Source organism: Solanum lycopersicum, chromosome 5 (assembly GCF_036512215.1).
Source record: "Solanum lycopersicum chromosome 5, SLM_r2.1".
Lineage (NCBI taxonomy): Eukaryota > Viridiplantae > Streptophyta > Magnoliopsida > Solanales > Solanaceae > Solanum > Solanum lycopersicum.
This window is the reverse complement of record NC_090804.1, coordinates 67,542,646-67,612,096: the sequence shown is the minus strand read 5'-3', so window position 1 is coordinate 67,612,096 and position 69,451 is coordinate 67,542,646. Positions and strand designations below refer to the sequence as shown.

General features: G+C 29.1%; 5 protein-coding genes and 1 non-coding gene across 9 annotated transcripts; 5 read left to right on the top strand and 1 right to left on the bottom strand.

The window, feature by feature from the left end:
* Positions 1-2,416: 2,416 nt before the first annotated feature.
* Positions 2,417-12,053, top strand: LOC101265733 (protein INVOLVED IN DE NOVO 2). 3 transcript variants are annotated; one of them, XR_003247004.2, is made up of 8 exons: positions 2,417-2,614; positions 4,153-6,745; positions 6,826-7,007; positions 7,513-7,602; positions 7,695-7,973; positions 8,364-8,573; positions 11,150-11,508; positions 11,985-12,053. XR_003247004.2 is itself a non-coding variant. In XM_069298598.1 (8 exons), exons 2-7 carry the CDS (start codon positions 4,195-4,197, stop codon positions 11,375-11,377), a joined length of 3,540 nt encoding a protein of 1,179 aa, XP_069154699.1. In that variant the 5' UTR covers positions 2,419-2,614; positions 4,153-4,194; the 3' UTR covers positions 11,378-11,387; positions 11,990-12,053. The 3 variants fall into 3 exon arrangements, 2 of the variants coding, with proteins under 2 accessions (XP_069154699.1, XP_025887050.1); XM_069298598.1 differs by having other exon boundaries at positions 2,419-2,614; positions 11,150-11,387; positions 11,990-12,053; XM_026031265.2 differs by having other exon boundaries at positions 2,419-2,614; positions 11,150-11,387.
* Positions 12,054-18,631: 6,578 nt separating this feature from the next.
* On the top strand, positions 18,632-23,570 carry TBP1 (telomere binding protein). Its single transcript, NM_001246925.2, has 10 exons — positions 18,632-18,810; positions 19,777-19,923; positions 20,018-20,849; positions 20,964-21,173; positions 21,259-21,309; positions 21,415-21,494; positions 21,844-22,085; positions 22,214-22,537; positions 22,621-22,684; positions 23,348-23,570. The coding sequence occupies exons 2-10, from the start codon at positions 19,843-19,845 to the stop codon at positions 23,531-23,533; spliced, it is 2,070 nt and encodes a 689-aa protein (NP_001233854.2). The 5' UTR covers positions 18,632-18,810; positions 19,777-19,842; the 3' UTR covers positions 23,534-23,570.
* Positions 23,571-35,066: 11,496 nt separating this feature from the next.
* LOC101255382 (uncharacterized) lies at positions 35,067-38,186 on the top strand. The gene is made up of 4 exons (XM_004253370.5): positions 35,067-35,449; positions 35,565-35,737; positions 36,774-37,130; positions 37,488-38,186. The coding sequence occupies exons 1-4, from the start codon at positions 35,220-35,222 to the stop codon at positions 37,853-37,855; spliced, it is 1,128 nt and encodes a 375-aa protein (XP_004253418.1). The 5' UTR covers positions 35,067-35,219; the 3' UTR covers positions 37,856-38,186.
* Positions 38,187-42,508: 4,322 nt separating this feature from the next.
* On the top strand, positions 42,509-44,670 carry LOC101266030 (GATA transcription factor 15-like). Of its 2 annotated transcripts, none has more exons than XM_004239748.4 (3): positions 42,509-42,768; positions 43,460-43,588; positions 44,072-44,670. In XM_004239748.4, the coding sequence occupies exons 1-3, from the start codon at positions 42,748-42,750 to the stop codon at positions 44,510-44,512; spliced, it is 591 nt and encodes a 196-aa protein (XP_004239796.1). In that variant the 5' UTR covers positions 42,509-42,747; the 3' UTR covers positions 44,513-44,670. The 2 variants fall into 2 exon arrangements, with proteins under 2 accessions (XP_004239796.1, XP_010321383.1); XM_010323081.3 differs by having other exon boundaries at positions 43,457-43,588.
* Positions 44,671-45,254: 584 nt separating this feature from the next.
* LOC101266334 (two-component response regulator ARR1) lies at positions 45,255-50,961 on the bottom strand. The gene is made up of 6 exons (XM_004239749.5): positions 50,358-50,961; positions 48,911-49,063; positions 48,406-48,792; positions 47,221-47,297; positions 45,950-47,062; positions 45,255-45,846 (listed from the first exon to the last, which is right to left on the bottom strand). The coding sequence occupies exons 1-6, from the start codon at positions 50,542-50,544 to the stop codon at positions 45,772-45,774; spliced, it is 1,992 nt and encodes a 663-aa protein (XP_004239797.1). The 5' UTR covers positions 50,545-50,961; the 3' UTR covers positions 45,255-45,771.
* Positions 50,962-58,625: 7,664 nt separating this feature from the next.
* LOC101266638 (uncharacterized) lies at positions 58,626-60,075 on the top strand. Its single transcript, XR_011221467.1, has 2 exons — positions 58,626-58,914; positions 59,604-60,075. It is a non-coding gene; the product is annotated as an uncharacterized protein (transcript).
* The last annotated feature ends 9,376 nt before the right edge of the window (positions 60,076-69,451 follow it).

Below are 69,451 nucleotides of genomic sequence, written 5' to 3'. Positions count from 1 at the left end.
CATATTTCGAAAGTTTCTTAAGCTATAATAGTTTATAATTTCTCTTCGGATACATTGCTCTTTCATTCGATACACAACAAATGATATACAAATTATGTATTAGACATATAGTTGATACATAACTATAAATTATATTCATAATATTTAGGTTCGAGATTATTATTGTTAAGATACATTAGTCATGGACAAAATTTTTAATGTATTTGGTAGAGATAAAGAGATGTACCCGGAAGGTTAAGAGAAAGAGAAGAAAAAAAGGATTTTTATAATTAATTTAAATTGCAGGGGTTATTTTTTTTTTAGAGATTATATTATCTTAAATCGTGTAATTACATTATTTTTTCAAAAAAAAAAAACATTCCAAGGATTTTTTTTTGATCAAGGTGTATGAGTTTGGGTATATTATGAAGGTGAAAGAAGATAATAAACATAAAATATTACTTATAAAATTTATTTTTCCAACTTTCATTATTAAAAATTAATTAATTTTCTCATTTCGAATAAATTTATTTTCCTAAAATATCAAAAAAATATTTGCCTCCATACCAAACCCCTCATGTAACAATTTTACCAACAATCATATACCAAACTTAAATTTGAAATATTCCAAAATATATATATATATATATCATCAATTACCAAACTTAAATTTGAAATATTCCAAAATATATATATATATATATATATATATATATATATATATATATATATATATATATCATCAATTAAATGTTGAAATATCGTGTTTTGTCCCAATTGACTAATATTGACCTGCTAAATCAACACAACAAGAAATGTAGTAAGAAGATCTAACACAAAAAAGTACCAATTTTAGTATGTATATTAATTTTAAAATTATTTCTTTACATTTTTTTTAAAATATAAAATTAATATTATAGTAAGTAAATCTAACACAAAAAGTACATTAAAGTATGTCTATTAACTTTAAAATTATTTTTAAAGTTAATACAACCTTTAATATTTGACACTATTAATTGCAAACAAATAAGGTCTAAGAATATTAATAAAAACAAATATACCATTTAATAAATATAATAAATTTTTTTCAATGTGAAAATCTAAAGAACTTACAATTTTCAACTATCATAACATACTTATATTTATTTCAAATATAAGAGAACTTCTTTTAGAAAAATAAAGTATTTATAATAAAATAATTTTTATTTTTGTATTATATTACTATTTGAACAACAAAACAATTTATTATAGTAAGAGAATCTAATAAAAAATGCAATTTTAGTAAGTTAATTGAATTTGTTTTCCTTTTTTTTGAAAAATAAACAACAAACCATAAAAAAAAATATAGATCATATATTTATTTACATTCCATTTTGCCATTTAAACATTTGACATAATTTATATAATCTTGAAAAGTTAATTAATCATTAATTAAATTTTTTCCCTATAAATACTATTGAAATCAGTCTCTTTCTTCACCTCATTCTTTTTAATCATATTTCTCAAGGTGTTTTTCTTTTTTTCAAGGCTATGGCTAATAATGTTTTTTTTTTAAAAAAAAAAAGTGATTAATGATGTTTTTGATTGCATTATTTGTTTAGAAAAAATTGTTGATAACATTAGAAGGCTAATTGCCAAATTTGATTGTGAACATTTTTGGCACACTGGTATATAATTATTTTGATTTTTTGCAGACCTCTAACAAAAAAAAAGTATTTATAAAAATTTATTCATGTATTTTTATATAAAGTAATCACTTGATAAATCATTTAGTGATTAACTTTTTTTTTTTTTGCCATGCAAAATATTAAATATATATTATACACCCGTGTGAAAATAATGATCGCAAATAAGTTTGAAAGATCTTCTAGTATTATCAAAAAGTTTTTTAAAAACATATGATACAATCAGGAATATTGCTAACATTATTCGAAAAAAAATATTATTTGCCATAGCTTTGAAAAAATAAAATCAAAGATAATTAAGCAGATCATTCGTTACTCAATATAAAAATTAATTGTTCAATTCACATAATTTTTTTGTTAAATTTTTATTTGAAAAATTTTAACTAGTTAAACTGAATCATTTACGTTCTTGTTAATCGTCTAAAGAGAAAGAAAAAATGTGTATCATGATAATTCATTTAATAAGTTGTTAGAAAAAAGAATATATGATTTATTTATTTTATTTATTATTAATCACAATATATTATAATAATATAATGTAAAATAGAAACGAAATTACCACCATATTAATATTATTTCTAATTTAAATGTAAAAAATGTCCATTTATTTATTTTGATCTTTTAATTTTATTATATAATAATAAAATTACAAATTATTTAACTTTTCATTGGCTATTAATATTTTTTTTTAAAATTCACATAGAGAGTATCGCTCGTAAATTTAAATTTAGTCGAATTTTAATTCCGAAAACATAGGCGGAAACCACTAGACAGCAAATATAGTTGTACAAATTCTACTGCAGAGCTCTCTTGTTCATCAAAATCCCAATTCAATTTCCCCTTTAAATTCAATTCTGTTAACTGGATTTTCAAGAAACTCTGTACCCTGTAATGGTTTTGCTCGTTGAAGTTTACTGGAAAAAATTTGGATCAATTCGATGAAAAACCAGGTTTTTTTTCCTCTCTGCTTGTTTTCATGTTTTTAGCTGAGAATTACCTGTGGATCTTTTGAATTGAGTTTTTTTATAGGTTAATTGGTGTTGTGGGTTATGGTATTTGGTTCAGTGGGTGCTAAATTAGCTGAAAAAAACAGGAAAATGGATTTAAAAAAATATTTCATGTTCTAGTCTTGGTATATGTGATGGTAGTAGAAAATGTAGAGAATTTTAGTGGTAAAGAATCTATCTTTTTGAATGTTGGGTTGGGAGGGGTTGAAAATGGAGTGATATGGATACGTATAGTTGATTCTAACTTGTTTGGGGTTCAAGTGTGGTGTGTGGGACTGAGGTGTTCAATTGAGTGTTTTAAGGTTTGATTGGTGTTATGTGCTAATAGAGAATGTAGAGAAGTTTTAGTGGTAAAGAATCTAGCGTTATGAATGTTGGATTGGGAGGGGTTGAAAATGGAGTGATATGGATGAGGAGGACTCTATAGTCGATTCTAACTTGTTTGGGATGGTGTGTGGGGTTATGGGGCTATTGCTAATTTAGCTAGTCTTATTTGAGTCTTGTCATTGAACATTGGTGTTGGGGTTATGTTATTTGGTTTATTGGGTTCTCAATAAGATAGGAAAGATGGATACTTGTTGCTTCATCGGGCTTCGTCTGGATTCAGTAAATTGAGGAAATACGGTGCAATGAATGATTTTTCATGTTCTAGTCTTGATTTATGTTCTAGCAGAAAATGTGGAGAAGTTCTAATGTTAAAGAATCTAACATTTTGAATATTGGATTAGGACAGGTTGAAAATGGAGTGATATGGATAATGAGGATTCATATAGTCGATTCTAACTTGTTTGAGATTGAGGTGTCTTCTATTGTATTATGGCTATTGCATATTGCACAATTTAGCTAGTCTTATCTGAGTCTTGTCACTGAACATTGGTGTTGGTGGTTATGTTATTTGGTTTATTGGGTACTCAATAAGATGAGGAAAGATGGATAATTGTTGCTTCGTTGTGTTTCATTGGGGTATTGGGACGGATTGATAATGGAGTGATATGGATAATGAGGACTCATATAGTCTATTCTAACTTGTTTGAGATTGAGGTTTGGTCTGTGGTATTATGAGGCTACTGCGCAATTTAGCTAGTTTTATTTGAGTGTTGTCACTGACCATTTCGTTTAATTCACTTCCATTCCATACCATTACTTAGAGGAATTTTCAACGTTTTGGAAGTTGTTTACACATTTGTAACATATTCATCTGCACCCATCTTAAAACATCTTCACAATATAATCTCCCTTCGAAATTAAGAACCTCCTCTTCATGCCATGGGACGATAAGAATATCCACAGGAAAATCTTATAAATGGTTATGTCTTCTCTCTATATATATACATGTATATATTGGGATTAATCTCAGTCAGACTGTTTCCCTTTGGATTAAATTCACATTTAATTCAAAATTCTCTTACTACTTGTTTGGTATATTGTCAACGATGCTGGTTTCGACTGACAATTGATGAACTATGCCTTTTGATCTCTAGGTTCCATTCTCATGAGTTCAAATATATCAAGAAGGATCTTTAATGGAGCATTGTTCTGGAGAAAATGCTGATATAACTGAATGGGAGATTGACGACTATAAAGAAAAATCTTATGTAGAGCTGAAGTGTGGAAATCAATCTTTTAAGATATCAAATGTGGCTTACACTTGTCCCTATTGTCCAGAGAAAAGAGGGCGTCACCTTTTCTATGAAGATCTCTTGCAACATGCAAGTGGAATAGGAAAGTCTACAATACGAACTGCAAGAGATAGGGCCAAGCATCTTGCATTGGCCAAGTACTTGGAAAGCGACGTAGCAGGTGCAGTTGGTCCATCAAACTCTAGTAAAGAGCTGAAGAGTGGAACTCAGTCTTTTAGGATATCAGATGTAGCTTTTCCTTGCCCCTATTGTCCGGAGACAACAAAAAGAGATTTTTCTTATAAGGATCTCTTGCAGCATGCAAATGGAATAGGAAGCTCCAACTCTTTGAAGCGAACTGCAAGAGATAAGGCGGACCATCTTGCATTATTCAAACGCTTGGAAAGTGATGTAGCAGCTTCTACCAGTTCAGCAAAATCTTATGAAGAGCCGATGAGTAGAAATGAACCTAAGATATCAAATAGGACTTTTGCTTGTCCCTATTGTTCGGAGACAAGAGAAAGAAAATTTTCTTATAAGGATCTCTTGCAGCATGCAAATGGAATAGGAAGCTCCAAATCTATCAAGCGAAGTGCAAAAGATAAGGCGAACCATCTTGCATTAGTCAAGCACTTGGAAAATGATGTAGCAGGTTCTACCAGTTCATCAAAGTCTTATGAAGAGTGGAGTGGTTCTCTTAAGATATCAAATATGGCTTTTGCTTGCCCCTACTGTCCAGAAACAAGAAACAGACATTTTTCGTACATAGATCTCTTTCAGCATGTAAATAGTGTAGGAACCTGTAACTCTATAACGCGAACTGCAAGTGACAGGGCCAACCATCTTGCATTAGCCAAGTCCGTGGAAGATGATGTAGCAGCTGGTAAATTAAAATCTTATGAAGGGTTGAAGAGTGGAAATAACTCTTTAAAGATATCAGATGTGACTTCTGTTTGTGCCTATCCAGAGACGAGAAACAGAAATTCTCCGTACAAGGATCTGTTGCAGCATGCAAGTGGAGTAGGAAGCAGTAATTCTAAGAAGCAAACTGCAAGAGATAAAGGCGACCATTTTGCATATGCCAAGTACTTGGAAAGTGATGTAGCAAGTGCATCAAAATCTTATGAAGAGTCAGCAAGTGGAAAACACTCTTTTAACATGTCAGATAGGACTTATGCTTGTACCTATTGTCCAGAGACGAGAAACAGAGATTTTTCGTACAATGATCTCTGGCAGCATGCACATGGAGTAGGAAGCTGTGACTCTAAGAAACGAACTGCAACGGATAAGGCTAACCATCTTTCCTTGTCCAAGCACTTGCAAAATTTTGCCAAGTACTTGGAAGATGATGTATCGAGTGCTGCTAATGCATCAATGCCTTATGAAAGATTGAAGAGTGGTAATCACTCCTTTAACAATCCAGATGTGGCTTTTGCTTGCCCTTATTGTCCAGATACTAGAAACAAAGATTTTTCATACAAGGATCTCTTGCAGCATGCTGGCGGAGTAGGAAGCTGTAACTCTAAGAAGCGAACTGCAAGAGATAAGGCCAATCATCTTGCATTGGCCAAGTACTTGTCAAGTGATGTTGCAGGTGGTCCTGGTAAATCAATATCTTATGAAGAGTTGAAGAGTGGAAATAACTCTTTCAGCATACCAAATGGGGCTTATACTTTTGCCTATTGTCCAAAGAAAAGAAAGCAAGATTGTTTGTATAAGGATCTCATGCTGCATGTCAGTGAAGCAGGAAATTGTAGCTCCAATAAGCGAACTGCAAAAGATATTACATTTGCCAAGTTTTTCAGAAATGATGTAGCAGGTGCTGCCAGTCCATCAAAGCCTGATACTCTGGGTAATCCTCAGGTTGATTCCCTTGCAGATCACGATCTTTTGGAGATGTTTGTGTGGCCGTGGATTGGGGTTGTTGTGAACCTTCCCACTGAATTTAAGGATGGTCGCTATGTAGGAGAAAGTGGTTCTAATCTGAAGGATCAGTTGATAAGGAAAGGTTTCAATCCAACACGAGTGCGCACTCTTTGGAATGACCTAGGCCATTCTGGAATTGCTCTTGTTGAATTCAAGAAAAATTGGTTTGGGTTCAGCAATGCCATATCATTTGAGAAGGCCTACGTGGCCGATGATCATGGGAAGAAGAATTGGGAAGCCAATAATGACAAAAAATCTGATTTGTATGCTTGGATAGCTCGAGCTGATGATTATCAGGCCACTAATGTTGTTGGTGAAAAGCTCCGCAAAGTTGGAGACCTTAGAACTGTTTCTAGTATCATGGAAGAAGAATCTCGCAAGAATTGTACACTTGTTTCTAGTTTAACCAGTGCCATTGAAGTCAAGAAGTTGCACATAAAGGTGTTGGAGGACAAATTACGGGAGACTGTCCAGTCTGTCGAACAGTTGATTGTGGTGAATGCTAAACTCCGTCAAGCAAACAATGAAGGTTAGTGATTGCATGTGCGTCTATTAGAAACTTTGAACATTGTATATTTGATGCCCTAACATGCTTGCTTGTATGATTAGAAATAAAAAAGATCCAGTCAAGTGCGCGTGATCATTTCCAGCAGACATTTATTAATCATGAAAAGTTGAAGTTGCAAATGGAAACTCAAAAAAAGGAGCTTGATCGCCGACATGAAGAACTGCAGAAACGTGAAGCCCAAAATGAAATCGATAGGAAAAAACTATCTGAAGAAAATGAAAAGGTATACTTGTTTAATTGTTTCTATGCTGAATTAGATTTTGGTTTGATTTATCATTTGCAAAAATGAAAGATTAATTTTTAACAAAGTCTGAGAACTTATGTGATGGTTTAATGTTCGTATATGTTGGCGGATGTGCTAGTTGAAACTTTCTTAAAATATTCTAGTTAGGTTCACAACACCGAGCAAGAAGTAATGCAGGCATGGTTATAACAATTACTTAACATTCAAATTTAAAATACTTATTCAGGTTCCTGGCATCCATTTCTCTCCACTCTTTTTCTTCTTTCCACTTCCTCATACTTAAAAGAGCAATAGGCAAGCACTGGTTGATATGTATATGCTGTTCTTTGTTTTATTTGCATGTTAATTGAAAAAGAAAAAGTTTTTTAAAGAAGCATCTTTATGGAATAATTTGAGCATCACCTAAAGAACCAAGGACTCTTATGTGCCGATCTTTATTTGAATTGAAAATAGTTATCATGAAGTCTTCTTGTTGTTCCTCCAGAATGCTATCCTTAAAACATCCCTTAGTGCTGCGGTTGAAGAGCAAAAGAATGTTGATGCAAAAGTACTGAAATTGGCAGAAGAACTAAAGGTCTGTCTTTCAGGTTTCTCTTTTGCTTGTTATTGACATTATCTTAATGCTTATGTTAACATATTGCTAAGTTGCCATTTTTCTTTCTGCAGAAACAAAACGAGGAACTTCATAAGAGAATTGTTAAGCTTGAGAAACAACTCAATGCAAAACAAGCTAGTGAAACAGAATTAGAGCAATTGCGAGTGATTATTAAGCACATTGAAGAGGAAGGCGATCAGGAAGTTCTGGAAAACGTTGACACACATCTTAAATGTTTAAGAGAAAAGGAAGAAAAATATGAAGAATTAGTGTCATTGAACCAAACCTTAATTGTGAAGGAGCGAAAGAGCAATGATGAGCTGCAGGAAGCACTTAAAGAATTGGTTAATGTATGTAAGGAGGCCTACTATGGCTTGTTGTTTTACATGATATTGAGGAATGTATCTGATTGAAACTGTGAATAGCATGATCCAATAAAAAATACAAAGACTATTAATGATATATTGTCGCGTGTTTTTGAGGGTTTAGGTGGGGGAGTAGTATAACAACTCATGTCCTGAATTATGAGCTCATTCTGTCTACTTGAAGATACATGCACATTATACACTAGCCCTAAATGGTTTAAAGAATTACTTAAAAAATATTTGACAGGGTAGTATACTAAAATTTAGCTTTCCTTTTTCTGGATCAAAATCTGTTTTTGGTGGGTTGAGGAGTTTGGCTGGCTTCAGCCTTTACTGGAGAAGATTTGAGGAATTGACAATTAAATTTCTCTATAGGGCTTGAAGGAATTACCTAGAAGAGGTCCTATTGGTGTTAAGAGGATGGGAGAGCTCAACAGCAGACCATTCTTTGAAGCAGTGAAGAGGAGATATAATGAGGTAGACGCTGAGCAGATAGCTTCTGAGTTATGCTCGTTGTGGGAGGAGTACCTTAGAGACCCTGAGTGGCATCCCATTAAAGTTGTTGCCGTAAATGGGAAACATAAGGTATGCTTTTTTTTATTCTGGTTCATGACATCGAGTCTGTTTAAACTCATTTTTACTAATAAGAAGAACAATACTTTTGCTTCCATTTGTTTTAGTTTCTACCACGGATATGTTGTGATGTGTACTTTGGGAGTCTGATCATTTTTGTGAGAATATATACGATATATGACCAGTGTAATGGACACCTCATAGATATAACGTTCTGTGTGTCTTCTTCTGTTCCTATTGCATCTGTTTGGAACTTAATTTTAGTTTTTTTTCCTCATCTGTGGCATAGACATATAGGCTACTATTGGATATTGTTGGACGTCAGATTATGCATTTCAATTCGTCGCAAACCTGTGATTAGATTGTGGAATTCCTTTTGCTTTTTGTTAAAGACAAATAAGGTCCGTTACAAAAAAACAAATTCAAGAAAGTTGGTTCTTCTAACATACCGTGTAGAAAACTAGAAGTAAAGAACTATGTTGCGTGGACTCTTCACTTTCGGATGCCACACCCGTGTCGGATTCTCCAAAAATACACTACTTTTGGCGAATCCGACACGTGCCCCTTAACATTTTTGAAGAGTCCGAGCAACATAGGTAAAGAGTTTCCATAAAAAGAGAGATGATCTCTTTCAAACAGACTAGAAAGGAAAATAAGATAAATAAATTAAACAGATAAGAGTACTAAATAGATAGAGAAACACACTTTCTTCTTAACATTTAGCTATTTTCCCCATCGAGAAAGAGATTGAGGATACACGTGGGATTTGAAAAGAAAATGATTAGGTTTCGTGTCGTCACAAAGAACATAATAAAAACAAAGGAAGAAGGGTAAAATATACCCCTCAACTTTCATTTAATAGTTAGGTTAGGTTTATCGTACATTATACTATGGGCCTATTCATACCCCCGCCACCGTATGCAAACTTGTTACCCCTAACAGTGGCGGAGCCAGGATATCCGTTGAGGGGGTTTAAAAAAAACATGCTATATAGTGCTGACAAATAAACTGTACCAGACTTCAAGTTAAAACATTGAAAACTGTTGCTAGCCAGTTTCGAACCCGCGAGTCTACTAGTTTCTGAACCCCCATAGCCGCTGAATCAAGCCCCTTACTTGTGTTGAGGGGGGTCAATATTAAATATATAGACATAAAATACAGATTTGATCCTAAATACCCAGTATAATTTTTTCGATTGAGGGGGTTCCCTGAACTCCATGTAGATCCGCCCCTGCCCGTACCCCTACTTGGACGGAAACCCCGAAGTCAGCCCAAATTAACCCGAATTCTTAAAAACGATCCATTCCCAAATTGAAACCTATGGCCGACCCGACCCTCTATCTATCTTAACCTAAACAAATTTTACTCATTTCCAAAAGATTAAGCCTGTAAAGCTTAGTTGAAATAATACCTGGAATTGTACCTGAGAATGAATTATCGCTGAGATTAGGTGTTTAAAGAAGAGGGCATAAACGAAGAGAAGCAGGGATAAGAACTAGAGGAGCTGTTGTTGAAGAGTTGAAGTCCTCTAAGATTGGTATGAGTCCCAAAGTAGAAAGAAATGAACCACCAATAACATTATCATGTAGGCTGAGTTTTCTGAGATAAAAATTGTCCAATTCTTTCGGTAATGCTTCCACCTAGACCCCTCCGTTGAAGCTGGATTACAATGACTTGTCCTTGAGCACATTTAATACCAAGCCAACCACCAGAACAAGCTCCAAATCCATTGTCATTCCAGCTTCTCAAGAACCCTTTTCTTAAAAGGTTGAAGTGCTTGCAAATCTGCTGCAGTGATAATTATCGCGTCCCAATCTTGACCTGAAGCTGGCTGAATTCCAGAAATACTACTCATATAGAGGAAAACATAATTGAAGAAGCTTAGATAAATTTGGTACCTTTACAGCGTCTAGAAGAGATCCAGAGGGAAAAAAGGGCTCAAATGTCCATCAACGTAGATCATATCCTTTGGAAGTTCTTTTGGAAATGGATTAAATTTGTTTGGGTTAAGATAGATAGAAGGTCGGGAATGGGTCGTTTTAAAGAAATTCATGTTAATTTGAGCTGATTTGGGGTTTCAGTCCAAGTAGGGGTTTCGGTGGCATGTTTGCAGATGGCGAGTGTATGATTAGCGGTATAGTATAATGGAGGTTAAACCTAACTATTCAATGAGAGTTTATTGGTATTTTTACCCTTCTCCCTATTTGTAGAAAACGTGTAAGCAATGAAAAAATTCAATTATGAGAGTCTTGATCTTCTCATTTAAGAATATGCAATTCCTCCTGAGTGAAGTTGTTGGGGGAAGAAATAAGTATAACTAGGTAGTTAACTCCAGAAATGTCTCCCGTGCCACGTAAATTGAGACAAAAGGAGTAACAACGGCCCCATATATCTAATGTATATATATATATGTATCATGCATCGTTATAGGTTAGAATATTCTAGAATGTATACTGTATGCATTTATTACTGTCTGAATAAAAAAGGAAATAAAACACACTTCAATTTCTCGCTTGATCTATTTCTCACCAGTTTTTTCTATACCAAACGCTTTATTATATGTTAAAATACTGTTGATGCTGTTTCAGGCTGTAATAGACGATGAAGATGAAAAACTGAAAGAGCTGAAGAGAACTTACGGTGAGGATGTGTATAAAGCTGTTACAACCGCTTTGACTGAGATTAATGTATATAACCCAAGTGGAGGATACATCATTTCGAAGTTGTGGAATTATGAAACTGGTGAGAAAGCTACTCTGCAAGACGGAGTTACTGTGCTACTAAACCTCTGGAAAAAGAAAATGACACTCAACTGAATGTCATTAGGTACCACCTTTCTCTTGCTACGATATTTTTCATCGCTAACAACTTCACATTTGAAGGATATGAGTTTGAACACCAAATATCGAAAGTAGACAAAAAGAAAATGATTACAGCGGAATACCTGGTATAGAAATACAAAAATATCATTTTCATAGCATTTATTTCCAGCTGAAACTCTGCTTTTCTCTTTTTGTATATGCTCTTCTATGTGATTAGTTTTCTGGATACTCCAATGCTCTGCTTAGACATAACGTCATGTGAACGTTACATTCCATTTTACTAGAGGTGGATCTAGGATTTGAACTGTATTGGTTTTGAATTGTAGGATAGTGACCCCCGTTCTAGTAGTTGTGTTCGAAATTTAATTTGTGTACATATTTAGTGGATTTCCTAGTACATATATACAACGTTTGAGTCAAAGTTTAACGTGAGGTCTACCTCTACCCTTGCATTAGAGCTCGTTTATTTGCATAAGGTTGATGCCCTTCGCCATGTTTTTGCTTCTCCATATTTAGGAAAGTGCTTTCTCAGATAAATTCATAACAATGTCTCGAATAGGCTGGTTTTCTGATCAGCTCAGTATATGTTTTTTATTTTTAGTAAAGGTTAGAGGAGCATTGGAAAATATGAAGCCTAAGTTGGTGAGGAGCACGAGCTGCTTAAACACAGGTTGGTTGTTTTCTTGATTCGAGTGTGTAAGTTTATCGATTGATTAGATGAATTTGAATAGAGATGCAGTAACACTATGGTTCTTTTGCAGAAAAAATAGATGTTCAGTACCCAGACAAAGAGTTGATTGAAGATGATTTACAAACATAAGTTGAAGTTCAAAACATTCAATAATTGCCATTAGAATATAGATCTTAATCTTATCTTTTTAGTCTTCTAATTTTCTTAGAAAATTTGTTTGATGTAACAATATCTATGGAGTATCATGTTGTTCTTGTTAGAGATTTACATGCCAACAGAAAAAAATGTTGAGAACTCGTGCTAGATAATCCTTTTCGTTATATTTGATTGAAATGTGTTCAAATGGGACGACATGGATAATGAGTATTCATAAGGTCGATCCCACTAATGCATTTGCATTATGTTAGGTTGTCTACGTCACTCTCCTTGGAGTGTGGCCTTTCCCTGGACCAGGCTAACATGAGATGCTTTGTGCATCGAACTGTCCTTTTATAAGGTCGATCCCAACAAGGTTGGGATTGAGGTATGGTTGTTACTATTTGTAGAAAACTTAGATGAATGGTTTCTCTATGGTTTAGCCTTAGAAAAGCTCCACATTTCTCTTTTTCATTTTTTTGCCTTTTAAAGAGGAACATGTTAGGTTGTTGTGCCGTCTTTTTCCGAACCCTATTAACGTTGGATGCTTTGTTCATCGGTTAACGTTGGATGTTTTGTTCACCGAGTTAACGAGGAAAATGTGCTACTATTCTATATCAATAACTACTTACCATCGGTTTAAACCTTAATGAATATAGTTACTCGGTATCTGTGTGTTGATAAATAGTTATTTCTTTTTGAAATTAATTAAGGTGCGTGTAAGATGACTCAGATACGATAGGAAATAGAGCAAATCATAGAAGAAAGTGAGTTTTTTGGTGGGTAGGTGAGTGATTTTTTCCCTTTTTTTTAAAAAAAAAAATTTCTCCTCAAATTAACTTAGCATCTTATCTTAAAAAGTCTTTGGGTTCAATTATTCCTTTATAAATTATTTTATTTAGACTCTTTACATGTGATAGCAATTTTAGTGGTGTAAATTATATTAGGTTTGACTTAAAATTCAATTCAACAAAATGAAAGAAAAAGAATAGAATCTTCGGTTAACGTTTGATCATAAATTTTTTAAATTTTATCCTTAAATATCTGTTTGATCATGAAATTTGATTAAATTTTATTAATATTTTCAAGTTTCTAAAATTGGTCGGGTATTTTTACTCATAAAACCTAAAAGTTTAAATTTTATTGTTAAAATTTATGGTCAAACAAAAGCTTAAAGTATTTTTTTTAGTAATAGTAATTCGATGTTCCAAGACAAAAATTTTAGCTTTTGTTAACAAAAATTTAAATTAATCAAATTAGTAAATTTCGAATAACGATCGATGAACATTTAAAATATTATTTTAAAGGAAATAGAATAAGGAGAGAAAGGTACAAGTAAGCTATATATAACTAATAGCCACTTTTGTCCACTCATTTATTTTAGTAGCTTCTAGGCTTGTGGGTGGATATAATTCTTTATAATTGAAAATTTTTAAAATATATAAGATTTACATTTTTTTTTTCATTTTTTTTCTTCATATATGATCTTATTTAATCAAATATACAAATTATAATAACTTATTCGTACAATGAATATTATCATTTCTTTAATTAAAAGTCTTGAGTTCGAATCATGTAAAAAAAAAATTATCAAAATTTTTTTATGTTTAATGTGACTTTTGTTTTTGCGTAAATTTAAATTTAATCATATCAAATATCGAGTGAAATTTTTATTAGAATAACTATTTTTTATTTTATGCTTTTTCCATGAATTGTGATTGAGACCTTCACGTAAAGTATTCTTTTATGCTTTTCCTAATGGATTAAATCCCATTGCTTAATTCATTTTAGAGTATTTTTTTTTTCTTTTTTTCTTACATTATTGGTATGGACATAAAAATTATAAATTTTTTAAAAATAAAATATTATTTAAAAATTTGTATTTAGAAATAAGTATAAATTATATTTTTCTATGAATTTTCGTTGTGATGACTTTCTGTTTTTATCACCTCTTTCGCGAGCTTTTCATTTTTTTGATCTGTTGATGACTCGAATCTACAGTCTTAAGATTGAAAGTGAAAAATGTTTATCATATGAAAAATATTCTTGTCACTTTTTTTGCGAGTAATTTAAAGTAAAAAATAACTTTTTAGGGTTTTTCGATTTGGATTTTAATTTTTGGAAAAAAAAAATTGTAATAAAATTTTGAGATAATGAAAATTATGTATGGCCAAGGCACTAAATTTTATATTCAAAAAAATAGATAAAAACAAAAGAAGAGAATATACCAAAGTCCATAATTATATGCCACAAAAACTTTTATGGGTTTGGATGGGGTAGACCATGACCTCATTGGTTTTATATTGACCATCAAATATAGTTTTTTTTTTTTATATATAAAAAATGACATTATAATATTTAATTTATAATTTAACTATGATAATATACTTCGTTATAAATATTAAGTGCGAATAAATTTCACTGTTAAATATATTTATATTTTTAAGCAAAGATTTTTGCTTCATTCCATAAGAATTCAGATTAATAAGGTGCCAAAAAGTCAAACATCAGAATTATGCTAATTATGTATATATATTTATTGTAATTAATTGACAAATTAGAGTAAAAATAAATATTTAATTCACTAAAGTCAAAATGTGAGTATATTCATGCTCTTTTAAATGTGTCATCGATAAATCCAATGTTGTAAATAACAATAAAACTCAAAAATTTATAGTTCTTTAAATTTATATGAAACCCAAAATTAAATACACAAAAATGATAAATAGATAAAATAGAGGTCAATTCAACCACCACGTGCCTATTGAATTCATTGTTTTTTTTTCTTAATAAAATTCACTATATAAATATTCGAATTGAATTTATAATTTAAAGTAAGTAAATTCAGAATAAGTTATTATGATCTCATTATAGTATATAATGTAATAATTTTTATATATGCATTCAACATGTATATTAGAAAAAAATAATAATTAAGTTAATCTTTTCTGTTTTAACTTATAAAATCGTCTTAGAATCAAAAAAATAGTTGAAGCAACTTATTACACCAAAAAAAGATATATTTAATAGAGTAAAAGTACCCTATAAATATAATTAAACTTACTTATAATAACACCTTAATAAAAAGAATATGCTATTTTTTAAATTTGTGTTTGTTTATCTTATCACTTTTGATCATGGATTTAGAAATTTATGTTTAAACAGATATTTTAAATTTAAATTTTTGATATACGACTTACATAATATAGTATTAGAAAATAATTTATAATATATAAAATTAATCGAAATGTAGGTAAATTAATTGGAATAATTATTTTAAAGAAAAAGTGTTGAGTCAATTGTAAATTATAAACGTGGCATGATATAAAATAATGGTGACGTACCTAATATTATCTCCCTTTGACGAGTCATTTGATTTTTCAAAATTAAAAAGTAAACTAATTAGCAGCCATTATAAGAGATTTAAATTAGTTAATTTAATTAGGCATCTTTGATTGGAAGTACAAAAATATCAATTATTTCACCACACATTCGTATTAATTGAAATTTAAATGACTTAAATTTAATAAATTTGAAGTAATAATATCTTAGAAAGATTGAAACTACAAAAATATCAAAAAATTTTAATCACACATTCATATTAATTGAAATTTAAATGACTTAAATTTAATAAATTTGAAGTAATAATATCTTAGAAAGATTGAAATTACAAAAATATCAAAAAAATTTAATCACACATTCATATTAATTGAAATTTAAATGACTTAAATTTAATAAACTTGAAGAGATATAACATCTTATTTTTTCTATTATGGTAAGGATTTTTTAAAGTTAATTAATATGTGTTTTACTTTATTAAATCATAAAATAATAAAAATTACATTAATTTAGTGTAAACACTCGATGCAGATAAATTTTTTTCATCTTTTTACTCATAAGTCACAATCACTAATATTTAGATGTATAGTAGATAAATAAAGTAGTTAAATTTTGAACTAAGAAACCTCGATGAATTTTGAGCTCCTAAATTATTAAATCAATCTCTAATTTTATGTTATATATATATATTACCAATTCAATTATTTTGATATCCCTTTGTTTCGATTTATTTGACTTACATTTCTTTTTAGTTTTATCCAAAAAAGAATGAAAACTATATAATACCTATTTTACTCTTAATAAACTAATTTACAGTCATATAAATTTCTATCTTTTATTTTGAACCCCAAATTTAAGAGTTTTCTTTTTTAAAAAAAACTTCGTAAGTTAAAATATCACACATAAAATATAATTTTGAAAATATATTATACCAACTCAGTCATTTTTACGAATTAGAATTCGTAAGGAATTGTTTGTTTTGGTTTTCTAATTGATAAGATTCCAATGAGCGTGGTCCTACTTTTATATTAATTAATTCAATCATTTTCCTCTTTTTGTGGGGTCATAATAAACTCTTTGGTATTTCCCCTCTTATGATTTTGACATGCATTAAAAATAATTACTTTAATAATACTCATTAATTAAGAATATTATCTCACTATTTATTTATTTTTTAATATATAGTTTTTCAGCTTTAGTTTATTCAAGAAATATGAATATGAGTTTAAAATATTTTGTTCGAATCATTTATTAATTAATAGATAAAAGAAAAATTCAATCCTTTTCTAAAAAAACACTTATTTTAAATTGAATTTTAAAAGGCTAAAAATTGACTTATCATAAATCAAATGAAATAAGGTTATTTAGTTTATGTATATATAATTGATCAATTACAAATTTCAACAAATAAAGAGAACTAAAAGATACATGATATTTGACATGATTTGATAATTATAAGAAATTTAATTATTTTTTTTTATAATTATAAGAGTTAAACCTTTAATAAAAGAAAAAAAAATATATAAAATAGGCCTTTTTAAAAAAATACAAAGATACACGTGGTGGAAGGAAGAACCTATACTAAGTAAAAATATATATAAACTGCGATAGAATGATTAAATTTTTTTTTATTTTCTATCAGAAATTTTAAATTTAAACTTGTGAAAAGAAAATAAATTTTATTAAAATTATCTATATAAAAATAAGCTTTATAATATACGATTAAAATATAATTAATTTTTAATATGAATATCGAACACGAAATGAAAAAACGAAAAGTAGAGATGGGGTGATGAGAGAATAGTGGTGGTGAGTGAAGGAGAAGGGTTAAGATATAGTTGGTCTACACCCCTTTAACTCATTTGACACTCATGTCCTTTTAACCAAAGTGGTCCCGTTTTGTCTTTAATTTTAAATATAAAAAATAAAATTTAATTTAATTTTTGAAATTTGTATTTGAGTTCGATAAATTTAAATAGGTATATGATATTGTTTTTTATCAAAATTCTTTTTTATAATCAAAGCTTGAAATCAGAAATTCTAATGTATCATATCCAACATTCAAGTAAGATAATAATAGTAGAATTTAAGTTATATACATTTTATAACTCTATTTTTAAATAATATAAATATTTTATTATAAAATTATTATAATAAAATTGAAAATAAAGATATAAGCACAATATTATAAATCATAAAAGAAATTAGTATCACAAAAGGAATTATCAAGGGAGATCTCTTTGAAATATTATTTGATTGAACATGAATTTTGAAAAAAGGAAGTAATATTTTTTGAGATGTTGATCTAAAATAAATTTTAAATAGTTTTGTGAATTAAATAATCTTATTAAAAATAAAATATTTTTTAAATTTTAAATCACTTTTAGATATAAAAATAATTCCTTTTATTATCTTTTAATAGTCCTTACTGATTTAGCACTCTCCTTTAAGAAATAATTTAAATATATGTAGCTTTTGTAATAGAATAATTGGTTATATTTTGATCAGAATTGATATTCTTAAATAAATAAAATTAAGAAAATTACGTAACTATCACATATAAAAAGTGTGAGTTTTTATAAAGACTTTTAAGATGATAAATTTAAAATAAAATTGAGTTTAATCTTCTTCGATCCACCTAATTTGACAAAAAATTTACGATAATTTATGAGATAACATAAAAGTACATATTCTTAAAAGATAGATAAATACATAAAACAATATTTCTATATACGCACCAAAACATTTAAAATGAGAGTGTCCTTTTATTAGAATAAAGTTATTTTACTAAATTAGTCATAATAACTATATTTTAGAAATAAACTAGTGGTATTATATGTATAGTTATTTAATGTTTTTTCTAAAAACGAAAAATAATTTATATTTGATATTAATATTAGATTTTGATTACTTTGAATACGCTTTTTATAATTTTTGTATGATAGAAAAGAAAGATAATCTTATTAAAAAAAATTTAAAATAATTTTTATTGTGGGTGGGTAGGGTGGGGGGTGGGGGTGGGGGGCTAAGGTGGGGGTGGGGTAGAAATAGTACAAAAGAGAGAGAAGAGAGAAGGGGGTTTTACCAAACCCAGAGGTTTTTCAATCCTGTCCACAATTTCACTTACCCAACAAGAAAAAGTAAATAAAAAGTGTTGTAACAAACAAGTACAAATTCTTCTTCTTCTTCTTCATTTTTAGCATTTTTTTTTATGGCTTGAAAATTCATAATTCTCATACAAAATTCATAGATTTCTACTCAGGTAATTTTTTCTATTTTTTTTTTGGTATTTTATGCTCTGTTTTTTGGATTTTTTTTTGAAATTTTGTTGGATGCAGTTTTTTGTGTTGTTTTCAACAAGGGTTTGATGGGTTTTTATGGTGATGGAGATTGGTTGAGTTTTCCGGTGAAAATTCAGGTTGATCACAGGGAGATCTGATCGGATTTGATGAATTTTGTTTGGTTTTCAGTTAGATTGTCTGGAATTTGATGTTGTTAAGTGAAAATTTGTTGAAATGATTGAATTTGGGTGAGAATTGGAACTGGGTTTGATTTTTTAGTTATTATCGGTGAATCGAAAATGAAGTAGAATAGATATTAGTTTTGATTGAGGTGTAGTTTTGTTGGTTGGATCAAAAGTTAAAATTTTGTGTTTTTATTCTGAATTGTTGCTGATTGAAATTTGGGTTTGTAGAGATGGATCTCTTATACAGAATGGGATGTTTTTCTTTAGTGTTCTGGTGAAAGTTTTGGTTTTTTTTTGTTGTTATGCTGATACCTTCTTTCGAGAACAGTGATTGATCTTATTCGAGTTGTATAGTAAGCATTTTTGTATATATATATATACTCGTGGCTAGTAGAAGGATCTCGGATTCTGCATATATTGATGTTGGTTCAGATGTATGGTTTCCTTGTATTTGTGGATCAGCTAAGTGCATTTGGAAAATACAACAATGTATATGGTGTAATCCCACAAGTGGGGTTCGAGGAGGTGTAGGGTGTAGGCAGACCTTACTCCTTCCTTTGTAGGGGGTAGAGAGATTGTGTAGACACTCGGCTTATGTGAAAAATTATGTTTGCTTTATGTAATGATATTACATTTTTTTATGTGCCTTTGTATTTGTAGTCACTTAAAGTTTTCAACTTTTGAACATTGCGATGATGTATATGTTGTCTTTGGTCAATGCTTATTGTATGATGATTGATGAAAACTTTTTTTTTGGTGTAGATTGGTGAAATCAGTGACATTGGTTTATTGCATCGGGTGATCACTTGTTGGCATGCTTCTGAAGATATGGTGTATAAGAAGAAGTTAGATTTTGGTTTCAATGGCTTTCAAGTTCCAGTTATACCTAAAGCTCCTAGATCAGTTAGAGTAAGGATGCTGAAATTGTTAATTGTCTGATCTTTTACAAGTCTTGTATTTATATACTTTTCTAAATATCGTCTGCGATTCTGAATCATTTCAGAGGAGACGTTCCTGTAAAAAATTGGATGATGATCAAATTTGTGCATTTGAATTATTGGCGGCTGTTGCCGGGAAGCTTTTACTGGAGAGCGAAAGCTCTACTTCCAGTAATGCAGCAGAAGGGAAAAATGAAATTGCTGATGGCAGGGATGGTATTAAAAGCGAACAAGTGGAAGAAGGTAAAGCTGTGAAATCAGAGTGCCTTGACCAGGGGAGTTGTGTAGAAAGCGACTATTTACCCGACACTGCAGTCCAAGATCAGAATTTGAAACATGGTTTCGATAAACCTCATCATGCAGAAAATAATTATTTCTTGGAGCATACTTCTACTGTTATAGGTTCTGACGCTGACTTGAAGTTGGAAAACTGCAAGGAGGTCAATATAACTGATGGAAAATTCCACCACAAAATTGAAGGTGGATCCTCTAGTCTCGAGGATCCATGTGATAGTAAAATCAGGACAGGAACCCAAAAGCACTTAGATGATGACAGCAAACAGATTGAAGACGTAACTGTGACTAACACTTGTAGTGTAAAGAATCCAATCAAAGAATGTGTTAATAACAGTGGCTTGTTTAACTCAGATGGTAGTGTACAGTTACCCTTGTACAGGGATTCGGTTCCTAGTGCTTCTTTTGTAAAGCAAAGGAACAGTGTAAAGTTAGGTGTTAGAGATGATGACGAAAATTCTTTTGACTGCTATAGATATAGCACCAAGTTAAGGGCCTTTAGGACGACATCACGACTTGGATACAGAAGAATAAGGAAGATGCTGAAATCACGACACTGGAAAGTGGCTCCCAAGTTGAAGGAATATGAGCGATCTTACACAAGTAAGTGTAGAATATACCTGACACCTCCGAAATTTTGGCAGCTTAAGCTTTTCTTGTACATGTTTCTATTGTCACTTCATGTCATTTTCTAACTACATGGATTTGGTGGTTTAGATGGTGGAATGGAGTCCTTTTACCTCAGTAGGAAAAGTGTACGTGCACGCAAGAGATGCCAACTTGAAGTTCCTTCCAAGAGACGGAAATTGAGCAACCATGGCTTTGCTGTTGCATATTACCAGGAGGCCAGTAGCGAAAGCGTTACAAATTCACCTGACAAGGAAATCAAACGAGACATTAGTACCTCGCATGCCATCCCGCCGAGAGGTCAATACTTTACTATTGACCTTGAAATTGAAGGTCCTGGTGATTTATGTAGTCATACTAAGTAATATTCTGTATTGCTTTACAGGAACTGCTGATCCAGCTTCAGTTAACAATCATCACAAGAAGGACCCTAATGGTAAGGGATTTTTGATTTCATCTGTTTGTTAAATTTTCCCTCGTTGATACCTTGCATATTTATCTTCTATAGAACTTCTAACTTGAGTCCAATATATCCTTTCAGTTAAATTTAGCATCAAGTCTTTCAAGGTGCCAGAGCTTTACATAGAGGTTCCTGAAACTGCAACAGTTGGCTCTCTGAAGGTATTCAGGGTGTCCTCTTTTACTCCTCCTCTGTTGAATTCAATAGTCCCCCACCTCCCTAGGTTGACTAAGAAACTTCAGTTGACGATTTCTGCTTTGCTGAATGTTGAAAATTATTGTTCTTGCTGCATCTGTCAGTCAATATAGTTATTCATTTAATCTTTCTCGTCATTTAGTATGTCTCTGAAGCCGCTTAATTAAGAATTCTCTGATATGCAGAAAGCTTGCATTAAATGAAGGAATGATAATGTTGGCAGTTGTAACTAATTGATTTGTGATGATGTTAGAAAGTTTTGTTTTTTTTTAGAATTGGAAGTTCTCGAAGCTAAGTGCTAATTTTCTTATGCAGAGAACGGTTATGGAGGCAGTTACAGCTATATTGGAAAGTGGATTACGGGTTGGGGTGGTTCTCCAGGGAAAGAAGGTCAGAGATGACAATAGAACTCTGGAGCAGGCTGGCATTTCCCAGAATGGCAACCTCGATAATTTGGGTTTCACTTTGGAGCCTAGATTCACCCAAGTTTCTCCATCATCATCTCCTAATAAACTTCCGGCTTCATCAACATATGTTGCAGATCAGGAACTAACAAGGTATGATCGAAGAGTTCAGCACTCCTATGATTTCAACTAGTGTGTTGCTTTGGAAAGAAATGCTAGTTGCAAAACCACCATTTATGAAATTGACTGGGTTTAGACTAATTAGTTATATTTATGCTCAGGCGGCGACCTAGTCCTATAATGGAATTTGGGATTCACAATGCTTCAGCAGACCCTCTAGAGACTGATATGTGCAAGTACAGCGAGAATAACCATCCATCAGAGCTATCGCCTACAAATCCTATTGATTCATCAACCGATGTATCTATTCCAGATTCTAGAGCCTTGGTGATAGTCCCTTCAGTTAATGCAGAGGCACTTGCTATGGTTCCGCTGAACCATAAAAGTAAACGTTCTGAACTTTCACAACGTAGAATACGGAGACCATTCTCAGTTGCAGAAGTAGAAGCACTAGTTGAAGCTGTGGAGCATCTTGGAACTGGAAGGTACGAGAACTTCAAAATCCTCTTTGCTAGCAAAACAAATTGTCCGCTAGAGAACTGCATTTCTGATAATTTCTGATAATCAGGTGGCGTGATGTTAAAATGCGTGCTTTCGATAATGCTGATCATCGAACTTATGTTGACTTGAAGGTTAGACATCTTATTGGTGCTATTATTGTTTCTGAGGATTCTAATGAGCAAGAACGTGTGTTCCTTTTCCATGCATTATGCCAGTTCTTGAGAAATTAATTTTTTAGAATCCTTGATGTTATCACATATTGTTCTTAGCAAATAATGCTCATGGTCTCATTATCATTTGGAGTTCGCATCCCACGTCTTAGATACACCTCTGCTTCAATTTTTATGGCACTGTTTTCTTTTTAGTCCGTTTAAAAAGAATGTTACGAAACGAGACATTTTGAAAATCAGTAACTTCCCCAAAATTTCCGTTCTTACCCTTACAAGATATGCTGTTAGAGCCATGTGTATGTCATGACATGTGTTAGACCGTAAAATTCCGCTATGTAAAATGAAATGGAAGGAGTATTAGTAACTCAAGAAAAGGTCTCTCGTCATGTGACAAGATGCTTTACATATTTTGACAATCCATAGATTTATTATATTGTAAATTGTTGTTATAATGGCTTAATGAATCTAATGACAGCTATGAATGATTGCCTAGAAAGCAAAAGTGGGAACATATGAGTTGTTCTAGATAAGAGCATAGATCTCACTAATTTTTTAGTCTTTGTTTAGCAAATGGTAATCATTGTTCCCATCATCCATGTGATGTGTGGTGCTTTGTTTATGTAGGATAAATGGAAGACATTAGTACATACAGCAAGCATTGCCCCGCAACAACGAAGAGGCGAGCCCGTTCCCCAGGAACTTCTGGACAGAGTCTTAGCTGCTCATGCTTACTGGTCTCAACAACAGGGGAAACATCACGCTGAACTTCTAAAAACTCCAGATGCAAAAGCACAGAAAGTTAGCGCTTGAAGGAATTCGTCGAATTGTCAATGATGTAAAGAAACTATTATATTAGGGTAACACGAAGAGCACGACGAGGAAACTGTATAAAAGGATTCGTTCTGTTTCTCGTCAACTCGGTTAGACTCACTGATTTGTTGCCTTACAACAGTTGTGACTTTGTAAATTGCTTCAGGAATAAAGCTGTGGTAACCAGCACATGTCTCTTAGGGTTTACTTTGTTTCTGTTTGGTTCTTTCATTTGGTGTTATTAGGGTTATGGAAAGAATCAAATGTGTATTAAATATGTACATTACTAGTACTTCCAATTGATTTTCTAGTGTAATTTCACTATTGTATGCAACTCTTATGATATTTAGTTGAATCTCATTTCAAGTGTTTTGTTATTAAGTATGCACATATATAAGATAATATTGCGTACAATAGAGTCGATGTGATTCCATTCTCTCTCTTATACTTTGAGCCCCGAAAAGTTAAAGTGCATCAGACCGTCTTTTAGATGAAACTGAGGTGAATGACTTCACTAAAAATGGCATTTTTGTACTAAACCGTAGGTTCATTTCTCCATTTCGATTTGTTGCTAGTCAGAATTTTCATTAAAAAGTTTAAAACGCGAATAAATTAAGAAGATGCATAATTTTAACCTTTTATATTGTGTAAATATTTACATGAATAAATAAATAAAAATAAAAGGATAATGAAAAGGATAGGGAATTCAATATCCACACATGATTTTGAGGAATATAATATAATAGTTGTCGGTGATTATATTATATATACGTATATATTCATTTTCCCCTCTTTTAATTTAATTTAATATATCCAATGGGAAAGCCAAACAACACGTTACGCCATGTGAGATTTATGACTTATTCTAAAGATAGGCAACTCTTTTTTATTTTTTTTTTGCCTTTTTTCGGGGGTGGGGGGTGGGGGGGGGGGGTGGGGTTTGAGTCGCGTCATTAGTTAGATAGTTAAGTATTGTATCAGTTATATTTTTGTATTATTAGATAATAATTTATCGGATTGTCTATAATAGTTTGTCATGATTTCTTTTAATTTCCTTAATATGAGGATATATCGGAAACAATCTTTCTACCTAGATAGTTCAATGTCTGTACATGCTTAATCCTTTCTATAACCTCATTTTGTAAAATTGCACTCGATAAATTATTATTGTTTTGTTGGTTAATTCTCTCCATATATATAAATATATATATATATATATATATATATATATATATATATATATATATATATAAGTGAGCTTAATCCTTTTAAAGGTGAAATTGCTACTAGTAAGGTTCGAATACAAGAATATTTTAAGTTTATGTGTCTTTTCAATGTGCCTGAAATCATTGAGTTACGTGTAATTTAACTATCTTGTTTATCATTTTATTTGAATATACGGTATAAATTTTTGATGAAAATCGTCTAATTGGACATCCTGACATGAGGCCCCTATATATATATATATTATTGCTCACTAGTTAGCTAGATCCACGTGGTATCATTAGTTTGGTCCCAAATAAATAGGATACCTTAATTTTAGTCTTAACGATTAATTAATTACTATACATCTAAACAGACAGACTGGTTGTTACAATTAGCTTATTAGCTTTTAATTAATAAAGTTATTTATAGTATAAAGTAATTAGTTACAGAGAACAAACAGCTCCATGCACATGCAAATGTGCACCCTTACTGTCACGTGATAGGGGCGGGCGGATCTAGAGGGTCGAGAGAGTGTTATCTGATCTTGTCGATAAAAAATTTCATTGTATATATAGTTTTTTGAGGCTCCGAAATACATAAGGTTGATTTAGTGGTTTAAGTATTCAAATCTCAGGCACAATACTTTTGTTTTTCAAATTTCTTAAATGAAAATATTAGATCCGTTATCGTATGTGTGAAGTCATTTGATAGTCTGATATTTTTTATTTTTTGTTCGATATTCATATTGAAGCTTGGTTAAATTGAATTTGTTCATTGACTTATTTTTTAGAACGTCGCTTTCAAATCGCTTTTATATCTAGAAATAAAATTTGATATCTCTAATTAAAGACGGTGAAAAATAATCTATTTATAGCTTGGAAAACTGTATGTCAATGTTATTCATATATCCTTTTAATTTTGAATCTCAGATCTGATTTTCCTTTTAGAAATTTAATGTTATTCATATTTCCTTCTAATTTTTTTTTATATATTTATTTTTGTACTCTTAGAAAAGATATTTATCCTTTGTTATATTATTTTGATATATTTACTTTTATCGTTCAACTATGGGTTCAAATTTGCCTTTGAAGAGTTAACTTTTTAAGGATAAATATAACAAAAAAATATAACAAAGGATAAATATAATCATTTTCTAAGAGTACGACGACAAATATGACGTACGACATTTTGAAAATCCCATAAATTATTGAATATTCACAAAGAAATCATGAAAACATCAAAAAGGTGATTTCGAATATTCCCTTAACTCTTGAGATATTTATAAAGAAATCAAAGAGAAGAATCTAAAGAAGCACAAACTTGTACCCGCACTACTAAATATCAAACCAACTATATATAACGATCGAGATATTCTTCTTTCTTATAATAATAATATGTATTTTTTTGTTGTTCAAAAGAATATTCTTTTTACCAAACCGAAACACAGATAACTAAATTATATGGTCCATATATTCTGGTACCATACGTAAACGATATATATATTCCCTAACTTCGTATATAGATAAATAATCATTTAAATTTATATAAAACTGAATAAATAAATACACATTCAACATGATGTCATCTCACACAAATTGATCGACACGTAAAGTGCCAAGTGACACATATATATATATATATATATATATATATATATATATATATAAAAAATTTTAAAAGATTTAATTATATAAATATCAATTAAGATCAAATTTAGTGACCGATTTATGTTATTATCAAATGGACATAAATTCCTTTCTGAATTAAGTCACTTGTCTTGAAAATAACTAGACATAAAGTACACATTATTAACCATTATGATTTGGAACGTATTTATGATCAATAGCTATACTGTAGTGACAAAATATGCAACAAAAAGTGTTTATAATTATAGCCCTATTGAGGAGTAATTCACAATCATGACTCTTTTTTTTAATCATTTGATATCGATATTAAAGTTTGATTTATTTTAAATTTATATCGTGTAAGATTTCATTCGAAGAAATACTACCTATAAAGAATATTTTTTATATCTAAACTTAAATTTGAAATCTCTAATTAAAAGAAAAAAAACTTCATCCATTGTACTACATTTTTTGGTGGTCGCAATCATGACTTTTGAAGATTGGTGGTTTTGATTGTTCTTGCTTGTCTTATTGTTGGATAATTATTGAGTCGATGGTCTAGTGAAACTATGGGTAGAATTATCGTATATATTATCTTTTTCAAACTCTATTTATTAAGATTACATTCAATATGTTATTGAGACACTTACCAATTATTCAAATAACTTGCTTCTATTTCATTTTATTTATTCGATATGTTCTTCTTTTTTTTTTTTTTGGTAAAGTACACTAAAAAATAAAATATAACAAACAAATTAAAACGAGAGACATCTCCTTCAATTTCCAGAATATAATCAATTAACGCAAGTCCAAATTCCATCATAACATAAATCTTTGAACACCAATCTAAGATCACAAATTGTAATTACAATAAACATGAATTACAAAACAACATTACATTAAATATACCTCATGTCTAATCAAAAAGTTCATCCAAAGAAAAAAGGGAAAAAAAAAAAGAAGGCTCATATATTTTTCAATGTTAATTAAAAATTTTCCACACGTGATAATTCTGAATCGAGTCTTTTCTATCATAAATATTCCTTCACAAATTTGTATTTTTAGTGACGATGTACTATCGAAGAATATTTATTCTTGATCCAACGCAAGCTATCGCGTATAGAATTTTTTATTTTACCTTCAATAGTATATGATTTGTATGAAGCAATACGTTTTCTCCTATCTTTTGATTTCTTGTATTGTTTTTTGGGTAATGTATATGAATTTGTATTATATTGTGAAGATGATATTGTAATGTTTTTTGGATCTTCCATATGATCATAAAAATCATGAGATTTGAATTCTTTCAATTGCATAATTGATTGAGTATTTCAACTTTTAGTTCAATTTTTGGGTAAAAAAATATAAGATATATGCATGTGGATTTTTATTCATTTTATCCCTCTATTTTGTGGAGTAATTAATAGTTGAAGTTTTATTGTAAAAAGAATATAATGAGGAATGTTTGAAGGAATGAAAAACAAACTTACTAGTGGTTGTTAAAAATGTATGATTTGAATTTCTTTTTATTTATATCATATAGTCGTTTTAGAGTCTGATTAATATAGAATTATAATATTCATATTGAAAACAGCTTCTAGCTATAGTCCATAGCTATAGTCCAATTAATATGTAATCATAATATTTAAATCTTGAATTAATTTTTAGCTGTACGATCTTTTTCACGAGAAATCAGTTCTAGAAATGTATATTAAAAAACTTCATTTTCATTGTACATTTGGTTGCTTTTGGTGAAGTGTATAAATATTTGTTTTTGAGTTTGTTATTTAATTTGTACTTGTAAATTTTAGTTATTATTTTTACAAATTCATTCATTTTCAGATATAACTTCAGAAATTTACGACATAATTTGTGTCGCGTTTGAAGTTTTGACAAAATTTGAATATTTTTATCAAAAGTGTAGCTATATAAAAATCAAACATTAGAGGCTTTATTCAAAATTTGTTATGATTTGTTAAGATGAACTTTATCAAAATTCAAATTAATTATAAAAAAAAAAAGGCCAAATACATAAATAAATTTCTAAATTTGTTGGAGTTTTCTCCTCAGGTATCTCTATTATGCTACTTTCCCATTGAATCATTAAACGAACCATAATTTATTCCTTTTAAACATTATTGGTTGATGTGGAATCGAATTTTGTGAGGGTTATTGACAGAGAATACATCTATTTTTCCATAACTCATTAGTTCAATTGATAATGAAAATGTTCATGAAAAATTGTGTTTTGTTTCAAGTCATTTGAACACATTAGGAAACAAATGATATTAACACACAGTTTGTCTTCATTCGTTCAATTAAAATCATTACAATACGAATATAATTGAAGACATTTACAATAGAAAAGTCAATCAAAATTAGTCAATAGTGTTTAAAAAGAACAAATTATAGGTGGTTCAATAATTTAATAGGAAAATAACATAGTCAAGATATCTGAGAGGGAAAATCCAACGAATTTAGAAATTTATTTGTGAATTCGGCCAAAAAATAATTAAATGACTGATATGTGCATAAAGTGTTGTCATTTTTTGACAACTAAATTATTCAGTTCTAACCCTGAGGGGGCCGCTAGAGGAATTACAAATCGATTATATCTCCAGGGCCTCATAAAATTAACCATGATGCACCCGCCTTGAAACAGCGGGATCCGAGTCAAATTTGCAAAGCAACACCCGAAAACCACGAAAAAAAAATATTCAGTTCTCATTTTAACCTATGATGAATTATATAACTATCATGTGAGTAAGAAAGCACATGTTTGATCTTTCCTTTTAAATGTTCAATTCATCTTCACATGTTTTGACATGATTTTTTTTCCCATAATTTGACTTCGTTAATTAGATATCGAAAATAAATTTTTTTATTTCATACGAATAAAAATAAAATTTATATATATTTTATCATTTTTAAATAACATTGTAGGGTTAATTAAGTTTATTATTATTATATCATAGTTTATTAGCTAATTTTTTGCATGCATTTTAATTCTATGATAGTTATATAGTTCATTTAACTCCAAACAATAATAAATCTAACAAATTCATTTAATAATAATGATAATTGTCGTCGTTTTAATTATAGTTTTTTTTTTTTCAAACCTAACTCATTTTGATTTATAATTCACTTTTAATTATTCGAAATTCAGGATTCACTTTTCCAAAACATTATGTAGCCCATAATAGGCCCAAGCCCATATTGTTGGGCCTGTGGGTCAAACTGGCTCTTTAATATGCCCTGATCCATTCACCTCTTTTACAGCCCATTAAGAAAATCAGATCATCTCACATTAACTAATAAAAATAAAAGGAAAAATTGTATATAATAGCAAACTAATAACCTAAATTAATTGGAATAGTTAGGTTTTGATTTAATTTTGCTCCATAGTAAACATTAGCTAAAATTTGCTAGCGTCTCTCTCCCAAAAATCTCGCTCTCTACTCTCCATTCTCGCTCGCCTCTCTCGCTTTATACACAGAAGTGTATAATTCTGTTTCTGTTTTGTATAAAGCGAGAGAAAATTGTATATACACATGCAAAAATGTATATCTTCGTGTTATACACTTAATTATACAATTTACAAATATTTTACTTCAAATATTGCAGAGAAAAAGGCCAACGAATTATACAATTGCGAATTATACAATTGCAGTGAAATACAATTTTCTCTAGCTTTATACAACAGAAGTGTATATATTGTGTTTCTGTTTTTGTATAAAGCGAGAAAAACATATATCTTCTTGCTATACACTTATAATTATGCAATATACATACATTTTAATTCGATTCAATTGTATGCAAAACAAATTATACAATTGCAGCGAAATAGGCCAGCGAATTATACAATTTAGGCCAACGAATTATACAATTGTATATGTATAGCAAATTATACAGTTTTATGTTTGCTACGGAGCGCAATTATGCAAAGTTTGCTATAGCATACAAGTATGAATTTTTTGTTTGCTATATGTGAAAGTTGCCCAAAATAAAAATACTCTATTACGCTTCATAGCTATATTTTGTTAATTATGATTTGTATCTACATGTTATATGGGGGAGAGTGGTGAGCGAGACTGGAGAGAGAGGAGAGAGGCGAGCGCAAGAGGGGGAGAAAGTGGGAGAGAGGTGATCGATATCGAGAGAGGGAGGGCAATGATTTGTATAATTCGCATCTCGTTTATATAATTTGTAGGTACATTTGTATTATTCGTGCGTTTTTATATAATTGAATAATATAAAGTCTGAAATTCTACAAATATGATAAAACTCAAAATAATGAATTGATACAAACATAAACATATGAACTTTAAATAGCTATACAAAATATATTATACAAAATTATACTATACAAATTATATTATACAAAATTAGAAAACTATGTGTTTATACAAACTTTAAAAGTTATACACAAAAAAAATTGAAGGTATATGGTGACAAAAATGAAAAACAAAAAGAAATCATCGTCGTATACAAATAAAATCATCATATACAAATAAAATCAAACGAAAAATTGTTAGTTGCGAATTATACAAATGTTGTGAATTATATAAACGTGACTAATCATACAACTCGAAATCAGCCCACGTAATTAATGATTAATGTTAGTCCCGAGTGGTAATTATAGCAAACTGTAGCTATGATGAATAATTATATATAGTAAAAGTTTGATTAACCGCGTAATTTTCACAAAAAAAATCATCATATTTTCATATTAATTTGAAAATTTTTAATTTTTTATTCGATTGACCTATTACCCAAATTTTCACTTTATTGTGCAAGTTCGATTCTCTACCTCGCAATTTCTTCCTCCGTTTTCACCTTATTGGTGAGATGTATATATAATAATAAAATAAAATAATAAAGAAAAAATTAAACGATCGATTTGAAAAGCTTGTTTTTCCAATTATTCTATATTGTCAACATTTCCAATTAATATATTTTTATTTATTTCTAAGTGCGTGGCTAATAATTAAATAATTATATTTAGATTTAGAATAATTATTAAATGTCCAACTATTTTACATGTTCGAATAAAATAAAATTACTTATAAAATTAATGACATAACCATGATCATAAGAACTATACTTCAGGTGTAAACACGTGAATACATTTATTATGCGTATTGAATCAGTCATAGATATAGTACATGTCGCTACATTTTGAAACTAAAACATTACTCTATTTCGTACTAAAATAAAATCTTTCACTATTTTTTTCGACACAAAAAATATTATTTGTGAAAAATCTCGAAATAATAATTTTAGAAAATGTACAAAATAATATGTTCCTTCTACGTTTTCTTCAATGTGTGACTCAATCACACATAAAATTGTTTTATTTTATATTTTGTAATGATTAGAAATTAGAAGCTTCCTCTATGTACGTATTTCTCCTTTGTTTTTTTCTTCTATTATTTCATTTGAACTTTTTGTTAATTTTGGCTCTTTTAAAAAACTCATATATTATATTTGACAAAAATAATTTTATTTTTAAGACAATTTTTAATTTTTGACCTAGAGTATAATAATTTTAATTTTAGTCTCTATTAATCATTTAACAAAATTGTATTGACTAAAATAGCTTTAAGCCGCTATCTAACAATTTCAAATTTAAAAAGAAAGATAATATTAATATATTTTAATATATTATTGATTTGTAGAAGGTGTGCATATAATTTAAATAAAATTGAAATCCAGACATTTTGGATTTTATATCATTAATAAATTGTGGATTTAAGTTTCAAATTTTGATCTTCCAATTAGTAAGTCAACTAATCCCTAATCATTACACATTAGCCAATATATTCAATACTATATGAAATTGTTAATTTTAGGGGAAATTGTATATCATAGTAAATTAATAATCTATAATAAATGGAGTAGCTAGGTTTGATTTAATTGTGCTCCATAGCAAACGTTTGCAAAAAATTGTCAGGCGCCTCTCTTCCAAATATCTCGCTCGCCACTCTCCTCAATCTCTCGCTCGCTTTCTCACTTTTTATACAAACACAAGTGTATAAAAATTATTTCTAATTGTATAAAGCAGAGAAAATTGTATAAGTACATACATTTTTGTTCTCTTCTCTCCCCTCTTCCAGATCTCGCTCGCCACTCTCCCAAATCTCGCTCTCCACCCTCGACTTTCTCACTTATAAAACAGAAGTGGAATGTATAAATTGCGTTTATGTTTGTGTAAAGCGTGAGAAAATTGTATATACACATGCAAGTACATATATTTTCGTCCTATACACTTGTAATTATACAATAAAAATACTCCTTTGCCAATTTCTTTTGTGTTTATCTCTTTCTCGTTTTATACAATTTTTCAAATTGTATCTAATTTCTCTCTTTCTCGTTTTATACAATTCGATTCAATTGTATATTCCTTGTCAAGTCTCTTTTGTCTTTCTCTCTTTCTCATTTTATACAAATTCAAATTGTATATAATCGTTCTATACACTTATAATAATACAATTCATTTTTATACACTTCGTTTTTATACAGTTCTCTGCCCAAGTGTCTTTCTCTTTCTTGTTTTATACACTTCGTTTTATACAATTTGCTTCAACTGTATATGTATAGTGAATTATACAGTTTCTATTTTTGATATGGAGCGCAATTATACAAATTTTGCTATAGTATACAAATATAAATTTTTTATTTGCTATATATGAAAGTTGCCCTTTTCAATATGATGTGTTACGTACAATCTCTTCTAATTTAGAATCTTAGAAATTCAAAATATTCGTAATTGAAATATTTTATATTAGGAAGAAGTCTTACATAATACAATTTCGAATTAATCAGAATAGTAGATTATAGAAAGAGTACATTATTTTTTTTAAAACGAATTAATAAAAAAATAATGCTATATAAAGTAAGTAGAAATGGCAATAACATCAATCTCTCCACTAAGTTAATAATAATCATTTTCTTTATCATATTATACATCGTGTAAGCTACTTTTCTCATATAATTAATTTTACTAATTAATCTTATTAAACCCCACCATCCTATATAAATGAGAAAATGACAAATATGGTCCTTTGTGAGAATTCATATTTAAGATACTTTTTTTCCTTCCAAAATCGAGGATAGGAAAAAAGAGAAATAAAAGTAGTTGATCAACTGAATTACTAAAATTTTTTATTTAAAGATATAATTATTGTAATTTGTACGAATTTTAACGATATGGTTTAATACAATTTTTAGGTGTACTTTTTGCTTTTTTTGAAATCGATTTAATGACAAATGGCTAACGCAATTATTTGTGTTTCGTTCTTAAATATTTTGATGAAAAAGACCTTTTTGATATTTAGTTAAATCTTTTTTCTTATCTATTTGTATCTATTAAATTTAACAAACATAAATTATTAAATATTTGGCATAGACTAAAATTGTTAGTCTTTGTCATAATTTATATAACTTTAATTTGGTCTGTTTCAAAAATAAAATAGCATACTTTATATTAAGTGACGGTTTGAATTTAAGATACTTATTTCAGCCTTAAACAAAAAATTTCAATTTTTTTCTTAAACTCAGTATAAAATCAAACTCATTTATATAAAATTGGATAAAGAGGTAGTAATTTTTTAAGATTGGAATAAGGCAAAATTATCCCCTAAACTATGATAGAAATCTCGAAAACATAGCTTAACTAAATTAAAGTTTTATTAACCCTAAACTCATTTTTATATAATTTTATACACCTTTTGGCTTACGTAACATTAGGGGTGTGCACTATTTGGATTAAATCGAAAAACTACACCAAATCAAACCGAATTCTAATTTGGATTGATTTTTTGGATTCTTGGTTTGGTTTTGAATTTATAATTTACTTTGTTTGGTTTGGTTTCAAATTTAGAAAAATGAAAATCGAAAAATCAAATAAACTGAATTTTATATATATATATAAATAAATTAAATCATAATGAAAATAACTAAAAAGGAACAAAAGGTTAACTCCAACTTAATTCTAAATATATATATATATATATATATATATATATATATATATATATATATATATATATATATATATATATATATATTTAGAATTAAGTTGGAGTTAACCTTTTGTTCCTTTTTAGTTATTTTTATTATGATTTAATTTATTTTCTTATGTTTGGACATTTATAATTGATATACTTTTAAGTATTGTGTTTTACGTTTTACTTGTGATTTATATCAAAAAATATATTTAAGAAATTCAATATTATACAAATATATATTTTTTTAAATTGCAAATATAACTTTGTTATGTTTCTAATTATTGACATAACCGATTAACCAAATCAAAAAAATTTAAACCAAACCAAATTTATTTTGGTTCGGATTGGATTACATTTCTTCAAAACCAAAAAACTCAAACTCAAACTGAATAGTATAAAAATGAAACGAAAAAATAAATGCACACCCCTACATACACCCTCCATGACTCTACGCAGTTAAGGCATGTGGGAAGTATTTGAATGCCACGTAAATAAAAGAGATGTATAAAATTACAGACAAAAATAGATTGAAAGGTAATAAAACCTTAATTTTAATCAATTTGTATCTTTGAAATTTTAATTATAGCCTAGAAATACTCTATACTTTTTCCTTTTGATATTCTTAAAAGACAAATATTACTCAAATGTATATATTTGATATTATATATATATTTGATAAACTAATTTGAACCTACCACTAAACATAAAGGACCATTTTTGTAATTTTGTCCCAAATAAATCCCTAGATCCATAAAAACACACATAATTCCTCAACTAATTCAATTCTCCATCTTTTACAAAACTTCAAAAAAAGTTTTTTTACTTTTTTTTAAAAAAAAAAAGAAGATGAGAAATATTTCATTTAGTGATGAAGAACAAAGTGATTCATCGCCAAAAACAGCCAGTTTATGGTGGAGAACTCCAGAAGATTTTGATGAAAATGGTCATCTTAAAATTGACATTTCTGATCTATCAAAACTCACACCAAGGCTTAAAATCCTTAGAGAAATGGAGAGATTAGCTTTTATTTCTACTGAAGGACTTGAAGATCTTAGACACAAACTTATTAGTTACAGGTAAAAATCATTACTAGTACTTCTGAGTTTTTCTGTTTGGTTTTTCGATATTTTTTATTTTGAAAGTCAACTACCTGTTGAATTTCTAATGACATGGAGTAAATGTTATTTGCAGGGCAGGGGATTTTTGGTTACCAATAGGAGGGATAAAGAAGGAAGATATGGAAATACCACCAATGATCACAATTTTACTAGTTGGATTATCTGCTTCTGGAAAAAGTTCACTTATTAATTACATGTATAGTGTTCTTGGTAGATCTGGTCTCATCCCTTTTGCTCAAACATCAAGTATGTTCACTCATTATCCTCTTCTCTATAGTACCACCTTTTTTTTAGCTAAGGGTTTACGTGAATTCACTAACTTTTGGTCGGTCGAGAATGTCCAATTGGACACCTTTTGTTGAAAAAAAGTATCATATATACAAGTAAAATGATACGATTAAAATAACATATTTTGAACACCCTTGACACAACAAGCTATTGTAGTCCAGTGGTTTCACCTCCTTTGAATGGAATGAGGTAGTGCTCGTTTGTTTGAATTTTTCACTAGTTCTACGTTTTGAATAGAGCTTTTATTGTGCTATTTCTGGAAAACTCGATCCGCTAGCGCTTTGTTAAGTCTTGAAATAGATATTAGAGAGTGATAATTGGTCAAATTTACCCTATGTTATGTTTTTGGCTCAAAAATATCCTTCGTTTTAGTGGTTGTTCCGAAACAATAGAAAACGAACTAATTTTGTGAACATTTTTGCCTATTTCGAATAGTTCAGCGGTAACTAAATTAACACTTTAGGTTAATTGGCATTAATTCAGATTGGTTGGGTGGGTGGGTGGGGTGGGGTGGAGGGTTACCACATTTAATCACAGGTGTGAAGATGGTCCATTATCTTGCTGTCAAGGAGGGTAGAGGTGTTGGCTAATTTAATAAATGTATACATCATTTGGTTTTGCTGTGAAAAATTTATGAACTCCACCAATTGGAGGGCCCACTGAGTAATGTCTCGAGTTTGAGTCCCGAAAATGAAAGGAACTCCTGTATTGAACAGTTCTTTCTTTAAGTTTATAATTAGGCTCTATGATGTACGAATTTGTATTACTTAATCGAGCTAAGTGAGTTTTAGATACCAAATGATTTCAGTCTCAATAGTGTCGATTATCATGTTAGCTAAAACTCATATGTATGTGTGTTTCAAAAAAAAATATAAAACAAGATTCGTATATGATAATGTATAGTGGAGGTATTCTTTTGTATGCTGACTTAAAATTCTGAATCCGTCTCTGATTATCGACCCTTTGACACTTTGTTGAATCTTGTTATATATAGGTGGGAGTTCACACTATACAACTATGTTTTTGGAAGAACACAATGTGTTGAGATCAATGAGAAGTGGATTTTGTGTGTATGATACAAGGGGATTAGATACTAATGATATGATTGAGGGATTAGATGAAGTTTCTACATGGATGACACGTGGCGTTCGACATAATCAACCTTGTTTTCGACACGATGATTATGATAATAATAATAAGATTTCAAATAAAAGGTACACTAAGAGGGATGTTGATTGTGCAATAATTGTGGCTGATTTATCAGAGATTAACAAAGCTTTCAACTCTGGAGATTTGAAGGACGTAGTCGCCTTGAAGAGCCTTTTCAACAATTCTTCTATAAGGAAATCAAGTAAGTTCATTTTTTTAAACTTTGGTTCGTACTTTTCAAAAATGTTGTCGGATTCATGTTGAAATAGAGGTGTGAACTGTGACCGTTCAAGCAACATTGACAGATTTGCAAAAACTCTGCATAAATCCTATATGTTGTTCGAGTTCTTCAGAAATGTTGTTTGAGTGCGTGCCAGATTCTTCAAATGGTGTTTTACACATTAATTACTGTAAGATTCTTGTATAGGACTCTGCATTGTTTACAGAATAAACAAATGTATGTCTACAACATGTAGCGTGTAAACATTTGGTTGAATCTGAATCTGAATCTGCTCTATAGTTCTTTATAACCTATTGTTTTTTGTTGTTCTTCAATTAGATGAGAATCCATTGCTAATCTTGACACACGGTGACACGATTAGCACGGAGGAGAGGATCAATAGCCGGCTGAAAATATGTGAATTTCTAGGTATACCGGAGACAACAGGGGTCTACGATATAGCGTGTTTGACTGAGCAGGGAATATTACCAGATGAATCAGATCCAGTAACAGCATTTGCCCTAACTGAAGCTGTGTATAGATCACTAATGCAATCTGATAGAAATCATCAGCCAAAGAAGAAATTGAAGGATTGGATTGTGCTGTTTTTGACATGGATCTTGTGTTGCATTGGTGCCTTCTTTGCAATTCTTGCAAATTTCTTCTCAAAATGTAGTCAATCTCACAACAAAAGACTCAAGTATTAGAACTATAATGGTAAGTCTGCGTACAATAGATCTTTTGTGGTTCGGCAATCTTTGTCTTTTTACTCTCTATTTAGGGTTCATGAGTGTCGGAGCTTACATGTATTGAAAGGAGTTCGATTTGTTGTTATGTTGTGTGTGCAAAAATAGGGTCGGTTTGAAATTGTTTTAGGTTGCATGTTCAAATTTCATATGTGGCGTTTTTGCAATTTTTTTTATTTCGACCCTTAGAATTTCTGATTCCGTCACGGATTAAATTTGTTTGAGGGGATCTCCTTTTTCTTTGTTGTTGTAATTCTTGGTTGAATTAAATTTAATGTCTAGCTAACAAAAAGTTGTGATAAGTTTTTTATGAATGGTTTTGAGTAGCTCAACGTAGTAGGGTTTTGGTGTTATTATTATTATTATTATATTATAATATACGGAAAAGGGCCTAAAATATCCTCCAAGTATTGGAAATGGTACAAAATTACCCTCCATCCACCTATTGGCTCCAAAATACCCTTCTCACCCACCTATTGGCTCCAAAATACCCTTGTCATCCACCTTTTGGTTCAAAATTGATCACTTATTTAACGGTTTTATATTAAAACTATTTAAATATTTTTTAAATACGTGGCGCTCAACTATTGTAATAATTTAACTTATTAGTATAATTTATAAATCAATCTACTACCCACCCATTACTAATTAAACCCACTAAATTAATAAACCTGTCACATTATTAATGCAACAACAGAAAAGCTACTGCCAATTGAGTGTTTTTAAAAATTTGAGACAAAAATAGCTATAAAAGTAAATTATCAATACATTCAAGTGTCTAAATAAAAATTACCGACAAATTAAAAGTCTGACTATGTTTATCTTAATTATTCTTACGTCTCATTTATGTGATGTTACTTTATAGATAACTTTTTTTTTTCAAAATAATATATTAAAGGTTTTAAAACAAATCATAAATATTTGTAAAAGTATATTTTAAAAAAGCGCATGAATTAATTCGGGATATATTAATTCTTTACATTTAATCATAAATTTCTAATTCAATTTTGAAAGAGAATCTTATTGAAAGTATCCTCCTAAATAAGCGGTTCAACATAAATTTAATTGGGGCCTTAATTCGGACTCGAATAATTTTGGATATCACTTTTAGGAACCTATAATTTCATCGTGTTTTAGTAGTGTTTATGACGATTTTGATACAATAGTTGGATTATTAATTGGGTGGGGTTTAGTTAGTAATTAGTGGGTAGTGAGTTGGTTTATAAATGATACAAATAAATTAAATTATAACTAATAGTTGAGCATTATGTATTTTAAAAAATATTTAAATAGTTTAAATTCAAAATCATTAAATAAGTGGTCAATTTTGAACTCAAAGGTGGATGACAAGGGTATTTTGGAGCCAATAGGTGGATGAAAAAGGCATTTTAGAGCCAATAGGTGGATGATAAGTAATTTTGTACCATTTTCAATACTTTAAGGGTATTTTAGGCCCTTTTCCGTATAATATATTAATATACAGTGCTAAATTGTTTATCGTAGTTAAGGGATTTGTGTGCAATATTTCATCATAATAAGTGGTAGAAATGTGAGAATTTTTCCTCTTTTTTTTTCTTTTAGCATTGTGCATCATTTACTATATCAAAATATGATGTTTATTTTTACTTTCACAAAATCAATTTTATTATTTTAGCTTTATTATTAAATATTATTTATTTTTCAATATTTAAATGACTTAATAATAGGAGTATTACTATACAATTACATTTTATTTAGAGCAAAGGACAGAAATCACATAATTTTAAGGTTAAATTACCATTTGTCTTTTACAAGTTTATAATTACAGAAATTCCTCAAACTGATACAATAATATAAGCGTTGATACATTAATCGTTAAGTAAGATACATTACATTTTATACATGATGCATTAATCTGATGCGCGAAGATGAATAATTTTGAGAATTCATAAAACTAATAGAGAATAACGATAATAAGAGAACTCAAAAGCGTAATTTTTGTCATTTTTCTTTTATGCGTTGAATCAAGTTTACACCGAAGAGTATCATAAAATACAAGGAGGTGTTAGCCACGCCAATTACTCCTTACCACTTATTGGCAAACACTTCACTCGTCATGTATTCACAATATTTATTTTCACCAGAAAAATCGTAATTGTTATTCTTTAGATATGTTCGAGATTCATATAGTAATTCGTAAATCATACATCAAAAATAAATTATACTGAACAAGTTTAGTATAATAAACCGACTGAAAAATTACATGATCAATCAACTCGATCATTCTCACGAGTCTACGCACAACCTTTGGTGGCGTAAATTGAATAGTATTGTTATTTTTTTTTCGTACTTTAAAGATTAGTAACAAATAAAATTCTTAAGTGATTTCCTATTTTGTTTCTTGTCGTTCCTTTCGAAATAATTTTCCTAAGTTTTTATTTCAACCATTATTATTTATTTGTCTCATTAGTGGAATACTCCCAAGCATATTTTATAACATTTGATTCCATTCTTCCTAATAATTAATTCGAATAGATTCTAAAATAACGATATCAATGTATATTATTATATCGAATGTAAAAATAATTATAAGAATGTGATGAAATTCGATATCAATTTCGGCTTCTTCTTTTTTAAAGTTTCAATCATGCACTTCTAAAAACATCGTTATAAATCCATTTACACTATGTTTGAATCATTGTTATCTATTGTATTGTATTGTATCGTTACTATACCTGCAATGTTTGTTTTGATTGTTATTTAAAATGTATTGTACAGTATTGTTAAATTTCGTTGTTACGTAACAATGAAAACCGCTATTTTATGGAACAATCAATTTGATGTGTTCCCATTGTTACTTAATTTATTTTTTCAATTATATCTTTATATAATATTTCAAAATACTATTTTACCCTTTATCTTATATTATTTAAATCTAGTCAAACCTCCTACCCTAGGATAATTAAGAATATTTTTGTAAATTTATAAATTACAATACAGTATGATACAATCAAACCAAACAACTAAAAAGTTATTAAAAATGAACAAACAATACAGTCTAGCCAAACATTGTATCTACCACACAATACAGTACAATACAATGTAATACATTATGAAACAATGAATAACAATGATCCAAACAAAATGTAAATGTCATGTACGAAAATACAAGTCTAATATGCATTATTATATTCAATAAAAAGAATAAAAGAAATCAAAATATCCAAAATATTTTTTAGAAAAGAAAAAAATGGAGGATGATTTTCTTCTTCTTGACCTTATTAAACGCCCCCTATATTCCAAGCATTATCTATTTATTTTAATTTTAACAATTATATTAAAAAGACTTTATTCTTTCTTTTTTTTAATTATAAGTGATTATGTCTAACAGATAGATTTAAGATTTAAAGTTTATATATTTTTATACAATTTCAAGTGAATATTCACAGTAATAATTATTGATGTTTTATAAATATTTTGTAAATTACTCAGTACATATCAAGGTCTAAATATAAATTATTAGGTCATACAATAGATAAATTCATCATTTAAACTCTATTAATTCAATCTTTAAAGTTTTTCATATTGAACCTATTGAAATTTTGAAATCATTGATTCATGCCTATTACCTATTGCAAATTTTAATAAATTATTACACATACATTTATATTCTACGTAGAAAATATAGAATTCAAATAAAATCGATATTATAAAATTACATCTGCCCTTAGAGCCATGTGAACATGTATCTTACGTGAATAAATCTATTTTATTTTATTTAATTCGTTTTGATTTGATATGATTTTTTTAAAAAATTCTATAATATACTTAATTTAAAAATAAGTAAATTTTTATAATATTAAACATGTTAGGTGAAAAGTTAAAATTTAAAAATTGTCAAAAAAAGAAAGAGAAACATTCAAAACTAATTTCAAACACTAAACTACTTCTCAATATCATACAAATAAATTAAAACGAACGAAGTGTATAACTTATAGTTTATCCTTTAATATTTGCATAATATTAAGTTAAATAGAGTTATATGTACTAATATTATACCAACATAATATTAATAGTAAAATCATTCTTTACTCTAAATTATACTCCCTTTGTCCCTTTTTATTTGTCCATTTTTGAATTGACACACCTATTAAGAAAATAATTAATGAAATAGTGAGTTTACGATTTTACCCTTATTAATTATGAAGTGGAAATTTTTTATATATATTTTTCAAGATAACTAGTCATTTAATTGAAGGTATAACAGGTAAAATAAATTGTTCTTTCTTGATTTGTCAAAATGGACAACTATAAAAGGAAAATCGGACAAGTAATTAGAGACGTAGAGAATATTATATATAAATAAAAAGTCCACACTACCCTTCTCCATTAAAACATTGAACTTAATTTATTTTAAAAATTTCATTTTTTTTTTACTTTTTTAATAAAGCGGCAAAAAATGAAATTGTTTCAATTCCCCAAAAATACAAAAAAACAAATTTTAATGGCGCCATTTTCAGTTATATTAGCATATTTTTTGGCGGGTAAAAAAATATTGTCTGAAAAGGGTATTTTCGTCTTTTCACACTCCCGCGCACCTAGGGTTTTTTTCGTATTACAACTCCCTTATAAACCACAGATTCCATATTTTTTCCGCCACTATCACTCTTCTTCTCTTATCTATAAACTAAGCTCAAATTTCTTCTTCGTTTTTTTGAGTTTTTGAGTGGTGGGGTTTCTTATTGTTGTTCTATCTACTTGATAGAGCTCAAAAATCCAGTTTGATTGAGCTTTTTTTGGGTGTTTTTGGTGGGTTATTGAGTAATTGCTGGTGGAGTTTATACATTGTGATTCTTCTGAAAAAGTGATCGAAAATGGTGGATCTAAGTGATAAAGTAAGTGATCCTTAGTTACCCTTTTCTTATTAGGTCTAAATCAAGTGTGATTCAGTTTGTTTTGGGTCATTTAGCCGATTTAGTATATGGGGTTTGTGTGATTGTTGGTTCAGTGTGATCATTCAGTTGAGGTCGAAAATGAAGAGTTATTCACCTTGTTTTTGTGTGTTTTTAGTGGTTTTCTGTTGTGGGTCTTGCGTGATTGCTGGTTGTGTTTACTCATTTCGTTGAGATTGTTCTGAAAAAGGTGATAAAAAATGATGGATCTAAGTGATAAATCACTACCTTTTCTTATTAGGTTTAAATCTAGCTTGTTTTGGGTCTTGTCTTGTGTGATTACTTGTGAAGTTTGGGTTTTTCTGATTAGGTGATTGATCCAAAATGGTGGATCTGAGTGATAAATCACTAGCTTTACTTATTCTTATTAGGTCAAAATCAAGTCTGATTGAGCTTAGTTATGAGTCATTTTACTTGATCAATATCAAAATGAAGCGTGATTGAGCTTGTTTTGGGTCATTTTAGCTTGTTTTCTGTAATGGGTGTTGTGTAACTGTTGGAGAAATATTCTCAATTGTAATCATTCAGTTGGATCTTCTGATTAGCTACATTGTTCTTGTTGCTTAGTTCAGTAGGGGGGGTTTCTGTGAAGTTCATTAGTGTTTGATTTGAATTGTTTCTTGTGCTGCAGCAGGGTTTAGGATCTGAAGAAATGAGTAGCGGAGTTACTTCACCGGAAACTAGCCAAAGTAACGTCAAGACTTGTGCTGATTGCGGTACCACAAAAACACCTCTTTGGAGAGGTGGACCTGCTGGTCCCAAGGTTAGTACTACTGTCTAATTTACGACTTCAAGTCAAACATTGATCTGTTTTTTTGATTAAAAGAAGAATAAATCATGTTGTAGAATTATAAGTTCGTATAAGCTGTGTATATGTTGATTCAAATTGGATTCAAAGTACATTGTTTATTTGAGACATGGTTTAAGAAAGAAAGATTGTTGTGTTGTATGATTATGAGTTGTTTATATCTGTTATTTGTTGCAATTTGGCTGTAATTTTACACAAAGTTACGCTTCGCATCTAAAGTATTGGGTTTAGATGATCATGGAATTGGTGCTGCAATGTTGCATATGCCTCGTTAAACATTCTTGGTTGTAATAACTCTCCGTTAGAAGTAAAATATGATGTTTAGAACGGATTAAAATGATAATTTGTTGCTTGAAATGGGAAGGTGGAGTAATAGTTCAATGATTATAATGGACACCATCTTATTTGAGTTTCCGATTTTTTGATGATTGAATGCAGTCACTATGTAATGCTTGTGGGATCAAAAGTAGGAAAAAGAGGAGAGCCTTTCTCGGGTTGAACAACGAAGAGAAGAAATCAAAGAAATCAGTGGTGGTTGGACATAAAAACATTGAAGTACAGCACCATTTGAACCAAAGTTGTAGCAGCAGCAGCAACAGTGATGATAGTAAAAGCAGTAACTTTGTGAAGAACATTGTTTCTTCTTCGTTGAAAAAGAAATTACTTCCTTTTGGTAAAGAAGAAGTCGTTATGCAGAGACCAAGATCAAGATCTACTCAGAAGAGAAAGCTTGGAGAAGTAGAACAAGCAGCATTCCTGTTGATGGCTCTTTCTTGTGGCTCTTTTTATACTCATGGAAGGATGAAAATCGACAAGGAAAGAAAGAACGAGAAATGTTGTACTCTTGGCAGTAAAAGTAGTACTTTGTGGGTCGGTTGAATGTTTCAGCTCGGAGAAGTTTAGCTTGATTTGAGAAGTGCTAATTCGATTTGGAAGACTATGAGTAGATAGAAAGTTGAGGAGAGCTCTTATGTTTTCATTTCATTAATTTTATACTACTATTTTAGTTCATTTATGAAATTATTTTCTTATCTTGATGATGACTTGATTGATGAAATTATTTCTTAATGTTCATTACATGGCAACAACCTTAATATGTTTGATACAAAAAATAGTTTCCCAAAATTAGGATAATAGCCATTTTTATCCCTTTTGTTTAGTGGTTAGGACATTGTTTAGCTGAGAATCTATCGAAAACCTCGTTACGTAAGGTTTGTGCATGTTTAATCATATCATAGTATGTTGCTTTCAATAGCTTCAAATTAGTTCGTGTCTAACTTCTTTATATTTTGAATCACCTTAATGAAAAATATGAATTTGTCACTAGTTTGGGCTGCAATATTAGATGGTCTACCCTAATGCAAGCACTAATGGCTACTTCCACAGGTTTGTCAAACCTGTAATCTCTATACGATAATTTTACCGTTGATTTAAGACTCCCACTTCACATTCAGATAAAAACATAGCAACAACACATAAAACAGTAGTAAATAAATCAAAACACATTCTATAGTTTTATTAGCTGAATCAAGGTTGAAAGCCAAGCTTTAGAAAGAAAATATACCTCTCAAATCAACAACTCATATAACTAAGAAAGTAAGGAAAAAAAGAAAAGATCAGCTGAATGAGCAACTAAAAGAATCTCATACACTTGCAGATTGTGGCAATCCAAATTTAGTCTGTACATCAAGATAAACTCCAGAAAGTGAAATAGAAGAAATGACACAGGGTTATTGCAGTTAGTAAATAACTCGAACGTTTAAAGAGAATCATTACGCCAAACGCGTTGCATCCCACAAACAGCACAAAATAACTTCTAGGATGTGCAAATTGTCCTAAATTTCACCTAGCTATATAGAAGTCAAAACTTTGCATGTACGCCTTTGCGATACCATGCAGAAGTATCATACACGAATTACCCTTCATAAATGCTGTCTAATTCCACAATAATCAAGAATCAGACCGGAAGATGCAGCCAGACGAGAATCCAACATCAAGAATTGAATGACGAGCTGAAACTCCATCGTTTTTGTTCACAGAAGTCAATGTTTCAGCTGCAAAAACAACTATGTACACTAGTGACTCTGAATTATATGTTACAAAGCGTAAGCTTACAGCAACTACGCTCTTTTCGCATCTTACACAGGAAGATTGTCCAATGGTGAATATCCATCAAAGCCAAATTCAGTTTCAACTTGTCCGACACTTTCTTGCTGTTGGAAGTTTCATAAAATGCAAATTAGCAAATATTAGAATGGCATTAGTAAAACCAAGATTCTGAAGCAAGCTACACTACGGATAAGAACACGAACTAACCTGCTTCAGAAGGGCACTCATGAGATCATCCTGTCCAAATTGCTCCGGGAAAAATGTATTTTGATAGGTCGTATCAGGAAGTTGTTCAGCTTTAACAGGAAGCAAATTTCCGCCAGAAAATAGGTTAAGTTGCGGTCCACCCATAGGAGCAATTCCATTTGGTCCATTCTTCTTCATTGAAGAAATACCTTGTTGAACTAACATGGACGGTGAGACATCTAGAGTTCCTGGTATACTTGAATGATCAGAGGCACCGAAGTTTGATCCGATATTCGGTAAACCCCAATCCTGCGTTTTTTGCTGATGCAACTCTTCAAATATATCGTAACCAGGAGGGAATCCTCTAGATCCTTTAATATCAGAGTTAACTTCTTCCTGAAGCAATCTTTTAGATGTCAGAGTTGACATCCCTGAATTACTACTCACAAGAGGAAAACTGTTGTTTTGCAACTCAGTAGTTTGATTCAGCGAGAAATCTACTATTGAAGATGTTTGGGAGACTGGATTGTAAATTGGCCCTCGTACGTTGTCAACAATGCTATTTCGTGATAAGACTGCAGCAGGTTGTGACATGGACAATGGCGGCCTTGAAACGTGACCATTATTGGTTTCATTTAGCATTTGAGCCCTAGACGATTGTTGTTGTTGTTGAGACATATGCATTAGTAGAGCGTTGTTTTGTTGCATTCTAGCATTCCCTTGCATATTCATAGCCACAAAGGACTGTGAGGACTGGTGCAAATCAGCCAGCTGCTTCGGTTCCATGGTAGTTGGGATCCCATGAAGCAAGTTAATTTGCTTATTGCTATTATTTAATGGTTGTTGTCCCTCGGAAAATCTTAACTTCGGATTTTCAAAGCTGAAAAGGTTTCTTTGATCTACTAGAGGCATCGATATGGCAGATTTTGTCGCAGACCTACCTAATGCAGCCGCCTGGAGGGTAGCAAGACTTTGTGCGGGTAGTTGACCGGTGGCAGCTAAAGCTTGAAGCTCTAGCCCATTGAAAGAAGTCATTGTCCCATATGTTGCTTCTGGGTGCCCCATGAACGAGTTATTCAGTCCATTCTGATGCTGTGATACACCGCTCAACCTCCTTAGGTACAGCCGATATTTCTGCAGTACATGATTACCACCAATAAGCACATCATAAAGAAACTGAAGAAATATTATCAACTACATGTTGCAAAACAAATATGAGTGTTCCACTAATCAACTAATTGTGCATGAAACCATATATTCTTGAAAACGGAAGAAGTAAAGTTGCTAAAGACCTGTAGGTGGCTAGCAACATTTTCTCTGGTTAGCCCAGGAACATTCATCAGCTCGAGAATTTTCTTGGGAACAGCCTCTGAAATCATAGCCAGAATCAGCAACGAAGAATATACGAGTTAGTATCTAGAATATAGGCAAACAATCTTTTCTTATTCAGCAGAACCCATTTCTAAGGTAATAGACAGTGCAATACAGTTAGACTACGCAATTTGGCTGAAGAAAAGTTGTATATGTTGAACTGAACCTCACGCAAAAATTTAGAGAACTATCAAATATTAAGGACACCCAAGAGAAATGAAATGAACGTTAATCTTGTGATACCAACTACCGATACCACCAAGTCAAACAACCTCCAATCATATCCAGGAATTATAGAATCTTGAACATTTTATTTTATCGGCGATGGTTGAGAGTAAAAAGGAACTGCAATAAAACTAGGGTTCAAATCCCAGTAGAGACGCAAAACACTAGGTAAAATCTTAACATGTACCTACATCGTGGTGAGCAGAGTAACACGGTACTTGTGCTAGTAGAGGTAGCAGGTATGAACACCAAAAATCCAAAAAAAGAAAGAAAAGAAAAGAATTACATTTTTTTTTCTGAAACTGGTAATGTAAGAAAAGACAGAACATTAGCAAAATAGTACTCCATCTATTTCAATTTGTTCATTTTTTCCCTTTTTCGTCCGTTTAAAAAAGAATGTCTCTTTCTTTTTTTTGCAACTATTGGATTTTTCCATGAGTTCTTCACCTCCATTATTTCTTTGACATGCTTTTCCTTGAGTCGAGGGTCTATCGGAAACAACCTATCTACCTTCCAAGGTAATGATAAGGTCTACATACACTCTACCCTTCTCAAACCCCACCTTGTGGGATGACTATGGATATGTTGTTTGATTTCAACTTTCCACACTAGTTTAGAAAGTCTTCTTACGACCACAAGATTAAAAAATCTTCTTTTCTTTTTCAAACTACACGCCAAGTCAAACCAAACAAACAAATTAAAACGGAGGAAGTATATCAAGTTGGTTAAGCCACAAGGTTAGCGGAGCTAGGAAGAACTCCTTTCTGGTTTAAAGATCATAAATAGGCATATACTCCCCTAGACCTGAAATACCCCAAGTTCCAAGCAATATGGAAGCACATAGAAATATTAAGGTAAAGAAATAGGCTAGAGAAGCATACTGTCAATTCCAAGTTGGTTGACAGCTTGTACAAACTGTTGATGAAGCTCCACCGACCAAACCACACGTGGCTTCTTTAATGTAGATGAATCATCCCTTTCTTCAGTTTCATCTTCCTCCTCCTTTCTTCTCTTCGAGCTTTTCCAATTCCCTTCATTAGCTGAAGAGGAATAATCAACATCTTCTGGAGGTTTCTGCTGTTGATCTCCATCTTCCACGCTTGTTGATTGATCAAAATCTCTGTCCTTCCATTCGTGCTTCTTTTTACGAATCACATGCTGCCAAATGTTCTTCAAAGCCTCAATACGCACCGGTTTGATCAGATAATCACATGCACCATGAGTAACACCTTTCATAACGACATCCTTACTGTCATCCGCAGACATCACTAGCCAATGACAAATGGGAGATCAGATGCCATCACTCAGTGCTCTATCAGCATTCAGCAGTTACAAAGCTTGAAAAATTAATAATACAGTTTTTACTAAAGGAAACGAGATACTCACTTATAACAGGCAGGTCCATTTCCAGACCAACATGCTCAAGAAGTTTGAAACCATCCATGTCTGGCATGTGTACATCACTTATAACGATGTCAAAACCATTTCTGTTTTCTCGGAGCATTGATAATGCAAGCTCCACTCGATTAGACTTTGTGACTGGAAGAATCATAAAATTAGAATGAATTGTGAGCAGAAACAAATTAGACAATAACAACAAAAAACAACAAGTTCTCAGAAGCCTGAAACACACTAGTTCAGACCAAGGTCATAAATGAAGTAACTTGACTTGACCCTAAGGGGTCGTTTGGACTAACTCCCATCATTATACTATATAATCCCGGACCCTTAACCAAACACAAGATAATCTTGCATTTTATCACGAGACTATTATCCCTCATACCAAATGACCCCTAAAAGTTAATTGAGGAAGTTAAGGTTCCTAATAAACACGTATATAGGAGATCCAAAAACAAATCTTTTTCTTCATGAAATTTCCCAACCTATCATTTCCAAATCTCGTGAAAATCAAATCTTATATCAATCATACTCTTTATTGACTTATCCAATCCTTAATCCTACAAGCCTTACTCCAAAGAAACCAACCTAAATAAGCACAAAAACACGTCATCTATCTTCTCCGAAACTCAAATTCAACATAAAACAAGAAAAAGAAGAATATGGATTTTAATAAACCAAGGAGCACCAAGAGAAAGTCAGTACGAGATACAAAAAGAGTTTTTCTTTCAATCATGAATTCCCAACTTATCATTTCCAAATCTCATGAAAATCAAATCCTATACATCAATCATACTCTCTATTGATTTATCCTATCCTTCAAATCCAAAGAAATCAACCAAATTAAGCAAAAAACACATCCACTATCCTCTCCACTAGCTCAGATTCAACATAGAACGATAAAACGAACAACAAAGACTCGAACTTCATTATACTAAGGAACATAAAGAGAAGGTCAATAGGAGAACCAAAAAAGAACTCTTCTTTCAATCATAAAATTCCAACTCATCATTTCCAAATCTCATGAAAAATCAAATCTTATACATTAATCATACTCTCTATTAGTTAATCCTATCATTCAAATCCAAAGAAACCAACTAAATTAACTTAAAAAAACACATTTACTAAGGAACAACAGGAAAACATCAACTTTAATAAATCAAGAAGCAAAAAGAGAAGTTTCCATATGAGATCCAATCTTTCCATCATGAATTCCTAACTTTTCATTTCCAAATCTCATAAAAATCAAATTCTACACATCAATCATACTCAAACTCAACATAAAAAAGCCAAAAGAAAAACATCAAAGATTTAAACTTTACTAACAAACAAGCACCAATAAGGTCAACTCTTGAAAAAAAAACATCTAAAGCACCATTCTTGATTTACAAAACACATAATCTACATAACATAAAAAAATGATTTTTTTTAGTACCTTCATAGTGACAATTCCTAAGCATCTTCTCCAAGATCCTTAAACAAGTAGGATCATCATCTACAACAAGTACTCTTAAACCTGCCGGAAACTGGTCGGAAACTTTATCACTACCACCGGATTTCCAAGAAACACTACAACTAGCACCAGACATGGTTTTCACCACTGACCCAACACCAAGATTCATACTTTCTTCAAAATTTTGAATTTTTTTCAACAAATTTACATAAAAATAAAGTAAAGAAATAAATAAAAAATACCCAAAAACAAGAACAAAAGTATCTTAAAAGTTAGTAGTACATATCTTAATTGGTACATCCATAAGGAATCATATTGAAAAAAAAATTTCAAGAGAGAGACAAGGATAATTTATATAAAATTTAAATAAATTTTTAATTTTTAATTTTGGCTCTAAGAGGAAGAGAAGAACAAAAAGAGGTAACAAGAGGATGAGAATTAATAAATTTATATATATATATACTAATTTTTTTGGGTATGAAGAACATGGGTGTTTGTGCTTGGAGTTGTCAATTTATTTTAATTTTTTGGTTTATCTTGGTTATATTATTAAAAATAAAAAATATTATTACTACCAATTTTATATATTTTTTAAAAATTATAATAATTTTTTTTTATAGTAATAAATTATTGTGGGGTCTTTTCCATTGAGTGTGGATCCAGCTCATATATGAACTTAAATAACCCCACACCAGCTAAAATTATTTTTTGTATTTCTAAAATCATAATGGAGTAATATTTTATTTATTTTTTAATAATAGACCATTGTCTAAAAGATTATCTAATTAAAATTATATTACCATGTCAGGGTAACAGGTATTTCGTAAAATTAATAAATATTTATGTGTTTTTAACTTATGATTTACTTGAATTTAGTATATGTTTAGATTTTATATTTATATGTTAATTTAAAATAATTATTGATATTAATTAAATTTAAATTTTGAATCTGTTATTATGAAAGTGTTTTGATATAGGAAAATAAAGTCATATTTTTATTTGAAGGAAAATATTGTGTCAAAGTGAATCTATAGTTTAATTGATAGAGTAAATTTTGTTGTATTTTTTAAATCAATTAATAAGGAGGTTGTAATTTTTATTAGGAAAAAAATGAAAGAGGAACTTCCAAAACTTGCACTTTATTTTCAAAATCTTTTTTTAGTTCATCTAATTATAGAGTCTATTTTTTTCCTAAATAAGTTTTTTTTTTCATTGTAGTTGTTAAGAGTAAGTTGAATTAGTTAATTAGGTCTAAATTATTGTTAAGCACTTGATTGCATCTTGATCTCATTAATTACTTAGTAACATGTCTCTAAGTCAAACTTGTAGGTTGGTTCTTATTACATCTTTTTTTTTCTTCAATTTATTTTAAATAATAAAAAATTAAACAACTTTAATCAATAATATAAAGATGTTGTAACGTGGGTTATTTGTAACAAACAATTAATCATTTCTATAAATAATTATTTTGAATACGCATTTTGTGCGAAGTGAATGAAATTTTTTTCGTTTTAATAATAAAATTATATTTGAAAATATCAATTTTAAAAATAGATCATACAATATATGAATTTAAATTTAATCTGATATTAATATCAATATCAAATACAAAGTGAATTTTTATTTACTTTTGTATGTTGTGACATCTCCTCAAACTTCTTTTATTATTTTAATTAATACCTTCATGGTCCATAACTCTATATTATATAAGCAAAACAATAATAAAATAAAGACAGTAACAGAATAAATAAGGAAATTAATTAACACTATGGTCTACAATGACATTGAATTGGAAAAAAAAAATATTTTTTTTTCATCCTAATAAAATAATTTATTAGCTGTCTCTGATTTGACAAATCCATTTTGATTGTTCATCTGATTCTAATAGCAAAATCACAGCTAATTAATACCACATAAACAATTGTTAATTTCATTTACATAATATTAATTTAGATAACTAACTTCTTTTCTTTTTCTTATTTTACGAATAAAATATTTAATTAACATTAATAAAATAATAGCCCATAAATAAAGTTGAAACCAACTTCGTTATATGATGTCACTTTGATGAATAGTTCTAGTGTTATTACCTTATCAATTTTAATTTGATTATCTAATTTTAATTTAATATAAAAATTTAATAAAAGATATTTATAAAATTTATGATCTTAAATAAAGAAATCAGAACCAATATGTTTATAATTATATGGTCTTAAATATATTATATGAAAACTTAAAATTAAAGAGTTATATTCTAAAGCAATAAGAAATGTTTTCTTAAAATGAACTCTAGAAATAAAAAATAAATTCAAACAGATAGATTACTTCATTATTAAAGATATATATAATACTTCAAAAACAAGAAGATTTATATCAAAAATAATAATTTACCTAGTGAAATTTCGTATATAAAATATGAAAAAATAGTGTATACACAAAATTATTTCTTCAACTTATGTAGATAGAAAAATTATATTTTTAAAATCTCAATTTATAAAAGAACATAAAAAAGGACAACAAATGTTGGAAGAAGTATTAAAAAATCACAATAACGATAAAATAATATAATAATTGAAGCATAAAAAATAATTGTCAATATTATGAAATTTTAAATTGTATTTAAAATTTTTATGGTCGAAAAAAAAATTCATGGCCAAAAAGAAAATCAACAGTATATTCTCAATTCCAATGAGTAAAGTAAAAAAAAATAACTATAAAAGAATTAATTCCCATAAAATACCCAAAAAAAGCCTGTTTTCGTAGACTTCCACGTCAGCATATTTCAGTTAAAACTATAATGAGGTAAAAAAAATATTTTTTTTTTCACTTTTAATTTTAATTTATTATATTTCTTCTCATCTTTTAATAAAATTCACTTTAATAAATTTAATTAATTAGTGAAGTCGTAAAGGAGTCTGAGGGCTTAGCTTTTTATGAAATGTTTATATGCTTTTAAGGACAAAACAAATATGTGTGGCAGTGAACCTTCACGCCAAAATTAAAAAATATTTATACGTTTTTCAAAAATTTACTTTCGAAATTTATTGATTCGATTAATTTAAATTTGTATTGAATACGTTCACCAAAAGGTTACCGCTCTTCTTATCAAAAAGGTTACTGAATAAAAATGTTTCAATCATCTCATTACACCTCTTGATGGTATATCGTATTGTACACATCTCATTAACGACTTGTAATTCGTTGATAAGCTTGAGCAATGCCCCAAAAATCTAAGGGCTCCTCCGCAAAATTCGTCCATGGAGGGTGAGTCGGGGCCTAAGATTAAGCCGAAAGGCGTAGTCGATGAACAACAGATATTATTACGTATCATTTCATAGTATTTTATATTATATTGTATAAATATAACGTTTGAATAGATAATATCATCTTTAATCGATACATTAAATCACATATCAATAACTTACAACGTTATAAAGAAAAGTAGAATAAAAGTAAAATAATTATAAAAAAGATTGTATTATAAAGAATAAAATAAGTAAATATAAAATGACTAGAACAAAAATAAAATAACATTGCGGCGCGCCACATCATATCATTTACTGTATAAATCAAAACATTTCATCATTATATAACAATAAAATGTAACAATACAATACAAATCGTAAAACAATATTATTCAAAATAACAATCCACATATGATATGTATAACAATTATCCAAACAAATTGTATTTAATATCGCATATTAATAATTGAAAAGATTGAGAAACCACGTAAATTACGAAAAAATTATATCTAAATAATTTTAAAAGGACACAAAATAAATAAATTATATATTATTGATCAAAATGTCAACATCCACAAACACCAAAAGCTTTTGGATAGTGGAGAAATTGCATATGCGTGCTTTTGTCAGCTAACACAACAAAAATGCAATTAAAAAACAAACAAACTATATAGTATATGCGTATTGACTATTCTTAATTTATCTAATCGAGTTCTTCAAATTTTATATAAAAAGTAAATTATATAATATCAAAATTATTTTTAAAAACTCCACAATACTCGAATCACAAAATTTAGATTATAACTATATACTGAAGAGAGTTATTCTGATACCTTATAATTCTACGATTAGTCAAATCGATAAGCTATTAAAATCAAAATAAGAAATGAAAAAACATAATATTACAAATAAAAATAGTGATAATGTTATGAAACTAAACACGAAGGGAAGCCTCTGAAATTATTCGGAGATCAAATTAACATTTTAATTTTTTTATGATTAAACAAACACAAAATAGGGATGGACACGTGGCAGTATGGGCAAATGGTAGGTTAATGGGCCCACATCAATTGTAAAGATTCAAAAATAGCCGAAATTATAACAGGGCCAAGTGGCCCAAGAGTACCTTGAGATGGGCCCATTTGTAGGCCCACTATACTAAATCTCCATCATTATACTCTTAGACTCTAGAGCATTGACTAATCAATCATGTAGACAATAAACTTATAGGTCTCGAATACGAGTTCTGAATATAAAGTCGTAACAGAATGCTTCATTATTAGAGTAAGATTTTTTGTGCGGAGGTCAAATTCAAATTAATTGAAATATAAAATGAGTATTGAATATCGGGTGAAAAATACGGAGTTTCATTCACTTTCTCCATGTACCAAAACAACAAAAAAAATTCATCTGTTATTATACAAAACGATTCGGAGTATAAGGATCAAATTATCTGATTTTACTAAATATTGGAATATATAATTTTTTTTTTAAAATGAAATAAATTATAAATGTTGAGAAAGTATACATAATGTATCATAAGACATGATTATTAATAATGCATAATGTTTAAGAAATCTATAAAAAAAATTATTGTCAAACAAAAACTCCCATTACAAAGATTGAAAAATAGGAGTATGTCACATTAATAATCTATTTTTATCCTCTAATTTCATAATAAATGTATATAGTTTGAAACATAATTAACTTAGTATTTGATTTACTTTTTTTACACAATTCTATATATATACTTAATGTCAAAAACCAAATTATTCAGAATATTATATTATTAAAATTATTATATTATATGCAAGTAATTAATGAAAATAGTATGAATAAAATAGAAAATAGTAATAAAGAAAATATTAGAAAAGTAGGGATTATTTAAATTCACAATACATTGCATTTTGACATATTATGTATAAGAGTGATATATCTAAGAATAAGAGAGAGAGTGAGAAAATTAAAAAAAAAAAAAATTTTAAATGATAAGATGTTTTAGAAAAGCATAATAAAATAAATCATTTTTTCAAAATATTTTTTTCTAAAAATATCAATAATATATAAATCTAGACCATCGACCGAAAAAATGTCCATAAAGTGGACCATCACTAGAAATAGACATGTTTTATTGTATTCACCATACACTAAAATATATATCTTCACCAAACTCTAATTAGCTACTGACCTCTATTTTTCTAAATATATGTATTTTTAGATTAACAATCACTTAACAATCAAATATTTTTTTTGCAATTGATTTTTGGAAGATATACAAGTAATTTATGTGATTATTTTCTATTTAAATCATGGTTGAAACATGTTCATTATATGTATAAATTTATGTAATTAATTAGATAATGACTGCATATTAAAATTAGGTTTATTATTAAAAATTCTATTTTAAAAATTTAAAATTGACCATCAATAAAGAGGTGAAATTGAATTTGTACTTTGGTGTGACAATGTGGGCCAACTAAATGGGCTTTCAGGGCCCACAAATAGCAGGCTTTAATTGGTCTGTCAGCTTAGAACGCGGGCTGAGGGCCCAATGAATAAGGCCCAGAATTGATTAGTTGCAACAATAAGCTAGTTATACATTTGACCGATCGATCAAAAATATTTACGTCTTATTATTTGGATGGTTGTTATCCGTTGTATTATATTGTACTATTAGTTTAAATATAATATTTATTTTAACTGTTACTTATATTTTATTGTAACCTATTGTTTAAATCCATCGTAAAGTGACAATGAAAAGACGCGTTTTGTATAACGATCGATTTGATATGATTCCATTTTTATTGTAATATTTTCCTTCTAAATTTTATCTTTACTTATTATTTAATAATTCTATTTTATGGTATGCACTACGTTTTCATAGTAGCTCTACTCCGTATCCTAGTTTTCTTGTAAGTTTATCATATTTCAATCATAGATGTGCGACATTATGCAACGACGAAGAATGATACAATCTATTTATATACTCGTATTCATTAGAAAATAATAAAGTACAATACAATGCATTATGAAACAATATGTAATAACTATCCAAACAAAGTGTTAGGTAAGTGGTTCTACAGAGCTTTCGGAAAATGATAACCCTATGTGTAAGTATAATAACGAAAGGAGACAAACCCTACCTATATTATGTTAGAGGGATCTTTAATAGTGGTGACCTTTTTATCCTTCCACCGACTATTACATATATCATGTACTTATCGACTAACGTCCAATGTACATATATTTATATTATATGTTATCCTCTATCTTTAGGTGTGCGTTGGATGTGACTTTTAGGATTTTTATCACTAAATTTGTTGTACAATTAAAATTTATGTGTTCATATATAATAGTTTTGAAGTTATTGTAAGTTTCATATAAAAACATATACAGCACATTGAAAATATTAATAAAACATAAAAAAATTCCAAGATTCCTATAATTTATTATATATTTATATCGTAAACGTGTTCATATGAAGAAAAAAAAAAAAGGTGTCGGCTCAATAAATATTGTCCTATCTTTGTGTAAACTCTACCAAACATGAGACATGACATGTTTGTGCGGAAACAGTATCGGAGTTAAAATTTTTATTAATGATAATAAAATATAAAAAGTAAATATATAAAGGATTTTTGTTTTAAAAAAAATCAATATTTATTATATATGCTAAAACATATTAATTATTTATAAATGATGAAAATTTTCATCTAAACCCCTTAGTTCTATCTTGTTCTGTCCCTAATTAGAAGAGTCAAGTAATTTAGTTACGTGAATATACTGACACAATAATTTTATACATGCAATTTTTTTATAATCGATTATAATTTAAAAATTATTTTGAAGAAAGATTTCTTGAATTATGGTCACGTCTTGTATAAAAAATTTAAACTATTAGAGAAAATATGTCAATATATTATATCTTTGACATGCTTATCGGGTAGTAGCGAAGCTAACATGGTTTAGTTTTACATTGGGATAAGCTCGATAATTTTAGTTTAAACCTTAAACTTGTAATAATTTTTTTTTATCAAATATAGATAAAATTTTAATTTAAAACCCATAAACTTTTAAAAAAAAGATTTTCGAATCAATTAATTAAACATCAAATCATGTCTCCGCTTTTAACCTTGCATGTATGCTTGATCATGTTTTATAAACCAAATATATATGTGAGAATTCTTTTTTATTCATTTCAATTGTATTCATAAAAGAAAAAAAATATTAAAATAATAATTATTAATTAAATCACCTTTAATAATTAAATTGGAATATATATTTATTATTTTATTTATATAGAAACTCAATTCCTATTTCACTTCTCAAATTTTGTGGTTCTTCATTCAACATTGGACTATTAATAACAACAAACAAAAGTAATATTAATAAGTAGGTCCATTCCCATATTGGACAATGACATTGTAAAGCAACATTTATAAAATAATTTTGAAATATAATTCAACAGTCAAATTTTGTATATTCCTTTTTATTAGCCTGAGTTGGACTTAAATTTTAATTTCTTTCTTTTCGTTTAAAAAAACTCAAATTTAAATTTCTTTTTTAATAGTGTCTCATTCAGCTCGCACATATTTATTATTATCTTTTATCAATATATATATACTGAATAATTTTGCATATTAAAAGACATAAACATATAAAATTAATTCTTTTCTGAATAGACGTAAAGAAATACCTATTTTTATTTTCGTTTCTAGCTTTTCTTTGAAATTTAAACTTCGATTTTCATATTTTAACCTTCTAACCAGTAAAGAATGTATATATTTTTTCTAAAAGACTAAAGAAAAAATCACCTACCAACTCATTAAAACTTTTGGCTCCAAAATAAGACTGAAAAATTAAACAAATACAATTCAATTCCTCTTAGACCAAAATTAAGTCCAAAATTATAATGCCGCCCATGTGTTTTATTCAATATAGAATAGAAAATTGACCTTTTTTTTTAAAAAAAATTAAAAAATTCCAACCTATATATATGCCAATTAATCATAATTACATACAATATCAGCACAAATAATTAATTTCTAGTTTTAGCCACTAATTAAATTTTTAGTTTTCATAGACCAAAATTTGATTATTCATAATCATTATGGGTGTTACAACTTTTACTGAAGAAATTAATTCCCCTATAACACCAATTCGTTTATTTAAGGCTTTAATTATGGATTCAAAATCCTTAATACCAAAATTATTGCCTCAATTTGTTGAAAATGTTGTTTTATTACAAGGAGATGGTGGAGCTGGAAGTATTGAACAAGTAAACTTCACAAAAGGTTAGTGTATATCATCTTTTATTTTTATTTTAGATTTTTTTAACGAGTATCGTATCTGTAGTGAGATTCAATTAATTTGGATTCACGCTGTATAAAGTATATTGAAGAGAGAGATGCTTTCTATCATGATTCTTTTTCATATCCTGAATTCGAATTAATGTTATTTTATATATATATATATATATATATATATATATATATATATATATATATATATTTTAAGTTCTTATATAACTTTATTAGGAACTTTGGTTCAAGATTTTTGGGCATATATATGGCAATCAAACACCAGAAAATAATTTCTTTTTTATAAAAAATATTTTCTTCAAAAATCAATTTCGCTTATTTTCTTCCTTGAACATTAATTAATGTCGTCGATCAACACTGAAAAATGACTTTCTCAATGAGAGAACCTTTTTTTTAAAAAATAACTTTTATCGTAACAAACAGATAAACAACCCCTCAAATGAAGCTTTAAGGGAAATTAATTATACCCAACTTTTCTCATAATCTCTTATCAAATGGTTATGCATGTAAGACTTTAATTTCCATAATGACTTATTTTGGTTTAATTTTCCTAATTTTACAAAGAATAAAGGTAAAACTGCATACACATTATCCTCTTCGATCTTCAGATCCGAAATTTCACAAGTATATTATTGCTGATTTTTTTTTGTTTTAATTTGCAGGTAATCCTTTTGAGTTTGTGAAACATAGAATAGATGAATTAGATAAAGAAAATATGGTGTGTAAATACACAATGATTGAAGGGGATCCATTGGGACAAAATCTTGATTTTATTTCATATGAAATAAAAATTGAAGAATCCAAAATTAATATTGGAGGATGTATTTGCAAAATGACAACAAATTATCATGGAATTGGTGATTTTTTTGCCAAAGAAGAAGATATTAAAGATGGAAAAGATAGTGCTATGGGAATTTATAAAACTGTTGAAACCTACTTAATTCAAAATCCAAATCTTTATGCTTAATTAATTAATTAATTAAAATGAAGCCTATATGATTTGGTTCCCCTTTTTAATTAATATATATAGCATTTCAGCCATGCTTTAAAAAATTTATATTCAAATTGATGTAATGTTGGGCTAAATTTAGTTCAATACACTTTTTAATAAAGCTTATGTGACTTTCTCCTAAAGGATTTTCTATACTTTATAAGTATTTTTCTTTTTAATTATCGATGTAAGATTTTTTATCTGAATACTTAATACTTTTTTCGTCAAATTAAGTTTCACAAAGTTTATCACCAAGATTCATAGGTTAACGTATGGCAAAGCGTCATTATTTATGATTATCAAAGTCCACAACATAAGCTTCTTTTGACGTATACATCTCCAAATTATTAATAACGATAGATATATAGTAAATAACATAATTATCGTCATATTTATACTCATCTCATTAAATATCATGAGCTAAATCATCTAAAAATGCATTCTTAACATGTTAGGATAATGTTCCCTTTAAACTAAATCCATGAGATTTTCAATAAAATATGTCACACTATTATTAAAAAAATAAATATATATTCCTACAATTCATATGTTGATTTTTTAATATCTATAAAAAAAAATAAAAGAGAGCAAAATTAAGATATAGCAATTTGTATGTTGCTGTGAATTAGATTCCTTCTTAGCTTCATATATGTTAAGTTAATATTCCTTCAATCCAATCTAAATATAAATTAATTCAACATATGATTAACTAACTAATTAATTAATTAAGTACGTTCCTCTTAAAAGTATAAATGATCTTTCCAATCTCCCTTTTATATACTTTAAAAATACAAATATAAATTAGAAAAAAAAGGAAATTTTTTTAATTAATTAGTATCAAACCCCTTTGGAATCTATTATGGAGTTATGTGGATATAATTATTACTAATTGTTTTCTAGGCAATATTATATTTTTCGATATCCTAGGATTAATTATCATCATGATTAACTTTCGAAAGGATTTCTGGTCTAGAATACTAAAAAAACGATATCTCATTTAGCTTGTTCAGTTTAAAAAATCAAGAGATAATTTCACGGTATATATATTTTCTTATTATTGTTACTTTAGTAATTTCCAATCCACTTCCCAATATTAGATGACTTATAATAATACGATAAGTAAATATGAATGGGGAGTGTTTGCTAATGATTTATAAAAAACTTTATCTTAAATGAATGTTGAAAGTTGAGTTACTTATTTTCGCGTAATATATATATTTTTTCTCTTATTATAGTACCTGGTTATATTTTAACATTTTTAAATTCATACAAAAAGAAACGCCAATATAGAGTAATCATGACAAAAAAATAAGGAGAAAAAAAAAGGGAACATAGCTTAGCATTTAAAATTGAAATATATAACATGATAACATCACTCATACACGTAAAAGTTACAACTTCATCGACCACACATGCCAAAGGTGTTGACAAACTAAAAAAACAAAAAAAAAGACATACGAATTCTGAATTCAGAGACGGATCTAGAACAGATACTGCAGATTGAGTTGAGGTTATTATGTATCGATACAATTAAACCACACACATATTTTTGAACTCACTGACTCTGATTTCTAAACTCGTTGTACTTAGTAATAAGTCATAACTTTTGGTTTTCTCTTGGAATAATCACAAACAAGAACCCCTCCATAGAACTTCACAGCTTCATAACTATTCATAACTCTTTCTTCGATTGGTTTGAATTGAACAACATGAGATTTTTGTGGTTGATACTGATTATAATAAAAGTAATTTTGATTTGTTGTTTTAACAACAGAAGAAGGAGGAGGAGGCGGAGGAGGAGCTCGAGACCTAATTTTTCCCTTTGTTGCATAGAGTTGTTCATCAAGAAGACTAAAGGCTTCTTGGCCTATATTTGATATGTTTTTCTTGTTTGGTGCCATTGTATTTTTGAGTTTTGGATGCAAATTTTTAGTAGAAAGGAGAGACTTGTTGGTTGTGTTTATTGTGAGGGTTAATGGATAGGTAACCTATTTATATACATCAAAAAAGGGAAAATTTTAAAGTAAGTGTTATCTTAATGGTGTTTGCCTACCCTTTTTTTTTTTTGAATTTTTACTCATATTCGATATTTGTTTTGGGATCTGATTGACTGAATATTTATTTTGGAGTCAGATTAAAGTTCTACTTTGGAGTGTTACGGCTCTATTCTCAGAATTCGAATCTAAGATATTTGATTAAAGAATTTGAAAGATGATACTTATCATTTCACAATAACCTGATATATTGTGGTCGTATAGTATTGCATGCCGTACCAAATCAAAATCATCTTTCATAAGCTTTTACAAATTTAAATATTTTTTCTTTACGATTTATGCTAACACTATTTGATTAATAATAGAGTTTATTAAGAAAAAATATAAGACTTTTTTGAAACATATTCACTCAAATAAGTCTTAAAAAATTGTACAACTATACATATCAATCATTTCATTAAAGGTAAAATATTTTTTAAAAAAATAAATTATTTTTATATATAAAGATATTATATTCTGAGACCGTACGAAAAAATGTGCCACCTAAATATGTAAATTATATATGCATAATGATTTATAACTTTTAATTCAAAAATTGAGTTGAAAAAATGATAGAGGTGAATCTTATTTTCAAACGTTATCAAAAATAACTTTACTTCATATAAAACAAAAACATAACTTGTATATATTTGTGATTTTCTTTTTCGAATTTCACTCGTAAAATCACATTCGTATATTGTTATTTGAATTACGTACTACATGTCTACATATGCTGTGCAAATTAAATATTCCACGAGTCTTTGTTTAATTTAATTTGACCAAAAATAGTAATATTGACTAGCTATATAGCAACTAATTAAACCTATAATTCCTTTATTCTTGTCACACTTGTTGATGTTAAAATTAAGAATAATCATGTGGAAGATGTATGGTAACAATTAATATTAAAATTAAATTTTTACCTAACATTTATTTTTTCTAAATAAATAAAAAATGAAAAGAGCAATAGATATACACTGTATGTTGGTGTGAATTAGATTCCTTCTAAGTCATTTAATTTGTTAGTTAATATTCCTTTAATCCAAATAAATTAATTCATCATTAGAGGACTTAAGCATCTGAATAACCGACTAATTTATGTACTTTAAATTAAATAAATAGAGAAAAATAATTAAATGCTAATCCATATGGCATCTAAATTCTAATATCATGGAGTCATATGGATGTTATTTATTCTAATTTATCCTTAATACTAATAACACTTTAATCATAACACATAAATAGAGTAAATATTAATAATTTACTTAGTATAAGATGATAGGTACGCCTCTAGCATAATAAGTTTTATGAATATTAAATTTTTGATTTACAATATAATATAATAATATAGTAACCCAATTATAATTAAAAAAGAAAAGCATCAATAGTTTGAAATAGTTATAAAAATGATTTAGAAAATTCATAGGAGTAGAAAATAAAACTTCTAACAAGATTATACAAATATAAATAATTGGGAAAATGCACAAGTACCCCTCAACCTATGCCCGAAATTCCAGAGACACACTTATACTATACTAAGGTTCTATTACCCCTGAACTTATTTTATAAGTAATTTTCTATACTAAGGTTCTATTACCCCTGAACTTATTTTATAAGTAATTTTCTACCCCTTTTTGGCTTACGTGACACTAGTTTGAAAAAAAAGTCAACCATCGTTGGACCCACAAGATAGTGTCACGTAGGCTAAAAAGGGGTAAAAAATTATTAATAAAATAAGTTGAGGGGGTAATAGGACCTTAGTATAGTATAAGTGTGTCTCTGAGATTTCGGACATAGGTTGAGGAGGTACTTGGACATTATCCCTAAATGATTTAATATCTTAACTTCTTGAGGATAATAGAATCATCATTTCAAAAATATTATTATCATATTATACATTTACCCCCTAAAATAAAATAATCAAAAAAACTTATCACTATTTTAATAAAATCATCACTCTGTCATAAATAAAAATATTTTTTTTTTTCAAATAGCTAAATACAATTAAATATGATAATTTTGAGACATGAAAAAACCATGAAGACGAATGGTAAGTGAAAAAGTTAAATTGCACTACGTATTTTTAAAAGAAATGTCACATACTAAATAATCATCTTCACGGTGTTACCAAATAGTAAAATCTGATACTACAACTTATTATTTGAGTTACTCTCGATCTTCTTATCTCTATAGATTAAAAATTATTAAGTATCATTCATTTATTTAAGAATTAAGAGTCAACAATGTTAACAAAAGATTTTTAACACATAATTTGTGTAAAATCTACCGAGTATTGGACATGCTCAGGGAGTACATTTTCGATATTTTGAACCCCCTTATTGAAAATCCTAGCTCCATCACTAAACGTAAGTCTTACACATCCTAAGCTCACACTTGAGTCGCAAAACATTTTGCTAAAGTCCCGCTTCAAAACGAGTCCTAAAACAAATCCCTAACAGAATCTTTTAAAACAATACCTTAAAATAAAAAATATAAAACTATCAAACTATACACCTCACATAATCAATATTTTCCAAAAGGACGTGTAAATATGAAGACATCAATGTTATAAATTTTAATTTTAAATTTTCCCTCTCCAATATAGTTTAGTACTATCAATAGAATACAAATTAAAGGTAAATAAATGATTGATATATTAAAATATGTCATTAGGTATCTGGATTATTTAATTCGAACACATGCAAATTGGGTTATATAATTGGAAAAAGGAATACTTTGGATACTCTAATATTTGTCATCCACATCATTCAAATATTTATGATTTATATTTGGCAAAAAACCAAAAAAAAAAAAAGAAGCACGATTTGGCATTTAAAAGTAAAATATTATTCATATATACAAACGCAAAGGTGCAAGTACATGTTAACAAACAAAAACACACACACTCAAGACGTTGATTAACACATGCGTATGATTTAGAGCGGGTTCTGCAGATTCCGTTGAGTCCATTACATATGTTTACATATCGGCATCATAAGACCACGCACCGACACACATAATTCTGAACTTACTGACTCTGGTTACTAAACTCGCTTATGCTTAGTAATAACCTATAGCTTTTGGTTTTCTCTTGGAATTATAATCACAAATAAGAACTCCTCCATGTAAGTTCATAGCTTCATAACTATTCATAACTCTTTCTTCCGTTGGTTTGAACTGAACAACGTGAGATTTTTGCGGTTGATATTGATTATAATAAAAGTAATTTTGATTTGTTGTTTTAACCGCGACAACAGAAGGAGAAGGAGGAGCTCGAGACCTAATTTTTCCCTTTGTTGCATAGAGTTGTTGTTCATCAAGAAGACCAAAGGCTTCTTGGCCTATATTTGATATGTTTTTCTTGTTTGGTGCCATTGTATTTTTGGATTTGGACAAAGAAATTTGTGTGTGAGAAGTTTTGTATTTTGCTTATTAGTAGAAAAGAGAGACTAGTTGGTTGTGTTTATTGTGAGGACTAATGGATATGAGTCCTATTTATAGGCATCAAAATGAAGAAAAAAAAAGGAGGGTGGGGGTTGGGGGTGGTGGAGGAGGGCACTTTAAAGGAAGTGTTATCTTAGATGGTGTTTGCCCACCATTTTATTTTTAAGATTTTACTCGTGTTCGATATTCGTTTTGAGGTTTGACTAATTTAAATTCGAGTCAAAAGTCTCATTTAGAGTGTAAAGGGTTTGCAATTTTATTTTCAGAACTCAAATTCGAGATATTTAATTAAAGATATTGAAACATGGTACTTCTAATTCCGCAATAACCTTATATTGTCGTCGTATAATATTGCTATACCAAATTCAAAATCATCACTCATTAATTTTTACACATTTAAATGTATTTTGGTTTCAATTTATGTGACATTGTTTGACAAGCGATAGCAGTGATTAAGAAAAAAAATTAAACTTTTAAAATTTATTATTTAAAATAAGTCTTTACTATATGTGCGACCATAAATTATTTTATTGCTGATAGAATATTAATTTTTAAATTAAAATATAACAATTTGACATTCTTTTGAGATAATAAAAAAAAATATGTCGCATAAATAGGTAAATAATATATGCATATTGATTTATTGTTTTGTAATTTGTGCTATACCAATTCAAAATTTAGTTATAACATGTTCTAAAAAATAACCTTTTAATTTCATATAAAATAGAAATAAAATTTCTGTTTCTTATACTTACGGTGCAAATTAAATTAATATTCCATGAGTCTTTGTTTAATTTAATTTGACTAATATACATTAATATTGACTAGCTATATAGCAACTAAACCTATATATAATTCCTTTATTCTTTGTCACACTTATTGATGTTAATTAAAATTAAGAATAATCATGTGGCGTGGTAACAATTAATATTAAGTAAAATTTTACCAAACATTATTTTTTCTCAATAAATAAAAAATGAAAAGAGTAAAAGATACACTGTATGTTGATGTGAATTAGATTCCTTCAATGCTTCATTTATTTTGTTAGTTAATATTCCTTTAATCCAAATAAATTTATTCATCATTAGAGGAATTTAGCATCTGATTAACTGATTAATTAAGTCCCTCCTAAAAGTATATATATGATCTTTCCAATCTCTTTTTGATGTACTTTAAATTAAAAAAGTAGAGAAAATAATTAAATGCTAATCCATATGGCATCTAATCATGGAGTTATATGAATCTTATTAATTTTTTGATTAGGGAATATTATGTTTCTTGATAACTAGGATTAATCATCATAATGATTACATGACTAATGACAGATTATACCAATAATTGCACTACTTAATTACTTTTAGTTCATCTGGACAAATACCACTTGTTTCTATATATATGCTAGATTGATACTATATATACAGTATATATGATTAATAAATATATATGCTAGATACTATATATACAGTATATATGATTAATATATACTCCATGCCTCCATTCAGTTCACACTATACACAGTATATATGAATAATATATATACTCCAATTTCTCTGAAAATTCCATTGAAGTTTAAGATAAAATTATTTATTTATTCTAACTAATTTACTCCTAGTAGTTATTGTTCACCATAATGGGCTAGGCCTATTGGGCAGGCATGACCTAATCCGGGATTTAATAGATGTGGACTAAGATTTTTTGGAGCATATTTAAGAAAAGAATTTTTTTAGCTCGACATGAGTAAGCCTGCTGATTTGAGGAGCTTGAGAAATATCGATAGGGTCGGCCCGTGGGCAAATAAAATTAATTAAAAAATATAATATAATATTAAAAATTTAAAATTAAAAAGAGTCCAAACTCAAAACAATTAGGTTAATATTTCTATTTGAGTATTTATGCTTTTACTTTTAAAAAAACTTAATAAATATTATAAAAATAATTTTATTTGTAGATTTGATTAAAAAGTAGTAACATTAACATCATATAATATTATTTTGTCGATATTTATGATAATATTTTTAAATTATAATTTATAATTTGATTTAATAATTATAAAAATATATAATTTTTTAAAAAATGGGCTGGCCCGGCAAGCCTGTAGCCCTCGTAGTCGTGGATTGTGCTGACCATTTTCTGGCCCACACAAAAAATGGGCTAGCCCGACCTGACCTGTAAAATGTCAAAGCCTGTATGGGTTAGCCCGGATAGGTGGGTTAGCCCATATTGATAGCTCTAGACTAAGGCGACTCAGTGTTAGGATTTGACGCTGATTTTCTTATCTTATTTGATTTTTTTCTTGAAGGAAAATCAAAGCATTACCATAAATACTTTAACTTTCTCTCAAAGAAAAATATAATTTTTGTTCATATTTGATTTATTTTTTTCTTAAAGGAAAAGTTTGGAGATTTATAAATTGAAGATCTTTATTCTCATAACACAACACAATAACAATCACAATGTAGTATTTTTGTTTATGTACGGGAGATTTTCTCTCTACAATTTTAATGTTTTTTTATTAGTTTTTAATATGTAGGCCAATTGACTAATATAATAATATTTTTATTTCTAGTATAAGATTTTGTCATCTAATTTATCGATCTCATGATTCATAATTGTAACCTTCCGCATGACGTCGTGATCAATTTCAACCTCCACACTCCTTATTCAAGATGATTTTTTCTCAAAAAGTCGTACACTACTAAAAATATCTCTAAATAACATCTTTTCTTTTAATTTTTATCTTTTTCCTGTGAAATTTTATTCGCACGCCCCAACAATACTCCCTCCTGAATTGAGTCTCACATGATCTATCACCTTATGAAGTAAATTGGAGATATATATATATAGAAGTAAAAAAGGAGATACTATATCATTTAAAAGTGAAATACATAATAACATCATACATAGAGAAATGCAAAAGGTGTAAATGTTGAGAAACTAAAAAAGAACGACAAAAAAAAATTTAAACACGCTTGTAATGGATCTAGAATGGGTTCTGCAGATTCAGTTGAATCATGTCATGTATTATGTATACGTGTATCAATATAATAAGATCACACATACATAATTTTAAATACTCACTTATTCTAGATCCTGAACTCGTTTATGCTTAATAATAAGTCATTACTTTTGGTTTTCTCTTGGAATAATCACAAACAAGAACCCCTCCATAGAACTTCACAGCTTCATAACTATTCATAACTCTAGTCTCTTCAGCTTGTTTGAATTGAACAATATAAGATTTTTGGGGTTGATATTGATTATAATAAAAATAATTTTTATTGGTTGTTTTAACACTAGGCCTTGTATTTTTTCCATGGAATTCATCAAGAAGAGTAAAGGCTTCTTGGCCTATCTTAGGCATATCTCTTTTGTTTGGTGCCATTTAATTTGAGATTAGGTTAGTAGAAAAGAGAGAAATGTTGGTTGTGTTTATTGTGAGGGCTAATGGATATAGAAAATTCATATATATAGGCATAAAATTAAATCAATGAAGAAAAGGAATTTTTTTTAAAAAAAAATATAGTATCTCAAATGGTCCTTGCCTACCATTATTTTTTATTTTCAATTCAATGTTTGGTATGTATTTATTTTGAGTTCGACTAATTCTAATTCTGGCAAAGAAATTGTCCTTCTTGATCAGGAATAAAATATTCGTAAATTCAGTCTAAGGGACTGATATATCCTGAGATTTTTAATTAAGAATAGAGTAATAGTTACCATTTCATTATGATGTTGGTGATTGTTGCCCTACTCGCACTTCACAATCATCTCTCATGAATTCTTATAAATTTAAACGCTTCAATCATTTTAATTTATGTGACATACTATAATTTGACCAGTCACAATTCATATTTTTTTTTTAAAAAAAATGAAGATGCTGAAAATTGTGATCTAATACATTTATCTTATGAATTGAGAGTTTTAAATATAAAAGATATGATATTTTTTTCGAGGCAAACAAAAAATATATGTATACTTCACATAAATTAGGACGGATGAAGTGTCTTTTACGATAAATAATACATGCATATTAATTTATTTT

What these genes read in the sequence shown, in the direction of transcription:
- LOC101266334 (XM_004239749.5), bottom strand. Translation starts at nt 50,544, where the DNA reads ATGAATCTTGGTGTTGGGTCAGTGGTGAAAACCATGTCTGGTGCTAGT. An exon ending in CAACCAACTTGGAATTGACA is followed by an intron (nt 47,298 to 48,405) that starts GTATGCTTCTCT and finishes CTATGATTTCAG; the next exon opens with AGGCTGTTCCCAAGAAAATT. An exon ending in TGAGTGCCCTTCTGAAGCAG is followed by an intron (nt 45,847 to 45,949) that starts GTTAGTTCGTGT and finishes AACTTCCAACAG; the next exon opens with CAAGAAAGTGTCGGACAAGT.
- LOC101266030 (XM_010323081.3), top strand. Translation starts at nt 42,748, where the DNA reads ATGGTGGATCTAAGTGATAAA. An exon ending in TGGTGGATCTAAGTGATAAA is followed by an intron (nt 42,769 to 43,456) that starts GTAAGTGATCCT and finishes CTTGTGCTGCAG; the next exon opens with CAGGGTTTAGGATCTGAAGA. An exon ending in GTGGACCTGCTGGTCCCAAG is followed by an intron (nt 43,589 to 44,071) that starts GTTAGTACTACT and finishes GATTGAATGCAG; the next exon opens with TCACTATGTAATGCTTGTGG.
- TBP1 (NM_001246925.2), top strand. Translation starts at nt 19,843, where the DNA reads ATGGTGTATAAGAAGAAGTTAGATTTTGGTTTCAATGGCTTTCAAGTT. An exon ending in TCACAAGAAGGACCCTAATG is followed by an intron (nt 21,310 to 21,414) that starts GTAAGGGATTTT and finishes ATATCCTTTCAG; the next exon opens with TTAAATTTAGCATCAAGTCT. An exon ending in CAACAGTTGGCTCTCTGAAG is followed by an intron (nt 21,495 to 21,843) that starts GTATTCAGGGTG and finishes TTTCTTATGCAG; the next exon opens with AGAACGGTTATGGAGGCAGT.
- LOC101255382 (XM_004253370.5), top strand. Translation starts at nt 35,220, where the DNA reads ATGAGAAATATTTCATTTAGTGATGAAGAACAAAGTGATTCATCGCCA. An exon ending in CACAAACTTATTAGTTACAG is followed by an intron (nt 35,450 to 35,564) that starts GTAAAAATCATT and finishes TGTTATTTGCAG; the next exon opens with GGCAGGGGATTTTTGGTTAC. An exon ending in TTCTTCTATAAGGAAATCAA is followed by an intron (nt 37,131 to 37,487) that starts GTAAGTTCATTT and finishes TTCTTCAATTAG; the next exon opens with ATGAGAATCCATTGCTAATC.
- LOC101265733 (XM_069298598.1), top strand. Translation starts at nt 4,195, where the DNA reads ATGGAGCATTGTTCTGGAGAAAATGCTGATATAACTGAATGGGAGATT. An exon ending in TATCTGAAGAAAATGAAAAG is followed by an intron (nt 7,008 to 7,512) that starts GTATACTTGTTT and finishes TTGTTCCTCCAG; the next exon opens with AATGCTATCCTTAAAACATC. An exon ending in AATTGGCAGAAGAACTAAAG is followed by an intron (nt 7,603 to 7,694) that starts GTCTGTCTTTCA and finishes TTCTTTCTGCAG; the next exon opens with AAACAAAACGAGGAACTTCA.